The sequence below is a fragment of the Andrographis paniculata genome, unplaced genomic scaffold (assembly GCF_009805555.1).
Source record: "Andrographis paniculata isolate CXL003 unplaced genomic scaffold, ASM980555v1 Contig35END, whole genome shotgun sequence".
Classification (NCBI taxonomy): domain Eukaryota; kingdom Viridiplantae; phylum Streptophyta; class Magnoliopsida; order Lamiales; family Acanthaceae; genus Andrographis; species Andrographis paniculata.
Genome location: NW_026137568.1, coordinates 3,408,119 through 3,480,207, shown reverse-complemented (window position 1 = coordinate 3,480,207; position 72,089 = coordinate 3,408,119). Strand labels below are relative to the sequence as shown.

Sequence of the window (72,089 nt, the reverse complement as noted above, 5' to 3'; positions counted from 1 at the left end):
CATACAATATCCCAAATAAAAAGCATCAAATCAAAAAAATGTAAAAATTATCCACGTATCTGCCAAGTGACGCTGAGTTGATGGACACGTGTTCTCCGCATGCCAAGCAGGTGCCACACACATACATGTCCGGTGCCGAAGGACTAAATAGTTTACCGTTTTTATAAATATGATTATACACTTTAATTATATTTTAAATTTCATAATCTATAATTTTTAATTTTAATTAAATTTTTTAATTATTATAATTTTAATTTATAATTATTTTTATTATACAATAATTATTTTTACTAATACAATTCTCAATTACTTACTAATTATACTTTATTTAAATTTTTGTATCTACGGTAATGTGAACAATTTAGCCGGGACCGAAGGAGTTATATTAATGCCATCGATCATTTGTAGTTTTTATTCTTATTAGGATGTTTTTGTTTGTTGGATTTTAGTTTTGAATAATAAAATTTTGAATTGAAATAATTGTTTGATGTGATATAAATATGTATTTAGGGAATATTTTAAAAATAAAATTAAACTTTAATGTAATATAATAAATAAAAGTTAGGTATTTAATTTGATATTTTTTTTATAGAAAAACTTTGAAACAGTATAAGCAAAACTAATACTTTCTATGTTCAAATATCCACTACAAGAAAAAATTATTTTTGTAACAAAATGTTTTTGTCTTTAAATCTACTTTTTCCATTACTAATGACATTAGAGACGGAATTAGGAATGGAATAACGTTAGCTACGTTAATTTTAGGGACGGAGTCCATTACAAATATATTGTTTTTTTTGCAGTGATCTTAATGTTTTTGGCAATATATGATGCATGTTACGTGATATAACAAAATAAAACTATATAAGATTATAAAGTTAATATGTAACCAAGTAAAGTTAAAAGTGAAATAGGTATATATATATATATATATATATATATATATATAACGTGTGTTTGATCTTTAAAGGGATAGTAATTTTGTAGTTTATCGCTTTTGGTGCTAATAGATCAGCACGGTGCATATTAAATAGACACCATTAGATTTATTTAATTTAATATTTAAAGGTTAATAATAAATAAGGTTAATTTGTTTATATACTTTTGGACGATTAATTAACCTATGTTTGGGATAGCTAAGGTGCTACTACAAAATAAGCACAACATCAATCTATTTACACAATACTGTAATATTTTTTTTAGTATTGCATTATATGCATTCGTTATTTAATAGCGGTACTTTTAACTAAAAAGATATGTAAAAAAAAAAAATAGATTTAAGGTTCTAATAAAGTATAACCAATTAATTAAATTACATTAATAGATACAAAATGTATATTAATATTGAAATTTCTGAAAAATACAATAATTATATCGCAACAAAACAATGTTAGTTATGAAATAGCACAATAATAATTTTTAAAGAACACATTAATAACAAATTGAAAATTATAAAGACATGCAACTCAGATAATCTACGTCTCATTTCTCAATGTTTAACGGAATTGTAATTGCTACTTAATTTGAGAGTAATTACAAATAGGAAAAAAATAAAAGAAAAGAAAAATAAAAGGGCATAATGATTATATTATAAGAGTGCAATAGTTGTATTACAAAAACACAATGATTGTATCACCAGAGCATAATATTAATTATGAAAAAAATTAAATAATAACAGTTAAAAAAGTAAAAAAATTACTTTTAGAAAGCACAATAATAATTTTGAAATAGTACAATAAAATAATAACAATAATGGGAGTGTGCCTCTACTACTACAATTGCTTTATCGCAATTTTCTCGAGCATCAGATGTCACTCGAGACTTTCTTCACATTTGCAGAACTGTCTTTGTTAGGATTATGGTCTGAAACAAATATTTGCAGAACCTTAACAATGACAAAAATAAGAATGAGAAATTTAAACGACACAAAGATATACGTGATTCGGTCAAGATGACCTACATCCACGGGCAAAGGCGGAACAAACTTTCACTATCAAGAGAGGAATACAAAATAGGCTCGAATAATTCTAAAGCCCACAATTCTCAATCTCCCAAAATACTCTCAAGGCAAAACAAGTAACCCACGAATATATATGGAATAACTACTTGTCTAATTTTGGTGTGTCTAAAACCCAACCCAAGGCTACCAATTTATATGGGGAGACTTATAGCAACTTTGTCACCACAAGAAATGTGGGACAATAATTTTCTTCAATTTAAAATACCCTAATGTCGGACAAAGACACATAACAAATCTCTACCTTGGCGTGTCCAACATTGACAAAATAGTGAGCTTGCTCCACCTTCTCCACAAAAGCCCCAACGGGCTAAATCACCAATACTAAACTCCAATCCAGATCAAGCATTGTTTGAACTTGAAGACTGGAAGAGATTTTGTAAACATATCAACATGATTCTTCTTTGTATCAATTTTCTGAACGCAGACCTTCTCTTCAGCAATGATATCTCGGATGAAGTGATACTTTACATCGATGTGCTTCATTCTGTCATGATGCCTTTGGTCTTTAGTCAAGTGTATCGCACTTTGACTATCACAATGAATAACAGTAGTACTCTGATATAGACTGAGCTCGCCCAAAAGACCTTTTAACTATAAAGCTTGTTCAATTGCTTCTGTGACTGTAATATATTCTGCCTCTGTAGTAGACAATCTCACAGCTGGTTGTAAGGCTGCTTTCTAGCTAACTGCACAACCGCCAATGCAAAATACATTGCCTGAGAGAGAACTTCTTCTATTGAGATCGCCAGCGTAATCAGAATATACATATCTAACCAGAGAGCTACTATTTCTTCCAAACTCCAAACAGGCATTCGAAGTACGTTGTAAGTATCTTAGAATCCACTTCACAGCCTACCAATGTGCTTTTCTAGGACAAGACATATATCTACTGACAACACTGACTGTCTGCGAAATATCTGGATGGGTGCATACCATTGCGTACATAAGACTACCGACTGCATTTGAATAGGGAACCCGCGCCATTTATTCTTCCTCTTCAACTGATTGTGGTGACTGAGCAGCTGATAATTGAAAGTGATTAGCAAAAGGGACATTAATTGGTTTGGTATTATTCATGCCAAAATGCTCCAAGACCTTCTTAACGTAGCTTTCTTAAGTTAAGACCAGTCATATCTGTCCACGATCACATTGGATATCCATGCTAAGAATTTTCTTTGTTGCTCCAAAATCCTTCATTTCAAATTCACTACTAAGCTGCAACTTCAGAGAGTGAATTTCGGACATATTCTTGGCAGCAATAAGCATATCATCAACATACAACAATAGATAGATGTGCGTACTATCGGCTAACTTCCGAAAATAAACAAAACTATCATAAGTACTCCTCAAATATCCACTACTCAGCATAAAAGAGTCAAACCTCTTATACCACTGCCTCGGAGACTGTTTCAATCCATATAAGGATTTCTTCAACAAACAGACATGATCTTCCTTTCCTCTGATTTCGAAACCCTTGGGTTGCTTTATGTAAATATTCTCTTCAAGTTCCCCATGCAAAAAGGCTGTCTTAACATCCATTTGTTCTAACTCCAAATCCTCAATGACAACAAAAGCAAACAAAACACGAATAGAGTTATGTTTGACAACAGGTGAGAAAACATCATTAAAATCAATACCATGCACCTAACTATAGCCCTTTGCAACCAACCGTGCTTTATATCTTACTTAAGCATCTCCTGGAATGCCTTCATTTTTTTGAAGACCCATTTTCTTCAAATAATTCTCTTATATGACGGTGGTTTCACAAGAACCCAAGTATTATTATTATGGAGAGACTCAATTCTTCATTTATCGCCGCTACCCACTTAGTAGAATCATTACGCTGAATTGCGTCTGAATATGTGGATGGCTCACTATCGCCACCTATTTCTTCTGCAACAGACAATGCATATGCGACGAAGTCTGTATACCGTTATAGAGGTCGAGTGTCTCTGTGCTGTCTTCCAATGGCTATGGAATACGGCTCTTCTACTGAACTTTCAATATCAACTGATGTCTACTGAACAGAAGAGAGTCTAGTTGAGTAGTGCTAGAACAACCAATTTCGAACTCCACCTATTTCTGTGTATTTTCACTTGAACTCAAAGACTCATTGTTAGACAACATAGCTATTTCATCAAAGGTAACATCTCTACTGATTGCAAACTTTGGAGATTTGAGATCAGGACACCATAATCTATATTCTTTCACTCCATAAGCATAACCAAGGAAAATGCATTTCTTAGCCCCTAGGCTCCAATTTTCCTTCATTTACATGCATATATGCTTAACACCTAAAAATTTTTAGATTAAAATAATTAGCAGGAGTACCTGACCAAGCTTCTTCAGGAGTTTTGAAGTTGAGAGCAGAATTTGGAGAGCGATTGACAATGTAGGCAGCCATGTTGATTGCTTCAGCTCAAAAATCCTTAGTCAATCATGCATTGAAGATCATACATCTTGCCCTTTCCAAGAGCATTTTGTTCATACGTTCAGCCACGCCATTCAATTGAAGAAAATTATTGTCCCACATTGCTTGTGGTAACAAAGTTGCCATATGTCTCCCCCTATAAACTGGTAGCCTTAGGTTGGGTTTTAGACACACCAAAATAGACAAGTAGTCTTTCTATATATATTTGTGGGTTACTTGTTTTGCCTTGAGGGTGTTTTGGGAGATTGAGAGTTGTGGCTTTAGAATTGTTATTCGAGCCTATTTTGTATTCCTCTATTGATAGTGAAAGTTTGTTCCGCGTTTGCCCGTGGATGTAGGTCATCTTGACCGAATCACGTATATCTTTGTGTTGTTTAAATTTCTCGTTCTTATTTTTGTCATTGTTAAAGTTCTGCAAATATTTGTTTGGGGCCATAATCCTAACAAATTTGTATTAGAGCGCTTGTTATATTTTTGGGAATCTTTTGCTACCACAATGACAATCACAAGGGCGGTATTGGAGAAGTTTGATAGAAATGTCAACTTTGGGATGTAGCAGCTCAAGATGGAGGCCATTTTGGTTCAAGGTGAAGTTGATTTAGCTATTCAGGGTATTGAAAAAATGCCTAAGGATATAGAGAAGTCCAAATTTTTGGAGTTGGATAAGAAGACTCGTTCGAGTATTATCTTAAATCCCTCTGATGAGGTTTTGTGGGAGGTTGCAACGGAGACTTCCGCTAAGGCAATGTGGGATAAGCTTAAGGCCTTATACATGAAGAAGTTTATTGAGAATCGTCTGTACCTAAAGTAAAGCCTTTATATGCTTCGAATGGCAGAAGGTACATCATTACTCTCCTATATTGATAATTTTGATTCAATTATTATGTATTTGGAAAATATCGATGTTAAGATAGATGATGGAATAAGGCATTGCTACTTTTGTGCTCATTACCCCAGTCTTTTAAGAATTTTCGTAATACTATGATTTATGGGAAATAATTTATCTCTTATCAAGAAATCAAGTATGCTTTGAAATCTAAGGAGCAAATAGATAGAGATATCACTGGAGAAAATATTGGGGTTAATGTTGAGAGCCTAGTTGTTATAGGGAGATCGGATAAGAGAAATTATGACAATACTAATTCTAGATCAAAGTCTAGACATCGAAATATAAAGTGTAACTATTGTCATAGATGGGGCACATTAAAGTTGATTGCTTTAAATTGAAAATTAAGCAAAAGGGAAAATCGGTTAAAAAGAAAGATAACACTGCTGAAGCTAATGTTGCTGCTGATGACAGTGAGGGTAGTATTTTTCTTATCACTCATGATAGGGTGCGGTCTACAGATGAATGGATTTTGGATACAGGATGCTCTTATCACATGTGTCCCAATAGGGATTTGTTTGCTACTTATGATTCAGGCAATGAGGAGCTATCTTAATGGGCAACAACGTTGTTTGCAATGTTGTGGGTAAGGACACTATTCGTATCAAGATGCATGATGGCATTGTGAGAACACTTACTAATGTTAGGCATATCCCTGATTTGAAGAATCTAATCTCTTTGGGGACACTTGAGGCATTTGGTTGCAGGTACGCGAGTCAAAATGGTGTTCTGAAGATTTTCAAAGGTGCTCTCGTTATTATGAAAGGTATCCGATCTAGCTGATTGTATACTTTGTAAAGGACGACTGTTAATGGGCATGCAACTATTTCATCATCTTCCTTGGCTGAATCTGACATCACCAAGTTATGGCATATGCGTTTTGGGCATATGAATGATAAAGGCTTGGGAATCTTAAGCATGAGAGAACTTATTTGTAGACAAAGTACTAGATCGTTGGAGTTCTGTGAGCATTGCGTATTCGGAAAGCAGAAAATGGTGAGTTTCAAGTCACCAGCAACCAGCAAGACGAAAGGTACACTTGACTATATCCACTCTGATCTTTGGGGTCTATCTCGTGTTTCATCTAAAGGTGGTGTCAGGTATATGCTAATTTTTATTGATGACTATTCCAGAAAGGTTTGGGTATATTTTTTGAAGAATAAGAATGATGTTTTCTTAAATTTCAAACAGTGAAAAGTTTTGATTGAAAAGCAAACAGGAAAACAAATCAAGCGGTTGAGAATCGATAATGGCTTTGAATTTTACGGAGAGGAGTTCATTGAGTTTTGCAAGAAAGAATAGCCCAATATCGGACAAAACCACATAACAGTCTCTCATGACTTCTCTACTAGTTTTGATTGCTTTCTAATGTGAGAGAGTGCAATAAACATCAAATTGAAAATAAATAAATAAAAGAGTACAATAATTATATTACAAGAGTCATAATGATTATATCACGATAACACAATATTAGTTATAAAAATATACAATAATAAAATTTAATAAGTACAATAAATTACTTTAAAAAGACATAATAATAATTTCAAAATAGCACAATAAAATAATAAAACTAATGGGAGTGTAAGAATGAATAAACAATTTGAAGATTAGTATTGAGTATCTAATTAAAATAAAATTGAGCTTTAATTGATGGTTGGATGTAGTATTAAATATTATCTACAGTTTCTAATCTTGTTATTTGAATGATATGTTGTTCCTATTCATCCATTAAATATTAAAATTTCTTCTTCTCCTACTTGCTATGTAAAGTAAAATATTTATTCATTCGATTATGCTCGCTCATTTCTTCTTCTACTTGAATCCTTGGTTACCAATTAGAAGACGGAAAGAAACTGAAAGATGACTTGCACAAGAAAAGGAAGAGTGAAGAAGATAAGAGAAAATTTATATATTTATCCTTCAATTTAATTTTAACCATTAGATTAAATCGTGATTCAACGAATAGAAGGCTAACAACCGCCGGATTTTATAATATAGATATATATATTTAGGGAGAGAGAGACGGAAGAGAGAGGATGATGAGTGAATTAAATAGAAGAAAGCCATTTTTATTTTATTTTTTTCATTACAAACATAGGCCTATATGTAGACCAATTTTCAATTAAACTAGTCATCAATCAAGGTGATTTGGCCACATTAAAATACACCACGTATTTACATGTATATTGATATAATGACACCTATTGTGATGTATCATAACACTCTATTTTAGGTCTCATTCAACTATAATGAATATGCTTATTTAAAATTTTACTAGAAAAAATTTAATGAGACAAAAATTCTAGTGAAAGAAAAAAATACGTGATTCATATGTTAAAAGTACTCCCCTTGATGTAGATATCACATGAAATCTTGCAACCGACATATCTCGATGTTCTTTATTAATTTCTCGAATGTTGCAATCAGTAAAATCTTGATCAATAAATCTGCTAAATTATCATTTGATCGAATCAACAACACATCTATTTTATCATTTTTTAAGATCATGAGAAAAAAAAAAAACTCGGTGAAATATGTTTTATTCTATCTCTCTTGATATATCCTCTTCCCAGTTGTGTTATATAAGTTGCATTATCTTCATATAAAATAGTAGGAGAATTATCATTTTTAGATCTCAAACCACAGTATTTTAAAATGTAGTGAGCCATTGATTTAAACTAGACACATTCTCGATTAGTTTCATGAATTGATATTATTTCAACATGATTTGATGATTTTGGGGTTAATGTTTGTTTAGTGGATCTCCAGGATACCATTATACCACCACAAGTAAATATATAGTCAGTTTGAGACTTGGCTTTATGCGAGTAAAAAATATACCATATATTTGCATATCCAATCAATTCATGTCGAGAATTCTTTGAATCTAATAAATCACTCGTTCCTTGGAGATAATGAAAAATATGTTTGATTCCTTTCCAATGTAATTGTATTGACATTACACTAAATCTTACTAGTAAGTTTACAACAAATGTTATATCTAGTCTCGTATTGTTACCAGATATATTAGTGCACCAATATAACTTAAATATAGTACTTCAGGACCAAGTGCTTTCTCATTCTCTTCTTTTGGTCTAAAATGATTGTTAATTGGATCGTAAGTTCTAACGACTATTAAAGTACTTAATCAATTTACTTTATCAATTGCAAATTCTTTAATATCTTCTGAGTATATGCAGATTGATGGATTAAACTTTCATTTTTTAAATGTTCAAATTGTAGAGCAAGGCCCCGAATTTCTTGATTTTAAACTCCCTTTACAAATATTCAATAACTTTTTGAACATGTTTAGAGGTTTCAATTAAGTTCAAACAGTCCACATAAACAACTATTATCAGAAATTTTCTCATACTTTTCTTAATAAAAACACGTAGGGAGACAAAATCATTGGCATATTCTCTTTAAATAATAATTTACTGAGACGATTATACCACATACGACCACATTGTTTGAGTCTATACAAAGACTTTTGTAATTTAATAGAATAGTATTCTTTTGTCTTTGATTTGTATGCATGAGGCATACTGAATAGTTCAAAAATTTTTATATAGACATAATGAGCTATATAAACAGACAATTACAATGTCCATCAGACATCAAATGTTATTTCATCGATTATTGAAAATATTTTTCATGAAAATCAATTATAGATTTTTGTGAAAAATAAACCTACATAAGATTATAATGTATACATGTATATACAAACATGTGTTTTATCTTTAAAGAGATATATATATATATATATATATAGAAACGGGAAGAGAGAATGATGAATGAATTAAATAGAAACAAGTCTATTTATTTATTTTCATTACAAACTTAGGTCTATTTATAGACCAATTTACGATCAGATGACTGGCCACATTAAAATGTAACACGTATTTACATGTATATAAATTATAATGATGCCTATTGTGATGTATCATAAAAATGGAGAATTAGTATTAAAAAGTATGATACTCTGATATTTATATAAATATATATATATATATATAATATTAGAGTTTTACACATATGCTTAAGTATTATATTATTATTTTTAATCTTATAAATACAACTATACTGTTATTACGTCAGACATAGTAATTCATCTGTTTTTTTTTTTTTTTTTTTTTTTTAATTTTATTTCGGATAGCTTTACATGAATATGTAAAAAAATAAAATAAGGTGGTAACTTTCTAAATAATATATATATATATGCGTGTGTGTATATATATATATATATATATTCAATTTTGCAAATTTACATAGAAAATATAGTAATTGAGTACATAGCTAATTAAAATTGTACATTTTTCAGGTATAAATCTTATTATTCTTGTTGTTGCTATTTAAAATTCCTATTTAAATAGATGGATAGTGCCTTTTGTAAAGCGAAAGGTAAAAAAGTAGCATGCGCGTGTGCAATGTCGATTTAAAGTCTTATTTTGTACTCATAATAGTGTGACACCATAATAATTATGCTGTCTCTAATCTTCACGTTAATCATTGATCATACCTCTTTTATATTTATTCATTGGGCAATATATATATTTTGAGTTACACTTTTCTATTATATTTTAATAAATCAACTTTTATATGCGGCTTTAAAAAATTGAATCCCTTGTCGAATTAATCCAAATAAAGAAGCTACGTATTAGTATAGTTATAAATTGGGATATTGTGTGCAACGTTTGCACAAACGAGTTCAATATTCGCACATCAAGTCCCCTGGTATCGAAGACGCCTGCGTGACATCACGAGGACACATGACAGTCGAGTCAACGCCACTTGAAAGACATGTGGATTATTTTTTTTTAAATAAGAAAAAAACAATTAAAAATATAAGAACAAAATAAAATAATTATAAATTTTATTTTTTATATTTTTTAAATTTTTTATTTATTTATTATATTTTTTTTTTATTTTAAAAAAATTTAAAATTTATTTTCTTTTAATTTTTAATTTTTAATTTTATATTTTTTTATAATTTTAAATTTTATATTTTTTTATAATTTTAAATTTTACTCCCTCCATTCTGGGTAGATGACTCATTTGATTAGGGACATAGTATTTTAGTTAGTATATATTAGTAAATTTTTAATAATAAGTTATGATATTATTTTATTATTTTTTATATGAGCATTGTTGGTATTTTAATATTTTTAGGATTATATTTCAATAAAAATATATACAATATGCAGATAATAAATTTTATATAATACAAATAAATAAAAGGTATATTTATTTATTTCTCATTACTATAATTAGTTTTTATAAAAAAATGGGAAATATTAAGCATAGATAAAAATATTTGTTAATTGAAGAGAGATAGAAATAAAGGAGTTTTGAGTAAGTGCTAAGCGAGCTTAAGATGCTAGAAATTTAATTAAATTGATTTATATTTATTAAGTGTGTTTAAAATTGATAAATTTACCAAAAATATAAATGAGTCATATTTTGTGGGATTGAAAAAAAAAAAAAAAAGAGGCAGGACCGAGGGAGTATCTTTATTTTATTTTAAATTTACATTTTTTATTTTAATTTTATTTTTTGTATCTTTAAATTTTATTTTTTATATTTATATTTTTATTTTACTTTATATTTAAAAAAAATAATTCACGTGTTCGTCAGGTGGCGCTGACCTGGCGGACACGAGTCCCCCGGAATGCAACGTAGACATATCAGGCGCCGGAAGATGAAATATGCGAAAAGTTTTCACTTACGAGACTATTTAAAGAAAATCTACAGTTACAAGACTAAATTAATAAAGTAATCCAGTTACGAGACTAAAAATCAATTTATCCTTCTAAAAAAAGAAGTGACAAATTATGTGTGACGAACCGAAATGGAAAAAAGTGAATATTTTATGCATCACTGATGGAGTATTTTATAGGCGACAATTAGAGTCCTGACAAGATCAAATCAACACTGTAGTTATTTGACCAAGTTAGCAAATTAACATGAAGTACTTAGCAATTTGTCACAAAACAAATAACATAGTACGTTAACTTGAAGCAATTAGTATTTCATCACAAGACATATATCATATATTGTTTTGCTATATATTATATTAATATTTGCTAATTCCTTTATAAATATTTTTTGATATGGCCAAATTACTATTGTGTAGAAATCATAATATATATTTTGCTATATATAATTATATAATGTGCTATTAGAATATATGGTATATATTATATTAATATTTGCTACTTTCTTCATAGATATATGCTGGTCGGATTTGACCAAATTAGCATGGTAATCAGACTTTATTTTATACTTCCTTTGCCCCGCATAAAATATCCATTTTTTTTTTTCATTTTCATATGTCTTACTTAATGTCCTTTCCTTTTTCGGAAAGTGATTATATAGACTTTAATTAAATTTTAAATTTCATAATTTTTAATTTTTAATCTTAATTAAGTTATTTAATTATCTTAATCTTAATAATTAATTATTTGTGTTATAATAATAATAATGATTTTTTACTAATACACTTCTTGATTATTATTAATTATATTTTTCCTAAATTCAAGTATCTATAGCATGGACAAAAAATTGTGTTATTTTAATAAACACAATAATTTGTACAAATTATATTTAATTTGGATTTATAGCGGATCATATTCTCTAAATTGGTTCTTTGATTTTTTTTCTGGGTCGAGTTTTTGTTCCAACTTGGTTTTCGATGGCTTCTTTGATCCGAAGAGATTTGGTCTTCAGTTTGACTTTGCCGGACTTTGGAGAGCTTTGGTCTCCATGCAGACGATTTGATCGTCAACTTTGGATTTGATGTCCTCTTTGGACGATCCGAGACTTTTATCTTTGATTTGGTTTTGCCGCCTTTTTGAAGAGCTTTCGTCTCCGTGTGGGCGATTTGATCATCGACTTTGGATTTGATGTCTTCTTTAGACGATCTGAGGCTTTGATCTTTATTTTGGCTTTGCCGCTTTTGGAGGACTTTGGTTTCCGTGTGGGTGATTTGATCATCGGCTTTGGATTTGATGTCTTCTTTAGACGATCTGAGGCTTTGATCTTTGCTTTGGCTTTGCCGCTTTTGGTGGACTTTGGTCTCTATGTGGGTGATTTGATCTCCAGCTTTGGATTTGATGTCTTCTTTGGACGATCCGAGGCTTTGATCTTTGTTTTGGCTTTGCCGCTTTTGGAGGACTTTGTTCTCCGTGTGGGTGATTTGATCGTCGGCTTTGGATTTGGTGTCTTTTTTGGATGATCCGAGACTTTGATCTTTGAGGAGGTAGATTTAGTGCTCCATAACGCTTTTTGGTGGCGTGTCCCTTTGACTTTTAGATCGAAGAGGACCGAGTTGATGTTTTGGTGAAGAACGCGATGAACACCTTGAAGCTTTGGGATGAACTTCGGAGGCTCTTCCTTGGTTTTGATGGGTTTTTCAACGGCTTTTGGAGCTTTGATCCCTCCTCCGGCTTGGGCATATGACGAAGAACGTTAACTCCATCGATTCGTCAACCAATATTGGATCATTTGTCCAAATCAATAACTTTTGATGAAGGACACGAAGAACATAAAGAATAATATAGAGAAAGTCTAGAGGCTTACCCTTTTGTTTGAATCCTCGATGTAACTTCGGTGTGTCAAATGAATTGGCCATTAATCCTATTTATAGGGGAGGGATGACCTCGGCTTCTTTTTTTAATCATGCCACATGGCGCGTTCTTATTTGCCAATATGAAGATTTTATAATCTTTCCTTTTCCATCAGATGTTTTTCATTCTTGACGGATTTGATTGTGCACCTTTATTTCTCGCCAAGATCTTTAGTTCATTGCCTTTTTTAGAAGATATTAATTTATATACTTCCTTTATTGACAAGATCTTTATATCATTGCCTTTTTCGAAAGATATTAATTTATATATTTTCTTTATTGATAAGATTAATTTATTTTGCTACCAAAATTATTATGGCTCTATTTATGCACATAATATTTGTACGATATCTTCCAATTTAAACAGATTTTTGTATTAATGGTTGATATTTATTGTACAAAAATTAACATATGTGCATAATTAAATACCATATATTTATTTTATTGAAATTTTATTTTCTTCCAAAATATATGATATTTAATTTAATTTAAGCATTTAATTTTTAATGCCTACATATAGTAACATGGAAACTTTTAGCGAGGGGGAAGGAGTACTATGCTTGATATGTATAACTGAATCTTATAAGGAAAAATAAAACAAAAAAGCTCAAAAAATTTCCTAACAATTAATTTAAAATGTTAAGGAAATAGATAAGTTAATAAATCATGTAAGATTGTAGGATTTTTTCATCCCATTCATTATTTTTCTAACACGATTCTCAATATATATAATATTTATATGAAATTATCTGAAAAAAAATCAACAATTCAACATAAATTATTATTTATATTACCGACATATTTCTTATACTTGCACACATACAAAAAAAAAAAAAAAACATCTTAAACTAAAATACTAAATAAAAGAACCCAAAAATTAAATGAAAATTCGAAAATTGTTCCATATGCATTGGCATGTGGGTAATTGACATGTGAATGCCGATGATATGTACCAATCATGTAATTCAACAGCATGGAAAGAGTTAGATTCGAAAATGCCTCTCATTTGGAGTTGAGCCAGTAAATGTTTGATTAGGACTTTGCACAGATGAATTTTAACTATTTGGCCAGTCGAGAAGGGAATACTCATGTTAGTCTATCACTGTGACATCATATAACTTCCCTTCTAATATGTGCCTGAAAGACGAATAACTATTTTTTATCTTGTGGTGCCTAAGGGGCGAATCCAAAACAAATATTTGATGTTTACTTGCAACCATTGATTGAAGAACTAGGCTTTGCGGATCAATGAGACTGAAACTTTTGATTCTTTCGGAAGAAATTTTTTTTTTTTTTAAGGATGCATTGTTGTGGACTATAGGTAAGCATCTTATTGTTTAGTTATTACGTCTTATTCATTTCCAAGAGTACTGTGATATAAATTAATCTATATATTTCCATATATAGGAGATCTGCCGCATACTCTATGATGTTTGGGTGGGGTACTTCCTGAAAAGAGTTGGAATTCGATAATATCAAACAATGTTATCCTTATGCTTCATATACATTGGATAAAGCGCATAGAAAAGAGTTTTTAACTTGGGTTGAACAATGAAAAATGTCAGATATCCTATATGTCCAACTTGGGAAAATGTGTCAATATGAGCAAATATGAGATGTTCGGCATGAAAAGCCACAATTTTCATGTATTCATGCAATGCATGATTCCGATTGACTTTCAAGAATTGTTTCCGAGAAGATTTGAGAAACCATTATAGAGAGCAATCTTTAAGCGTCTAACCTCTACTACAAGAAAAAATCATTTTTGTAACAAAATTTTTTTGTCTCTAAATCTACTTTTTTCGTTACTAATGACATTAGAGATGGAATTAGGAACAGAGTTACGTTAGCTACGTGAACTTTAGGGACGGAATTCCGTTACAAATATATTATTTTTTTGTAGTGCTCGAAGGTAGGGTCATGAATGATATGAAACTTTTCGAAGTTGATATCCCTGTGATTCTATACAAGTTAGAGACAATATTCATACCAGGATTTTCCAACAATATGGAACATCTGCCGGTACATTTGCCCCAGTCAAATTTCGATGGATCTCTGGGCTTGGGTGGCTGACATCGATGGTACCACCGGATCATAGCTCATTCACTAGTGAAGGTCGTACGCCTAGTGCTCCAGCGATTGATGAGAGTCGTTGGCTAGTGAGCTTGTAGGATGGCTAGATCATTTCAAAAGTTATACCATGACAATCATGCAGTAGTTCATGAGGATCAACGCCCGAAAGGACAATCACAACCCCGATGGTGATTCTAGTGTGCCATCCATTTGTTGATTTTCGTATTGAATATTTGAACTTTCATATTGTATAGATTGAATTGTTGGATTGTATGGTTATGTTTACTATTTTGTGGTATCGATCAACTACGGATTTATTTTTATAAATATTGTGTGATTCGATCGTATTTTTCTTATTGGATATTTTGTTTGTTGGGACTTATTTCATGGCTTGGATTTGTTTTATTGTAATATATGGTTTGGAACATGTATAGATAAATCGAAATATAAAATTTTTAGGAGTGGGGAAAGTTCAAATCACTCACGGAATTTATTCCATTACCAACATCATCTTCATGTATTGTGACAGAAACTTCCATGAATAATTTACTCACGGAATGTGTCAGTCACAAATAAGGAAGTCAACTTTTCTATGAGTAATTTAATTACAAAATTAGTAATCCGTGAGCAAATCTGTCGCAAAATTATTCATGGAATTTTGGTAATACGGTGTTGTCGACGGAATATGATTTTTTTTGTAATTCCATCCGTAATCAATCTATAACGAAATATTTATGATTTGCGACGGATTTTTTTTGAATAATCCCAATTTTTTTATAGAGAAAATAAGGTGACATTACTATGCTTTCTTTGTAATTTTATTTTATTTTTAATTTTTTATTATTCTATCTCATGATTAGATTCATTTTTTTATGATTTTTCGATTTCATGTTTGTAATAGAATAAAGTATTGTGTTTAATATTTTTTAGAAAAATAAAATTTAAATATAAAACATTTAAGAAGAAAATATTATTATACTATCATTAATAAAACAATTAAATAACTCAAGATTTCTATTTGGTTGCTGATTTTGATTTTGATATATGGCATAGATGATGATATTTTGTTATATTTTGGGCAACTTTGGGATGCAAAATTTTTGACATATCATGGAGTTGACAAAGTTTTGGACATATCATGGTGAAAAGAAACATAATGCATAAAATCCTTAGGCGTGATCACGCCTAAGGAGGGCACAATGTGGGAAAAGTAATAATTTAAAAATATGCCCTCGGTTTAAATTGGCAATTTAAAGATTATGGGTATTTAATTGTAAAAGGGATCATGTGTTGAGAAAAAAAAAAAAAAAACAGTGATGGGCAATTGAAGAGATGATTTCAACCTAAGACATCATTCTTGGAAAGGGAGAAGAGAACAAGAGACAAGGTAGAAAAGCAGTGTAAATAACTTCAAGGAGCAGTGCTGACAGAACTTCTGGGCATTCTTACTTCATTCTTAGAATTGGTTTTTCTTTTTCGATTCTCAAATTGAAGGCATGATGATGTTTCTATTTTGTCTTGAATTTGTTATTTCTATGGATTGTGAGTAATTTCATTTCTAGCGTAGGTGTGAATTGAGGTTTGAGATTTAATTTGTAAGACTTGGTTTTGTTGAATTTGGTGTTATTGATGTTGGGTATTTTTAATTCTTATATTCTACGAGTATAGAAATCTTGAATTGATTATTGCATTCATATTGATTAAGATTTCATAGCTATATTGGAGATTGACACTTGTAATTGAGTAATCTTTCAATTGGTGTAGCAACATAGAGGAAGAATACTCTAGAAAAGAATTAAAATTAATTTTGAACAAATTTGCGTACGAATTATGTTAATTGAATTGGACCTTACTAGTGCTTAATGTTGTCGAGTCAGTAATACTATGGTCGTACCTAGGATTCTCACTCCATTAGGGTTGTAACTAACGGTCATACCTTAGCTATTGTAAACGTAAGGAAATATTGGTTGTAAACGCGTGTAGATCAACTATAACCAATTTATCCAACTAATCAATGAACTTGATTTTTAGTCGATGAACAAATTTTATATCCCGAACAGAAAATTAATGTCTATGCTAGAGTTTAATTTTCTTTGGCAAATTAATCATCTTGCATTTTTAGTTTATTTTATTTAATTGAGTGAATTTTATTTTTCCTTGTTTAGTGTGATAATCAAAATCCTCCCCTACTACATATATATATGTAATTATATTCAACCAAGTCTTCAAATTGTTACTGCTTAGACGATCCCACTCATTAGTATTACTGCATTTTGCATATTTCTGTGACGTAGGAACTAATACTTTATTTTGCAACTTTGCGACAAGCTTGCAATTTTGACGTTGTTTCCGTAGAACAGTATAAGGATTTTTTTATATTTGGTTGTTTATATCTAACTCTATTTCTTGGTTAATCGTTTATGTCTCGAACTGATCGTACAGGTTAATTAGTTTTTTATCCAGAAATCGAAAAGACTACACACCGTTTGAGAAAAGAAGCTAAAGAGCGAAAGAGGACCGAAAAAGAAGTTTAGTCACCGGGACTTAACTTAGCTATCCAACTTACAGACACTTATAGTTCATACTAGGTTGAAGAGGCCAAAGAAGTTGAAGACTTTGTGATACATCCGATGGCACGACAAAGAACTCTAAGAGAGCTAGGATCTCCCGATTTAATTCAGCACTCCTTGTGTATTAATTTTCCTGCTATAACCAACAATACGGAATCTGAGCTATAATTTGGAGTGATACATTTATTGTTGTCTTTTCATGGCTTGTCAAGTGAGGAGCCACACAAGCACCTGCAGAAGTTTCATATGGTGCGCACATGCATAAAACTACCGGGAGTCACTTAGGACCAGTCAAGATCCGAGCTTTCCCATTCTGTTTGAAAGATGTAGCCAATGATTGGTTGTTCAATTTGTCTGATGGGAGTGTAACCACGTGGATGGATATAAAATGAAAGTTTTTTGAGAAGTTCTTTTCCGCATCCGGGCTGCTAATTTGCAAAAGGAGATTTGTGGCATCAAGAAAGCTTCAGAAGAGTCATTAAATGAGTATTGGGATAGATTTAACAAATTAATTGCTATATGTCCCAAATATCAGATTTCTAAGCAACTTTTGATTCTATATTTCAATAAAGGACTAACTTCCATTGATAAGACAATCATCGATGCTGCTAGTGAAGGCACTCTCATGAACAAGACTCCGAAAAAAGCTTGGGAATTGCTAAACGACATGACCATGAACTCTCAACAATTTAGGCCATAGGATGTCGTAGGAGTTAAGGAAGCTTCTGAGGTAAGTTCTCCTATGTATCAACAATTGAGTGAATTAACTTCTTTTGTGAGAAAATTGTTGTAGGGAATGCTCAAGCAAAGCCTTGTGGAATTTCTACGGGTATTGTGCATCCTACGGATGCTTGTCCTATGTTGATGGAAGATGTATAAGTGAACACTGTAGGTTTTGTACCGAAGACGACTTCTGATCCCTATTCGAACACAATCAATCCAGGATGGAGAGACCACCCCAACTTTAGATATAGGAATCAGCAGTCCAATGTCCATCTCTAACCACCTGTACAACAACAACAACAAATGACAATGCTCCAAGCTCCCATTTTTTGGTAACTCTTTGCACAAAATGGTGAAAAAATTGCCTATATTTTTTACCAATTTTAGCAAGAGACGAGAACGAGTATGAAAAACTTGAAAGATCAGATGTCTCAAGTCATGAAAGAGATGCATGACATAAAAGAAAGGAAGAAAGGAAAGCTACCTGCTCAAACCCACATGAATCCGAATAATATTAGTTCAATAATCTTGCGAAGTGATAAGAAGTTAGAAGGTCCGAAGGTTGTGACTCAAAAGGAGAAAGCCAAAAATGAGATTGAGAATGAGATTGAGCAAGAAACGAACAAATCTACTAATCAGGTACTTCCTAATTCCCCTATTCAATCCGATTATAATATTGCTCAATTTCCTCACAGATTAATGAAATCGGCTAAAAGTGACAAAGACAAAGAGAATATGGAAATTTTTAAGAATGGTGGAGCTAACGATACATTTTCTCGATGAAATTAAGCGAGTCCCCCGTTATACAAAATTCTTGAAGGAGTTGTGTACTAAGAAGCAAAGGTTGAGAGAGAATGAGAAGGTGTTAGCTGGAGAAACTGTGTCCGGCGTGCTTCAAAGAAAATTTCCATAAAAATACGGAGATTCAGGTATGTTTTTACCATGCAAAATAGGTAAAATGGAAGTTAAAAAAGCTATGCTAGATTTAGGTGCAGCCATAAATGGAAATGGACCACGCTTGCAGTGTGTTGAAATTGATAAGAGGAAGAGAGATTAAAGAGAAATATCATAACATAAAACCTCCTTCGGCGTGATCATACATAAAGGCCCACTTAAAAGTTGGACGAATGAGTCAAATATTAAAAGAGAGAAAAACATGGAGACTCCTTAGGTGTGATCATGCCTTAGAAAATTGAACATTTTGAAAAAATTATAAAAAATGCGGATTTTTATTTGGGATTTTTGAAAATTAAAATTTTATTTTATTTTTCTCTTGGGCCGAACTTTTGTGAGTTCATTGCCATGCCATTTAGTAATCCTCACTCCTCTTTAAAATTTTGTTCATCAAATCTCATCGACTTGCTACGTCTATGATTCTTTTGTCAATGGAAGTCAAATCTTCATAAAAATACCGAATTAGTAACTGCTCAGGAATTTGATGTTGAGAACATTAAATCAATCCCAATATATTTCAATAAAGACCCCCTATATGTTGTTTGATTTTGTATCTCTTTCCTCATATTTGTAGCCCTTGAGATAGAAAAGTACTTATTAGAAATTTCCTCTTCATGTCAGTCCACATAGTGACGTTTCTTGCAAGTAGATTGAAGAATCAATCTTTCACAAAATTTTTTAATGAGAAAGGAAAAGTACGAAGCTTGATTTGATCATTTGTTACTCTTGGTAGCTTCATACTTGTGCAGATAATGTCAAATTCTTGAAGATGCTTGTACGTTTCTTCACTTGAAAAATCTTGGAAAAAAGCAACAAATTAGTCCTAATTTTAATGAAAGAGTAATGTATTATCTATCGTTAGAAATGTGATACACAAAGGCTGTTGTGTTAGATTAGTGGCTGCTAACCTCTTTAGTGTCATTTGATCCATCTCTTCTTTTACCTCGATCTCGTAGGAACCAAAATTGCTAGATAATTCCTCGGCCAATTCGCACTTGGGATCCTCACTTGACGATTCTGATCCAATTTTTGTTTTTACTACACCCCCTAGTTTCTTTTCTCAATTGACGCACAATATTCTCAATCTCGGAATCAAAAATTAGGATTCTTATGCATTTAAATTGTGACATAAACCATTTAGAAAATTAATTAGAATTCTCTAGCAATGGCATTGAAATTTGACAACATTCGTCATATGTTGCAAAGTTAAATCAAATATACCTAATTCTACAATAAAAATTGAGTAATATAGTTGGAGTAGGGTTCTCTTCATGAGGAAGCTGAAAATTTTTGATGTCAGGATATTTAATATATAGATATAATAAAAGGAGAATTTTGAAAATGAGATAATTAAAAAAAAAAAAAAGCATATTAAAAGACTACGAATAATCCTACGATTTAACTTCAATAAAAATAAGCTTCTAACTTATGAATGAAATTGAAAATTTCGATAGTAAATTTGGTCATTGATAAATATTTAATTTCATTGATTTTTAATAAATTAGTTATAGTTATCGATGCATGCCTAATAACCAATTCTTACTTACTTATTTGACAATTAAGGTACGCCCATTTATTGCGTCCCTAATTAGACTAGAACTCTAGAGACGCCACAAAAAATTTACTATTCTAACCGCATTCAGAGCTAGAAGAACCTAATTCAATTTAACAATTACCTACACATAATCGTTTAAATCTGATTCCGTAATTTTTTAGAATTTTTATCTCCCAATTACTACTTGAACCAAATAAAAATGTAATTACGAATGCTCAATTTAATTTAGCAGTTAATCTTTAACGTAATTGAAATATCCAACTGAAATACACAACTAAACTAAAAATTATGAAACATTGAAATCCGAAATCACATACATATTTAGCAACCAAAGAAAACTACTTGTTCATTGAAAAAGAAAAAAAAAAAAAAAAAAGAAGAAATAAAGAATCTTTTCTCCTTCTCCATTGCACGAACTTGCTCTAGGACTTAATAGCATTGAATTTTCTTGTTCTGTCTTGTCTGATCCTAAAAAGTGGCATCCTTCTCCCTTCTTTTTTATCCAAAAATTATAATTTCTTCTTTTCTAAACTTTACCTACGTATCTTGTAACAAATTCTTCCCAATTTTATCATATTTTCACTTTACATCAAGGGTTAAACTTCAAATTTCCTCAAACTTGAAAATTTTCATTTTTAAAAAATCCTGCAATTGACACAAAAAAAAATCACTTAAAATAATTTTTTTCATCAAAATAACTATATAGATTAAAAAAAAAAAAAGAAAAGTTATATAGAAATAAATTCTACTAATCTGCATCTGTCACATACTCCAAAAATAGAAGAACTCTTCAAATTTGGAGTAAAACCAATTTCACATGCGCTACTTCTTCCTCATTTTTTTAGGAATACTAGCGTTAAGAGAAGTTGCTTATTTTACTAGCATTTACGAATTATATATATTTAATTGGTACATAAATTTTTAAATTTTATATATTTGATATTTTTAATTTATTATTTGTTTTATATTTTGTATTATTTTTAATATTCATATTGCAATGCATATGTCATTCTTAGAATATTATATAATATAAAGTTAATTAATATTATATTATATAAATATTACAATATAAAATTAAAAATAATCCATATTGTATAATTTGAATTTACGAAAAAGAAATTGGAGTAATTTGTAATAAATAAAAGTTAGAATAAATGTATTGTAATTGTTTCCAATAAGATATATATATATATATATATGCGTGTGAATTTTATTTTTAGAGGGAAAAATATAATGAATTGGAGTGATTAAATTTAGAAAAAATAAAAAACACAATATTCAATTGAAGATAATCTTATTATATATATTGAGTTAGGTTCGCCGGTGGTAACAATTTAAAAATTTAAATTTCAAATTTACATATAAGTAAATAAGTTGTACTCTCTTGTGTTTCAAATAAATATATTATTTTGGGGTTTTGGAATAAATTAAAAAATATAGCAAATTTACATATAAGTAAATAAGTTGTACTCTCTTGTGTTTTGAATAAATGTATTATTTTGGGATTTTGGAATAAATTAAAAAATATAATTTTTTATTGGTTAGTGAAAGTGTGTAAGAAGTTTTGATAATTTTGTTTTTTGATTTTATGCAGTAATTGTATATGTAATGATATATTTGTAATTTAACTAAAAGTTAATGGTATTTTGCTGTTAGTGTTAATGTATAATCTACTTTTACAAAAAATAATAAATAAATACTTTAGTGGAAAATACAAAAATAATAAGAAAAAAGTACTTTGAGTTGAAACACACAAATAAATTAGCTGTCATGTGCTTCTTGATTCCAAATGTAAGAAGAAAATAAGAGATTAGCACGTATCAAAAAAGCTTCCTAATGTATTCGAATTAGGTTCTCTAAGAATCTGTTCATTTCGTGTTTTTAATTAATGTATTTTTATATTAGATACATATCATTTGTATTAGTAATATAAAAAATAAAATTATGTGTTAAATTATTAATTTTTTGTGAATAAATAAAAAATATTGTATTAATATATGTCTATATGACATGCTTTCTTGATAAAATTTATAGGAATCGTAACATAAAAAAGACAAAGTCAACAAATGTTCTTTATATTTGAGTTTTAGCTGGGGTGTGTTTCTTTTCACTAAACTTTCAAATTTTATTATTTAGAATATGTATTTTTTGAAAAAAAATATACATGTTTCTCTCATAAATATCTCATCATATATTATTTTAATATTTTATTTTTGTATTGTATATATTTGCTCATTGAAGTTAACTTGTATAGGGAAAGTATTTTGGAGGTTAAATTTTATGTTAAATTTGACATTTCTTTATATATATTAGATTATATTTATATTTATGTATTTAGTATGGCCATCGACATATATATATATCAATATACCCTAATTGATTTTTGATAAATTTAGTTTATTCCGATTATTTCCACGTGGCATCAAAAGCCCTGATTTCCCTCTATACAATACAAAATATTGCCCATCTCAGATCTCCATTTTTTGATCGTTTCCGACCGTCACCGTCAGCAAAGGGCGGCACGTGGGAGGGAGTGTCACATGGCTAACAAAGATCAGTCGTCGGACGCCTCGCTGACGTGTGACGGTGAGTGTGGTGGCGGTTGCCTGAGATTTTTCTGACGTCATAATCGGAATTTGGTTTCATTTATGATGATATAATCTTTTTTTCCGATTGAGCACTATTTTGTGATCACTTGTTTTTTATTTTTCGAGTTCGATTCATTTTTCTATCCGTGCTTCTGTTGACTCTTTATGCTCCTGCGATTCTTCTTTTGGGACTGGAATATTATCCGTGATCAGTAATTTCTCTTTTGGTATCGAAATGATGGATGTTCATGTTCCTATAAATATTACTTTATCTGAGAATAATTATAATTTGTGAGCGTAATCGAAGGAAAACTTTTTGATAGATAGAAATTTGTGGTGAATTTTAAAGGGGATGTAGTCGGTCCCGTTCCTTTCTTTCGTATCGGGGAAGCTCTAACTGATTATAAAGGTCTAGAATCCTATATCGAGAAATTAAATGATTGAGACAGTAAAAATCATCATATTCTTATTTGGTTGCACAATACCTCCACTTCGGCTATATAGGTTCAATTTTTCCAATTTGAAACTATTAGAGCGGCTTGGAATACAGTTCGCTTATGTGCTACTGGTTTAGCGCAATACTATTAGCTATGGAGTACCCTGCATCGTTTGAAACAGAAACCGTGACAATCTGTCAATGAATTTCTTGCTCATGTGCAACCTATTTGGCATCATGTGGATCAGACCGAGATCAATCCTCATCATCTATGCCTTATTCAGTTTTTAATCGCATTAGTCCAGAGTATGAGGTAGTTTGTGCCTCCCTGTTACATCATCATCCGCTTCCTTCATTGGACGCTACTATTCAAGAGATTCTCTTTAAAGAAAGTTGTTTGCATTTAGCCAAGGCTCCTTCGCATGATTTCGCTCTAGCTCTCACCACTCTAAACACTATTGAGAGTCGTCATATCCGTTGCAAGCGATGTTAGACATCTGATCATGACTTCGGTCATTGCCCTTAGATGGAGTGTCATTAATATTATATTTTAGTACATACTATATAGTATTGTGCTACTCGGCCATCTTGATCTGGTGGCAGTAATTCCAAATGTCGGAATACTTGCGGACCTCCTTAGTCTAGTACCTTCCTCGTCACAGCCTCTGCCACACCAGAGTCTACACCTCTTACGATTCAAGACTTGGAATTTCTTCTTAAATAAGTTATGTCTTCAATTGCTTTCATGTCTGCTAAATCGGAGATGATATAATACCCCCGGATTGGGCTGGTGCTAGGCCAACTTCCGTGGATAAGCCAGTGCCAGACCATCTGAGGTTGAATAGTAATTGAATAATAATTAAATGGATTGAATATACTACTCATATTAACAATATGCACATTCCTCTTCAAAACCCTACTGAAAGAACTCTAAAGTTAAGCGTTCTTGTCCTAGAGTAATTTGAGGATGAGTAAACCCCTGGGAATTCTTACAAAGTTCACGTGAGTGAAGAAAAAAAACACGCTTGAAGGTCTCTTGTTGAGTTGTGAGGCCAAACTACGATCCCGACATGCCCGACTTTTGTGGCTTGCGTGTTGGGCTGTCACAGTAACCTTCCTTGGTATTTTGATTCCGCTTGTAGTAACCATATGACCTCCGATATAAACCTTATGACCTCTGCATCCACTATCTTTACCTACTATCATTACTACAAATGATACTCATATGCATATTACCCATACTGATTTTGTGTCCACACCCTATTTATCTCTTCCTGACACATACTATATTCCCCAACTAACCTTGAACTTAATATTTTTTTTGATGACGTGGAAACCCGCAGCCGCTACCCGAAAATACGCACTGGGTAAACCCCCGGTTGAACTTAATACCCTGCAAACCAAGCCCGACGAGCAAGGTCAATTGGTTGATCAAGGTCTTAACGTGGTATTTTCTTCTTTTGGCAGGTTCATGATGCACATACTGGGAGGACCCTCGGGAAGGGCCGGAAGCACTTTTCTGATTTGAGCTTGAGTCACTTAAGCTTCTTTGTTGCTTCATTTTTGCCACTAGCACATCTACACCATCTTGTCTTCAGTGACATCTCCGTTTCAGTCATGTGTCCTCCAATAAGACCAGGTCTTTGATTAGTAAGGGCCTTTGAGTTTTCTTAGTTTTGTGTTTTTTTTTTTTAATCAGAAGTTTTGTGTCTTTCGCTTGTATGGATTGTTCGTTGGGGGAAACAATCTGCTTTGTCGTTCCCTCGTAGTTATTCTGTAGAAGATAAACCATTTTCATTAATTGACTCTGATATTTTGGGATCTTCACTCGTTATCTCTATTAATGGTTTTCATGATTTGTACTTTTTATCAATGACTATTCTCGTTATACATGGATTTATTTATGCGAAAACATTCTGAACTCCCCATATATATATGGAATCTGCTCAAATGATATGGACCTAGTTTTCCTCCATCATCAAAACACTCCACACATATACGCTTTTACGTATACAAATTCTTCCTTTATTAATTTCCTTTATGATCAGGATACCGTTGTTCAATGCTCATGTTCGTACATATCTCAACAAAATGGTCATAATGAACATAAAAATTGTCATATCCTTGACACAGTCCACAATTTTCTCTTATATGTGTCTTGCTCGGATCATTTTTGGGGGGAAACCACGCTTACTGTTGTTTACACTATAAACCATCTCCCTTCTTTTGTCATGGGTGATGTTAGTCCTTTTGAAAAACTATTTAATTGACCTTTTGTTATAGTCTTCTTCGTCGTTTCGATTTTGTGATCTTTTTTCTTCTCCCTCCTTATGAGCACCCTAAATTAGAACCTCGCGTTCATTTGCGTTGTTTCTTGGGTCACTGGATAGAGCATAAGAGTTATTGTTGTTAGGACCTTATTTTCAATAGGTTATGCATATCCCATAATGTTACACTCCGAGAGCATACTAAATTTGCTTTCCTATCCCAATTTTTGGTTCCTTTTGATCGGGTGTCTCTCTTCTTTACTTTGTCCTCACTCTTTCTATTTCCTTTTGACTATGCGGCACCACTTTCCATTCCTGACGTCATCCCGGTTGCACCTCTTGAACCAACACCGATTCTTGGACCTACCATTACTCTCAATCTTGATATAGTATTTCTACTAGAGTCTGATACTATTCTAATCTCGAATCTTGATCATGGTCCTCGACATTCCATTTGGGTTAATCATCCCCCTATTAATTTATTTGATTATCACTAATTCTCTGCCACCTTGTCCCAGAATGAGCCTAAGTCCTTTCATAGAGCATATGCAGACCGGTTGTAGCGGCATGTTATATCTGAGTTATAGGCTTTAAAGAAAATTCATATGTGGGATATGATTGAACTTCCACCTAGGAAGAATCCAATTGATTGTAAGTAGGTTTTCTGGATCAAAACTTACTTTGATGGATACATCGAGCGGTACAAGGCTCGTTTGGTAGCTAAAGGCTATCGTAGGAGTGTGGTATCGACTATGAATAGACTTTTTCCGTGTTTTCTCGTCTCACCTTTGTTCATTGCATCATAGCTATCACTGTCACTTCTCAGTGGCATCTGCATCAGTTAGATGTCAATAATGTGTTATTGCATGGTGATTTATCTGAGGATATTTATATGACTCCACTGCCGGATTTTCCTCCGTTCTCAAAGGTATACAAAATCCGTCGTGCCTTGTATGGTTTAAAACAGCCACCCCGAGTTTGGTTTTGAAATTTAACTATGCTCTACTCCAGCTTGAGTTTACTTCAAATTATCATGACTCTGCTCTATTTATTCGTCATGGGTTTAGGGTTATTATTTTGTTACATTATGTTGATGGCATGATCATCATATGAGATGATCAGTCTAGTATTTCTTAGTTGCAGGATCATCTACACTGCCACTTTGAGATGAAGAGTTTAGGGCCTCTCCAGTACTTCCTCGGTCTTGCGATCTCCAATACCTCCGACGGATACTATCTCTCTCAAGCCAAATATGCCTCTGATATTCTATTCCAAACAGGTGCCACTGACTCCAAGACCACTCCTACGTCTTTTTATTCTGATTGCCACCTTACTCTGATGGATGGCGTCGCTTTTGATGATCTTATCTTCTATCGTTAGCTGGTGGGAAGCCTGATCTACCTGATTGTTACTCGACCCGACATTGCTTATGTTGTTTATGTCATCAGTCAGTTTATGTCTGCTCCTCCGACGATTCATTATTCTGTTGTTCTACGGATTCTTTGGTACATTAAAGGCACTCTCTTCCATGGTCTTTGTTATTCAAGTTGTTCATCCTTGATTTTGAATTGTATTTTGATGCTGATTGGGTTGGGAATCCGACCGACCGCCGCTTGGCCACTGATTTTTGCTTATTTCTTGGTGCAAAATTCTAATTTTGTCATTTAAGTCTTAACTTATCCAAACTTTCTCTAGGCATGGACTTGCTTAAATAAGCAATAATCTGAAAATTTTGCAATAATCTTCCATTTTTTGGCATGGGCATGTTTAAATCAGAGCAATAATCTGAAATTTTTGCAATAATCTTCCATTTTTTCCATTCTTAATACAAAATCAAATTCGAAAATAATCAGTAGAAACTATGCAAAATAAAAATCAATAGGTGCAATTAATATATAAAAAGTAGGATGAACAATAAGTTCATCAATTCCACCACACCTAAACTATGCTTGCCCTCAATCATGTTACAAAATGTGTATAAAACTAAACATGTAACATCATGCTAAACATAAAAATCATATCTCAATTCTAACTTCATCAAGTCCGGATTATGCCAAATTCAACCAACCTCACAAGGGGAAAGTGTATGCATTCAACACTCAAAGAAAACAAGATGGCGCTGCTCGAGGTCTGGCTGGGAAGAGGAAGAAGACGCAAGGCACGGTGGTGGCTGCGCGATAGAAGAAGAAGAGAAAAAAAAGGGAGAGAGTTGCGAGCGGTTGGTTATGAAAATTGGGGAAAAACTTATTTAAAAAAACGTTAGGTTTAAAACCAGGAAATTACTCTTTTACCTCCAAAAGTTATTTAACTTGTGATTTGCCTTCATTTAAGCATAAAACAAGCATGTGCATGCCTAATTTAATGTAAGCTTGTGAAATTTAGCATGTTTAAATTAATTTTGATTTCTAAAAGTTTTTCTCTAATTCCATCAAAAAATGCTCTAGGCATACTCAAATCAACGCCACCTTCTGAAATCAAGAAAAATAAATTGTTAGACGTCAAAACAAAAATTAAATTAAATTAAAATTAACAAAGCATGAAAGAGATTTGGGTTGCCTCCCAATAGCGTATTTCTTTGACGTCTTTAACTAGACATTATTATCTTACTAGTCATTTGGCAGTATCGTCACCAATAACCTTTTCCATCTCCAATTGGGTTTTTTTTTTCCACTGTATTTAAGTCAATGATTGCAGACAGAGAATACTTTCAAATGACTCCTACCATCTTGCAAATAGATGTGCTCCAGTGTATTTGAGGAAATTATTTCATATCAAGAACTTTCATGTCATCTAGCTCAAAAAATTCCTGCATTGAAGGCTTAATAACGCTAATGGCGCAAACTGAGTTAGAATCAACATGAACATTATCAAATACTATGTTGAATTGAAGTTTATTATCATCAAATTCCATGCTTTACATGCTTGTTTGACATCTATTTTAACACGAGTTGTACACATAAAAGGCCCCTATAAGAGAAAAGGTGAAAGATTAGGTGAATTGGTATATTTCATATCTAACACATTGAAGTCGACAGGAAAAATCAAATCATTGACTTGAACTAAAACATCTTCTATAAGTCCTTCAGGGTACGTATTTGTCCTGTTAGCTAACTGAATCACAATTTATGTTTTCTTTAAAGGTGTTAGATATAAGGAGTTATAGATTGATTTAGACATCACAGTTCTTGCAGCTTCTAGATCTAACATGACCCTTCTTATTTCTAAATTTTCTACTCTCTCCGTCATTCAAATCTATTATCATTTTCCTTTTTTGGTTGTCATCCAAATTTATTCCCGTTTCCCTTTTTAGTAAAAAAATACCACTTTTCTTTACCAAAAAAAGTAAAAATTTATATTCTTACATATTTTTCTTAAAACCCGTGCCCGGTCAAATGAGCATACAATTGGATGACAGAGGGAGTATATTGCAAGAAATCGTTAACATACCTGGATCACTACACTTCACTGAAATTTTTTGTTGCAAGACCGCTGAAATATTCTCATTGGCAATTATGCATTCGTTTCTCTTCATCCTCCTCTTATTAGTGCACATATCCTTAAAAAATTTTGCATATATGGGGATTTCGCAAACCACATGCAATAGTGATACGTTGAGCTCCACATTTCTGAAAAATCTCAAAAATCTCGTTGTCCTTATTTGCTTTCCTTGGCTTCACCAACCTAAAAGGAAAAAGTGCTTCATAAGACTGTGTATTGAAAGAGGGTTTAGAATGTATCTTATCACCTTTTACATCCTATTCTTCAATCTCTTTCTCAATGGTTTCTTCATCCTTGTCCTTTAGAATCGCTGATTGTGGGCTCTCCACTACCTTACCGGTTCAAAGAGTTATCGCACTCACATTCTTTGGATTGTTTTAAGCTTGTGACAGTCATTTTCCTTGTTCTCGCTCTTTCAGTTGACGTACCTCAGTAGACAGCTGCTCCATGTTCACATCCAAATTTTGTATGCTGGTCTTTGTATCTTGTTGAAATTCCAAAGTGTTAGTTGCCAGGGTCTTACCTATATTCTCTAAAGACATATCTGAAGTTGCAACAGGTTGAGGTGGTGGGGGTGATAGACGATACATCTGTTGCGCTGACGCTTGTACTTGAAACCCTTGCGGTTGATTCCCATACCACAAATTGAGATGATCTTTCCACCCAAGATTATATGTATTGAAGAACGAGTTGTACTACCTGTAGGGTGCTTGCTCAAATCCAGCCGCATTAAGTAATACAAAGTTACCGTCTTGAAGTTTAGAGCAGGCATTAGAGGTGTGTTCTATACTCGTGCAGATGCCACATGTCATTACTTGCTAAGTTTGACCAACCACCAATTGGCGCACTATCATAGTTAGCTCAGATAGTTGTTGTCGAATAGGATTAGAGTTATAGCTATCGGTTACTCCACTATCTCGGGTACCAAACTTTTATGTATTTACTGTCATTCGAGAGATCAGATTTCAAGCATCTCTAGGAGTTTTATCAGCTAATACACCTTGACTCGCAGCATCAATGTTTCTTCAATTTGTCCAACTGAGGGCTTCGTATAAATACTAGATAAGAAAATGCTCAGATATCTGATGTTGAGGACACCTTGCGTACAACCGGTTAAATTGCTAGCAGTACTCATGTAGTGTCTAGCTTGGTTGTTGCTTAATCCCATAGATTTCCTTCCTTAATATTGCAGTTCGAGACACCGAGAAGTACTTCTCCAAAAATTTTCTTCGCATGTCAGACCATGAAGTTATGCTTCATGGGGGAAGGTAGTGCAACCAGTCTTGCGCTGCATCCTTTAAGGAAAAAAGAAATGCTCGCAATTTGATTTGTTTCTGACTGACTCCTATTGGTTTCATACTTGAGCAGACAATGTCGAATTCACGTATATGTTTATAGGGCTCCTCACTTGCAAGACCATGAAAAGACGGCAGTAAGTGAATTAATCTAGACTTAAGTTCAAACTTAATGGTATCATCTATGGTAGGGAAAGTAATGCAGATGGGTTGTCGAGTTAACTTCGGAGCAACCAGCTCCCTGAGGGTCCGATGATCTTTTCAAGCCATAATAGTATCGCAACCCTCGTAAGAAGTGTAGAAACTGTCTGACTGTGTGTTGAAGCTTTTGTCGAATTCCAATTTCTTTCTAGCTTCTTTCGTTAACTTTCTTGCTAGCATTTCGATATCTGAATCGTATAACAAATTTTCTGTTTGAGAGGATCGAGACATAACCCAGAATCAAACATACGGGAATAATATAATAAATAATAATAAATAGATCAAAAAAAGTAACTATAATCAAACTAGTCCCCGAAAACGACGCCAAACAATTGACCGGTGTAAATTGTCAATCGAATATTTACCTCATTTTTCATTCAATCCTTGAACTAAAGATTTTACTTGTTGAGAAATCCATTTTATTTCTTTAATTGTTTGATTTTATTTACGTGAATTTCTTTAGGATAGCTAATTTAATTCTTGATTGAAAACCCACATTTTTATAATTAAATAATCAACTAAAGAAACAAAATTGCAATCCTGTGGATTCGACCTTGTTATCATTATTCAACAATTGACTAAGAAAAACAGGTAAATATTTTATTCACAATTTACACCTGTCAGTATTCAACTTGTTTGTCCTTTGTTTTGAATGGGTATTCTTATACTGATTGGGCTAGGGGTCCCATCGTTCGCCACTCAACCAATGATTTTTGTTTATTTTTTGGTGATTCTTTTATTTTTTTTTGGCGCAACAAGAAATAGGTGGTTGTCTCCTGGTGTAGTGCGGAGTCCAAGTATAGGGTTCCTACCTATACCACTACCGAGTTTTTGTGGATTCGTTGGTTGTTGGGTAATTTTCGTGTGCCTCAGTCTTCTGTTACTGTTTTTCATTGCAATATTCAAAGTGTCATGAAAATTTCAATCAATGATATTTAGTACGTGCGTACGAAGCACATTGAGATGGATTGTCCCGTTGTTCACCATCATGTTGCTTAAATATCTCCTTATCCCCCACTTCTTCTGTTGATCAGATTGTCGATGGCTTTACCAAGTTTTATCTTTCAAGCTTATTCCAATCGTAAACAAATTCAAGCTAATTTTCACAATTTTAGCTTGAATTTGAAGGGGATATTAATATATATTAAGTTATATTTATATTTATGTATATAGGCCAGTACATTCGAGATATATATATACCAATGTTACCCTAATCGATTTTTTGAGAAATTTAAATTATTCAGATTATTAAACAACATTGATATATCTTTATCTTTTAGTTTTCCCATCAATATATTATTATTATTATTATTATTATTATTATTATTATTATTATTAAAAAGGTGAAAAAGTAAAATCAAGCTCAATCCTAACAGGAAATGAATAATGAATTGTATCCTTTATTGCATGCTCTCACATTTTATACTATTTAAAATATAATAATATTATCCGTTACTTTATGAGTGCTTTTGAAAATAGGATGTCAATAATTCGTTGCTATCTTTATTTAATACTATCATAATTTTAACTAAATCCTAGAGCAATACAACTAGTTGTTTTTAGGGACTTCTCTAGATATTACAGCGTCTTTGTCCAACGTATCATATCATATTTTTTAATTTTTATATGTCTCACTTATGTTACATTTATTATTTGAAAAAAAATTATACAATTTAATCACATTTAAAATTTAAAATTTATAATATTTTAATTTTAATTATATTAATTAATTACTTTAATCTTAATATATAATTATTTTTATTGTATTGTAGTTAGTATATTTTTTATTATTCACGACTGATATCCTCTTAAATTCTCGCGTCTACAGTAATTGTACTATAATATCCGAGACGGAGGAAGTATAATTTATTATATTTGTTGGATACGGTACTAGATGAAAGACCCGATCGTATCTTATTTGTGCCCGTAAAAAATACAAGTAAATAAAATTATATCTAATATATAAATATAATACTAGGAGTTCATTTAAATCAATGAATTAGTTTATGTAAATTTTATTGCATAAGTTTAAGTTTGTACTACTAATATTAATGTATGAAATTCTAATAATGAACCAATTCTATTACTATATATTATATGAAGCATGCCAATATAAAACTTACATACATTTTTATTAAAATAAATTTGTAGTTACTGCATTATTATTATTATTTTTAAAAAGTTGATGTCAAGTATATTTAGTATGCAAGCTTTGTTCTCAATAATTTTTTTTTTTAATATTTTTAATGTACAATTGTTGTATACGAAAATTTGTATATTCAGCCTCTCGACGGTTCGATGAAGTTGGTCGAAGTTCTGTCAGACCGTTCCCTAAGATATTCCAAAAAGTCCTTAAATGATTGTTTCGTATCTGCAGAATTCAGGATCGGCGGTGGATCTTCTGATTAAAATTGAAAAAAAAAAAACAGTATTTAGAATTGAGATTTCATTAAATGGAAAAGAAAAGTACAAGCATAGTTGAAAAGAAGCAATAAATAAAGCAAGTAAATGTACAAAAAAAAAATGGTGAAAAAATAATATGCTGAAAAAAAAAAAAATATAAAAGCTAAAATATTTGATTAGTTGGGGACCTTCTTTGACGATGTTCATCTACTTTTATAGGCTCCCTTTAGCCTCTTCATTCGACTTAATTGAAGTTCTCCATCAATTCTCTTTATAACTCCTAAAAACCACTACTTCATTGATAACTCGTCATGGCTAAAATTCTCACTAGGTATTAATCTCTTTAACTTCTTATCATTTGAATGGAGTAACTTATGTCTTTAATCATCCTTCATTAATTTTCCAAGTAACTCCCGAGCTTCCCACAATGTTTTCGCTTCATTTACAATTTTCTGATAACCACCAAACTCTTTCTTCTACTGCTCAAATTGCATCTTGAGCCTCCGGATGCTGTCTTTTTTCAATTTGGGTTGCCTCCTACTTTTTCGACTTCTCTTTGGGGCCGAACTTTCGTTCAAATTTTCCAACCCTAACACCTATAACTATTTCTTTTTTATTCAATCATTTATCCAAGAATTTAAAAGTTTTTATGTAACCGACGTCTACTTAAGGGTAGTAAAGGGTGGACGTTCAATCTCTCATAAGACACATAACGGTGAAACCTCCCCACCATGGAGTTATAGGACTATAAACTATTCATGAATAACCCATGCTTTCGCCAATTTCAGTCACTTCCTCAGGGCAACAAAGATTTTCATAGTTAGTTTGGGTTTTCCTCCACCGGCCTCAATTGTTTCAGATCTCGGGCCGCTACTTCTCCTCTATTTGGGCCTTCATGGCTAAACTCCTTTCACTCATTTGGATTTGTCCATCAAAATTACTTTTTAGACCCAATACTTTCAAAATCCGGTTGCTTCCATGGTATAACAACAATATGATAAGTTTTCTAAGAAAAAATATCATGTATAACACTCATTTTAAGTTCCAGTTACTCAGCCCTTTTAACACCCGCCCCTCTAATCCTTACCAATCAAATTATGCTGTCTATTTATTTATTTATTTGTTTTTTTTCTAATTCAATATATTATTGCAATTTAATAGTTTCTTAGATTTTCTAAATATAGTTCAAAATAGATACACTTTCTTGGCATTCGTTGTCATGCACATTGTCGGGTTGTCCGTCATCGTCGTGGTGCCTCAGCCCTAAAGGTTAATCTATTTGTTTTAATGATCAATTAAATAATTAATTAAGAATTAAATTGCAATAATATAAAATATAAAAATCAATAATAAAAAAAAACGTAAATAAATGCAGTATATGAAATAATTTGATTGATGGGAATTGAAGGGGTTGGTGTTATAGGCTTAGAAACCGATGCATTGATTAATTCACCCCCAAGAAATTCACACAAACTTTTTTTAAATCAAAAATTCAAAATCTAGTACACACCTAAATAAGATAAATGAAAAATATTAATTACAAAAAATTGAAAAAATAAACAAACACGCCTATATTAATTGGTGGCTATTATTGGTATTATTATTGGAGGAATCTATCATCCCATTAAATTCCCACATCAAATAGAGAAACAGGAATCTCCCCAACTTTACCCCACCAAAAAACACATCCACACCACACCCCACTATCTTAACTGTGAAGCAAACCCTAATCATCAACACCATGCATGTGTTAGAAAAAACTCAAACACACACACACTTCAAATCTTAAAAGACATCATGCCATAAGAATTAGATAAGATAGTATATATATATATATATATATAATGAAAACAAAATAATATTGAGAGAGAATTGAAATTAATTAAAGGCGCACACACCACTGCAAGAAAATAATATTTTTGTAACAAAATCTTTTCGTTCTTAAATTCATTTTTTTTCGTTACTAATGATATTAGAAATGGAATTAAGAATAAAATTATGTTAGCTACATAAAATTTAGGACATAATTCCGTTATAAATATATTAATATTTGTAGTGCACATATATATATATATATACACAAGTTTGTATGGGTTAGGGAGGAGCTAGCAATTAATTAATTAATTAATTAGGAAGTAGGTTGGTGATTTCGAACCTGGCGGCATCAGCGCAGGGCGGGTGCACGTCCCTAGTGTGTTCATGCTATGTTGCCTCAAGAAACTCAGACATCACTGAAGAAGAGAGCCGGCGAGCCAAATTCATCACTTCTCACAAACCGCAGTTGGAACAAGTCTTTGGTCATGAGAAGAAGAGCAAGAGCAAAGATATTGATAAAGAAGAAAATGATGAAAGTAGAGGTGGAGATAGTAGTAGTAATATTGCAGGTCTGAAGAGCAATCTAAAGAAAGGAGATGATGAAGATCAGATGAGCCATATGACGACGATGATGAGGAAAGTGAGCTGGTCCGACGCCCACGGCAAGGACATTGCTCATGTTCAAGAGTTCCAACCAAGGTAATACACCACATCAAACCCATACTACATCTCCATCTCCATCTCTCTCCATCTACTAACTGCACAATAATCAATCCAATCCCAACAAATACGTATACCCTTTTTTTCAAAAAAAAAAAAAAAAAGAAAAAAACATTGCTCATTCATCACTTTATTGGATTTAAATTTCTGTTGGATTAGCAAAATAATTTTGTTAAGGGAATTTAAGTCATTTGTTTCTTTGTTATTTATTTTTTTAGCAATATCTTGAATTATTGGAATGAATTCCAGCACTTTTTCCCCTTTTCTTTCTTTACTGTGACAGTTTCTTCTTAATTTCACCTTTAATGCAGTTTTCCATTATAGTTCGATCTTCACATTGTTCGTATTATTATTATTATTATTATTATTATTATTATTAGATTATAGCTTGTATAAAATTTAAGAAAACATTTGTGGCAACTCAACTAAAAAAATAATTTAGCAGACGAGTGAAAAAATGATTTGTTTAGACCATCTCCAATCCAACAATTTTATTTTTATTTATGCAGTTTTAACTCTAAATATAAAGTTGCTACAGTATTTTTATTCAAACCCATAACTCTATCTTTTACTCCAAAAAGAATATTTTTTAAATATTTCATTTTATATATTATTTTAAACCACTTTTTATATTAATGTAACTTTGTTAAAAAAAATAAAAAAATAATAAAAGAATTAATATAAAAATTATTAAATAAACAAAAACATAAAAAAAAAAAACCATAAAATGATGTTGCACAGTAGCATATGCCATTTTTTATGTCAAAACTGACGCATTGTTGGACAGAAAGAACTCCATACATATATATATATATATATATATGGAGCTGAAGTGCAAACAATGGAGCCCATTGGAGATGCTCTTAGTACTCTATGTTTTCTTTATTTATCACATATTTTATTTTATTTGATATTTTTGAAGTGAAATAAATGTAAAAAGGTAAATACTTTATATATATATATACATTGAAAGTTATATATATATTTTTAAAAATAAAAAAGATTGACTAATAAAAGTTTTATAGAAAATCACTTATAATATCGGTTAATAAAATATTAATAATAGTCGTCCAATAGTCAATACGCATGCAGTTTTATTATAAAAACACAATAACTTTTGCTCACAAATTCACATATTTTCTGGAGTAAATTATATTTGTCCCTCCGTCTCGCAAGAAGGTTATCATTTGGTTTTCGTATCATTGTACTTAACATTAAAAATATATTTATATTTGAATAATCTACTCGAAAAATATCATTGTATTTGTATTATAAGAGACTAATAAACGTATTTTTGCTTTTTTCTGTTGATTTCTACATCGTATTGACATAATAATTAATATTCAAAGATCAACATACAAAAAAGTCATGGCAACCTTCGGGACGAAGGAAGTATATTTTGCCAAAACGAAAACCTGAGATCAATAATAAGACTGATGTAAACACCATTTCCAAATTAAAGGTATCTATCTCTGTATATTCATATACGTGCTAATTTGTGCAGTGAAGAAGCAGAGCTAGGAGGTGTAGGGAACTCTTGTAGATGTGCCATTCAATGATTCAAATACATTATATATATATATATATATATATGGAGTATGTCCAAAATATTTTGCCATTTTCGAAGTTGGGGGTACAAAAGTGGTAAGAATTGTCGTCTTCCGAAATTGAAAGTCGTTATATGTTTCCCATTGGAATGCAGGAGGTATTGTAACTAACACTTCAAAATCCATGTTATGTTGTTTATCTTGCAGTTAAGAGTGTGGATTGCTTTGACTTATGGTGCTAATTTGTTCAAACATATTTAAAAATAATATATTATATTTATGGTAGTTGTCTTATTTAGAAAATTTGTAAGATTCTTGTTTTATTCTAACACAATGAAATCAAATTAGAACGATGCTGATATAACCTAATAAACACTTTAACTGTCACCTATAATAATAAATATAGTAAGTCGATTTTGAGGGTTAAGATGAGTACTAGCAAATGTAAGAAACAAAATATGGGGAGTCCGACCGGACCACCTCCGATGCGATCCGCCTTTGTCGTCCCAGTTACTTTGAAACCAGCTGATAAATAAATATATACACGCCAACCCGATCCAATAAATTACCTACACTCAGTGACGAAACTAGCATCTAAATCCCGAGGGACAAAATATTATAATTTATTTAATATTTATCTCATAAATTTAAATAAATAATAATGATAGAATTAGATATAAATTTAGATAATTTTTGGGGGTCAAATTGTATATAAATATATAAAAATTAATATTTTTAATACTAAAAAAATTATAAAAAATTTGGCTTTGAGGGTCAATTAACCCCCAAGCTCTAACGTGTAGTTCCGTCCCTGCCTACACTATTAGAAAAAAAGACAAAATTGTCACGAAAAATAGGCACATAATGGCACGATTGTAGCTAGTAACAAAATTCCGTTTCAATATTAATATAATATTTTTTTTTTTACAAACAATTACGTCTCAATAGTTTATTATTTAAAAAAATTGTAATAAGTACACCTAATTCAACAATTAGTGTTTGCTTTTATGTACTCCCTCTCTCTCAGATATCGTGTCTGCTACACTGTAAACACGGTATTTTAGGAGGGTGTAATTAGTAGATAATTAAAAATATATTAGTGAAAATAATTATCCTATAATATAAATAATTATAAATTAAGATTAAGATAATTAATTAGTTTAATTAAAATTAAAAAAAAATTTAAAAATTTAAAATGAGATTAAAGTGTGTAATCATTTTCCAAAAAAGGAAAGTGACATGGTATATGAAATGGACAAAAACGGCAACGTGGACATAGTATCTGGGACGGAGGAAGTATTTAAAAAGATGAAGCACCGACAGTAGCTCCTATTACTTTATTTTTTATTTTTTTAAATATTGAGGCACATAATTTTGTCCCTATTATTTTATTTTTTATTTTTTCAAAGGTGCAAAAGTTTGCACATGTTATTATTATTATTTTTAATTCAAATACTGAATTTTATTAGGGCGCCGAATTTCCAATCTTTATTATAATCTTTTTAAAAGAAATATAAAAGACATTTATTATTTAAAGGGGCAATCGGCTGCGAGATCAAAATCAATCGACAATAAGTCCCGTAAATGATGACCTGGTGGTGTGAGGGTTGCAGTTGTGACCGTAAGGTCATAGGTTCGTATCCCCGATGCTTCAGGTCACCTGCAACACATGATTCGCCTAGTGTGACTTGCTTGTCGGTCCAAATTTGTAGGGTATTATGTTCGGCCACGGGTTTACCCAGTGCGCACTTTCGAGTAGTGGCCATCAATTTCTCTTCAGTTTTTTTTTTCTTTCTAATTTCTCGTTCGATAGTTAGGTCTGAGTTTATGGCTCTGGATTTTGGTGAATTTTGGGATGATTTTAGGTTTTGGATGGATTTTCTGCGTGATTGTTCTTTTATTGATGCGACTGTTTCTAATTTTGCTTTTTGATTTTGGAATAAAGTTGCACTAAAATTTGATTATATTTTTAGTTTGATCTTGTGTTTATGGAACTGGTTAAATCTACGGATCCCGCACGGCACATGGCACTCATCAAGCTCACTGACGAAATCGACAATCCCACCATTTTGTCCGCTAAGATGCTCTGTTGGATAATCGGTTAATCAGTTATTTATTTAATTGATAAAATTTAATTAAATTCATAATATTCGAAACCAATTATTCGCTGAGTGTGAGCTATATAATAGTTATTAGGCATATGAATGCCGGTAGACATAGGAGCGCCCGTCTGGCCGAACCAAATAACATGGTTGTGGGTTTGTGCTTGGACTTGGGTTTGGTAAATAAATGGATTAATATAGTCCATTGTGCTCCAGAACTTAATTGAAATGACAAATATATTTTGTCAAATCTAAAACCTAATAAATTAAATTTATATACCAATAAATAGCTTCAAATTAAATGCATGCATGCATGAATATATAATGCATTTCAAATATAATTGCATGCATAATGCAAAATACAACTTTTGGTTGAGTTAATACACACGTGCATACATGCATTATATGCAAGGATTAATTACACACGGTGGTTATGCAATTCAAATTTTAAATTGCATAATGGTGATTAATGCTTGATATAATATGCAAATTAAATTACATAAAAATGTTTGCAACCTGTGTAAGTTTTCAAAATTGTTATTTATTTGCAATTTATTTGCATGCGATTAATCTTCGACCGTTACATCCATGGGGTGCCTATAAAAAAGGTGTTGTGCATCTCATTTGAAAGGAGAAGAACCAAGAGAAGATCTCTTCTCTCTACAATCCTCTCCTCCCCGGAAATATTTTCCGACGGAGTTTCCGATGAGTTGTCCGGAACAAATGGCAACTCTTTCTTAAATATTAAGCCTCCCGACATAGCTTGTATTCCCCTCATTTTAGTTCGCCGGAGCTCCGAAATATTGGGGTGCCACCTAATTTGAAGACGAACATCGTTTTATCTTTGGGAACGTTACGCCACGAACCGGATGCACTACCGGGGCATATTCGTTTTTAGGGAAAGAGGTTCTATCTCGACTCGATTTGATTATCGAATTTATTTCGATAAAGTTATTGTGATTATCAAATTTATTTTGATAAATTGATTATCGAATTTATTTCGATAAATTTATTAAATTTGATAAAACTAAATTATTGTGATTATCAAAATCATTTTGATAAATTGATTATCAAATTTATTTCGATAAAAAATTTTCGTGATTATCGAATTTATTTCGATAAAATCATTGAGATTATCGAATTATTTCGATAAATTAGTATTGATTATCGAATTTATTTCGATAAAATCTTTGAAATTATCGAATTTATTTTCGATAACTTATTATTGATTATCGAATTTATTTCGATAAAATTATTTTGATATCGAATTTTATATTTCGATAATTATTTGATATTCTCGCGGTATAAAATTTTTCCAACATGCTCAACACACATGATATTGGGATATGACACCTGATTATATCCTAAAATCTAAGGATATGATTTGGATATAATTTAGATATAATTTTGATATAATTTAGATACGATTGGGATATTATATCCTAGATTTGGATATTATTGACATAGGTTTAGACTATAAATATGCATGTATTTCTTACTTTAACAGGTGCTTTGCATATTCTATAGTAAAATTTCTGACTTGACAACGCTCCCAAACGTAGATCATTCTAATCGAACTGGGTAACCAAATTATTGTGTTCTTATTTGTCTTTTCTTGATTTCTTGAATTTGTCGCAACAATTGGTATCAGAGCCCTTAGGTTCGTTTGAGCGGGATTTAAGATGGACGATCGTCTTGCTGTCAAGGTATTTGATGGAATGAACTTCGGTTTCTGGAAGATTTATATAGAAGATTAATTGTGCGGTAAAAATCTATAGGCAGCGTTGAAGAAGAAACCCGAAGACATGGATGAAGCCGAATACAAGAAGATCGACAAAAAAATGATTAGTGCGGTTCTACTAACCTTTTAGAGAATGTCTCATTACACACGGTCAGGCAGAATCGACACTGGAGATTTTAAGAATCATGTCAATATGTACGAATAATCGTGTTCTCCAGACAAGGTTTACATGATGCGAAAATTATTCAACCTAAGGATGGTTGAAGGGACTTATATTGTTGTGCATCTGAAAGAATTCAACCTAATCACTGCATAATTGCAGTCGGTGAATCTTGATTTTGATTAGAGATCAAAGTCGTAATCCTGCTATCATATTTGCCAAATAGTTGGGATTCAGTAGTAATAGCTTTGAGTGCGGCTTTTTCGGGGAAGAAGAATATGAAGTTTGATACAGTAAGAGATCTAATCGTGAGCGAGGAGATCTGGGGAAATTTAGTAAAGAGTACTAAAGTTGGATTTGGACCTGCCCTTAGTGCTGAAAATAGGGGTAGATATGAGGCAAAAGGAAAAGCTCAAGAACAAGAATGGTCAAAGTCGAAGTTAAAAAACAAGGAGAAGAAAGATGCAATTCAGGTGGTATGTTGGAACTGCAAAAAAAAAAGAGGAACTTGAAATGATAGTACTGGGCGCCAAAGAATAATCAAGGTTCGACAAACGCAACAGAAAATATATCTAATGCGCTAATTCTGAGCGTCAACAGTTCAATTGAGTCATGGATTTTGAACTCAGGAGCATCATTCCACTAATGCAGTGATTTGAGAATTATGGAATCCTATACAGTAGGTAATTTTGATGTTGTCTATCTTGCAGATTATGAGCCAATGAAAATTATAGGTAGGGGGATGGTCTGAATAAGAACATTGAACGGAGGGGAGTGGAGACCAAATGACGTAAGGAATGTCCCAAGTTTGAAATGGAATCGGATTTCTGTGGGACAATTGGAAGAGGTAGCTTACTTGACAGTTTTTTAAACTAAGTCATGAAAGGTAACCAATAAATTCATTGTGGTGGCTTAACGGAGAAAAGATGACACTCTGTACATAATGAACAACATAAGAGACAGAATCAGTTCCATGACCATAAATAAGGATGCAAATTTATGGTATTCTCGTCTCGGACACATGAGTGAAAAGAGGATGAGGGAGTTCATTTCAAAGGGAAGATTGTCATGTCTGAAGTCCGTCGATATTGAAGTACGCGAGGATTGGTTTTTTGTGAAGAAAAGAAATGTGTCATTCTCAAATGGTGAGAGAGACCTAAAAAACAATAAGTTGGAGTTGGCCCATACAGATTTGTGACCAACTCTTGTATCATCCCTTGCAGGCTCACAATACTACATCACGTTAATTGACGATGCTACAAGGAAAGTATGCGTATATTTCTTTAAGTGTAAATATGATGCTTTTAATACTTTTAGAAAGTGGAAAGCACATGCATGCAGTGGGAATAGTGGACCGATTTATGAGTAATTTTTAAAGACAACCTAAGGTGGTGACCTTAGATGAATTTGAGTTGTGTTCAATCTTTATTCGCCTCGATGGGTGAATAATGAGACTTGGTGTTGTCATTGCCGATGAAGTAAAATATTAAAGTGAAAGATGCAATCAATCTTCAATAGGAGATTGATGGGATATGAAGCCTGATTAAATCCTAAAACCTAGGGACATTATTTGGATATTATATCATAGATTTAGAGATATGATTTGGATATTATTGGCATAGGCTTAGGCTATAAATATGCATGTAATCTCACTTTAACATGTGCTCTACATATTCTATAGTAAAATTTTTGGCTTGGCAATGCCCCCAGATATAGATTATTTTAATCGAACTGGATAACTAAATTCTTGTATTCTTATTTGTCTTTTTTTTTTTCCTGAATTTTCCACAACACATGGGGTGTAGGTATGCTTCATATTACTCAATTTCTATTTCTATTTCATCTCTTTTGTTGGTCATGTAATTGAGTACAATGAATTAAATCAAATAGAATCCAAACGTGAAATTATTGCTATTTTTCAGACGGCTATAACCAATGGTTTGCGGAAGTCTAGTCTTTGGGAGTGCTGAATCACCCGAATTTGGTGAAGCTCTTATGGCACTATTCTTCTACATTTATGGGTTTGAATCACAAGAGGTAAATATAAGTTAAATTTTTCATTGGTTTGGAATATGATGCACAAGTGTCTATAATTTATTTTGGTTTGCCTCCTCAAAAATTGTTTTGTACAGTTTTGCTTAAATTATGCCAATGTGAGGTTCCACCAATATTTTAATCAACTTCTATTTATAGTCAACTAGAAAAATAAGCATCTTATATGCCCCTTAGAAAAGAGTTCTGATGTACCTGCACTTTTATTTTCTTTTGAATCTTATTGCCATACGATTCTTTGCATCTAACAATATTTGACAAGTACTTGACTCTATGCCATTTGCTATGGGATGCACGATGTACATGATATATTGAGATATCTCTTTCCAAATTGAAATGATATGAATTCTATAGAAGTCATATTTTTTAATGTAGGTTATACGAGTTAATTAGAGTTGAGTCGACAAAGTAGATTTTGAAGAGAATTGGGACATTGTGGATCTCTTCGAGAAGGTACTTAACTTTCTAAATCACCACTTCTTACCCATAGTCTTCATAAATAGTTTTTTGTTGATTTCTATTCATTATAAAGTATAGCTTTTCTCTATCCTATAACATTCATGTTTGGCTTGTTCATTTTCTACATGAAAGCGTATTTTTGTAGTTAGACATATGGCTCCTTACATAAGGCTTAGTTGTCTTAAATTTTGATTGTGTTAATAATACATTAATGTTGCATTTTGTTTTGGCTATTGGGAGGAGAGCATCTATTGACGATGTAGCTTAGGAGAATGGGTGTTATGGATGGGCTATTGTGAAATCTCTTGCATCAGGTGCTAAAATTCTTGTCGGTACATGGGTCCTTGTACGGATATTAACATTATATTATCATATTTTCATATAGTTTCATGCACCTTGAATGTCATATAACATTTTTTTTTCATCAAAGTCTTTTACAGGATTGGCAATGGGAGATGCAAATGGAGCACTTGAGGATGGTAAATGAAGCTTTATATTGCACTTCTGTTTTCAGATTATGACATTGAAACTAATGCAGACAATTTTATTTTATTTAGGATCATACAAAGCACTTCAACTCAATGTCTATTATTTTTTGCATCCCAACAACACCAGGCTTTTAAGCTTAACTAGTTTTTACAATGTTACAATTTATATTGCAATATATGCAAAGTGTGAGTTCTATAATTTGTGCATATTATAATACATCATTTATTTATTTATTTATTTTGTTAATAATCTTTTGCGTCTCATTTGATCCATTTCCAAAACATAGTCTCACTTGATCTTTTTGTGTGCGGAAACGTGAGTAAGCTATTAGTGGTAGAAACAAGAATTATTTGCAGGTAGTTGTATCTATGCTAGAAAATAAGAGATGTTGGAACTTTTCAATTCTATTTTTGTATTTGTATTTCACAATGAATGACATTGATAGGTATAAATTTAGAGTGATCTATATATCACCATTACTATTATTAAATGTACTTATTGTCATGCTACGTGGGTGAGCGATTTCTGCAAGTTGTTTGATTCAAACGAAATAGAGGTAAGAGAAGCCTCTTCGTATAAAAGGCTATGAAAATATTGTGCCTGTTAGTTTCATAATACTATTTTGAATCTGGAATTTTAGCGTTGAATTTCAAGAGTACGTATTACAATACCAAAGTCAGCAATATGTTTTTTATTTTATATTTATACTGTTGGCACCGAATTTGGTGCCATGGCTTTGTCTTTTTTATTATTATTTTTTATATTAGCACGATTTCAGTGCCAATTTTTTATTTTTTATTTTATATTGTCACTAACTTCAATGCTAAAGGAAAAACCTAAAAGTAGGTGTTGAATTCGGCAATAACTTTTTGCTCTTTAAATTTTTTGTTGGCGCTACTTTCAGTGCCAATATTTTATTTCTATTTTGTACGGCGACAAAATCAGTGAGATAACTTTTTAGCGGTGCCAACTTCTGCTACCAATTTGATAGTAACCAAGATTTTGTATCGGAAAGATGCCGTTCCCAGAACCGTTCCAATTAACTAAATTTGGAAATATTTTGGCGTGGTTTCTTTCGTGTCAAAATGCTATTTTTAGAGTAGTGTTATTTGTCTTGTCTTATATAAATTCTATCTTATTCTAGAAATTTGTAATACTCCCAAAGTTAAGCCGGTGCTATGCCAACTTCCGTGAATGAGCCGGTGTCAGGCCATCCGAGATTGAAATGTAATTAAATGGATTGAATAAACTACTCATGTTGACAATGTGCACATTCCTTTTCGGGAGCCTTAGAGAAAAAAACTCTTGAATTAAGCGTGCTTACTATAGAGTAATTTGAGGATGGGTGACCCCGTAAGAAGTTTCATAGGGTGCGCGTGAGTGAGGACAAATGTAATACACCCGGAGTTGTGCTGGTGCTAGGCCAACTTCCGTGGATAAGCCTGTACCAGGCCATCCGAGGTTGAATATAGATTAAATAGATTGAATAGAATACTTATGTCAATAATATGCACATTTCTTATCGAAAGCCTTACAGAAAGAACTATAGAGTTAAATTTGCTTGATGTAGAGTAATTTGAGGATGAGTAACCTTATGGGAAGTCTCCCATGGTGCGCATATCTGTGGACAAGAACACGCTCGAACACGTATGAGGACAAAAACGTGATGGAAGGACACATGTTGACCTGTGGGGCCACTCTACAATCCCGACACGCTCGTCTTTGCATGGCTTGCGGGCCGGGGTGTTACAACAGAAGTGTGCTGGAAGGACTCATATTGACCTCTGGGGCCAGTCTATGATCCCGATACCCTCGGCTTTGTGTGGTTTGCGGGTTGGGATGTCACAGTTTGTATCACAGCCAACCTACAACAACACACAATCGTTGACCTGACTGTTGAAGGGTCTATTAGTTGACGATTCTTGGGGGTGCAATGTGGATGTTGCATTCTAAAGTGGGGGAAGATGTAATACTCTCGAAGTTGGGCCTATGGTAGGCCAACTTCCGTGGATGAGCCGGTACCATGCCATCCGAGATTGAATAGTAGTTAAATGGATTAAATAGACTACTCATGTCAACAATGTACACATTCCTTTTCGGAATCCTTACTGAAAGAATTCTAGAGTTAAGCGTACTTATTCTAGAGTAATTTGAGGATCCGTGACCCCTAGGATGTTTCCCAGAGTGCAGGTGAGTGAGGACGGAACTGCGTTGGAATGACTCTTGTTGACCTTTGGGTCCAGTCTATGATCATGATACGCCTGACTTTGCGTAGCTTATGGGTCAGGGTGTCACAGTTGATATCAGAGTTGACGTGCGACAATTCACAATTGTTGACCTGTCTATTGAGGGGTCTATCATTTGACGATCCTTGTGGTTGCAACGTGGACGTTGCACTCTAAAGTGGGGGAGGATGTAATACCTCTGGAGTTGGGCCGGTGCTAGGCCAACTTTCATGGATAAGCCAATGGCAGGCCATCCGAGATAGAATAGAAATTAAATAGGTTGAATAAACTACTCATGTTAACAATTTGCACATTCTTTTTCGAAAGCATTACTGAAAGAACTCTAGAATTAAACGTGAGTGAGGACAGAAAAACGCTAAAAAGACTCATAAGGACCTGTAGGACCAATCTTTGATCCCGAAACGCCAGACTTTGTGTTAGTTGTGGGCCGGGGTGTCACAATTGGTATGAGAGTCGACATACGACAGTCCACAATTATTGACCTCACTGTTAAGGGGCCTATCAGTTGACGATCCTTGGGGGTGCAATGTGGACATTGTATTATAAAGTGGGGGAGGATGTAATACTCCCGGAGTTGGGGCGGTACTAGGCCAACTTCCATGGATGAGCTGGTGCCAGGCCATCCAAGATTCAATAGTAATTAAATAGATTGAATAGACTACTCATGGCAACAATGTGCACATTTCTTTTTGGGAACCTTACTGAAAGAACTCTAGAGTAATTTGAGGACGCGTGACCCCTACAAATTTTCCCAGGATGCGCGTGAATGAGGACAGAAGCACGCCAGAAGGACTTGTGTTGACTTTTGGGGCCAGTCTATGATCCCGATACGCTCGACTTTACCTGGCTTGCGCGCAGGGGCGTCACAGTTGGTATCAGAGCCGAACTACGACAGTTCACAATTATTGATCTGACTTTAGAGAGGTATATCAGTCGACAATCCTTGGGGGTGCAATATGGATGTTGCATTCTAAAGTGAGGGAGGATGTAATACTTCCGGAGTTGGGCCGGTTTTAAGCTAACTTCCGTGGATGAAGTAGTGGTAGGCCATCAGGAGATAGAATAATAATTAAATAGATTGAATAAACTACTTATGTAAAAAATTTGCGAATTCCTTTTCGGAAGCCTTAATGAAAGAAGTCTATGATTAAGCATGCTTATTCTAGAGTAATTTGAAGAAGGGTTACCCCATGGAAATTTCCGAGCATGCGCATGAGTGAGGACACAAATATATTAGAAGAACTCGTACGCACTTTTGGGGCCAATCTATGATCCTGACATGCCCGGCTTGCAGGCCGGACTGTCAAAATCGGTAGCTGACCTGCGACAGACGACAATCATTGACCTAACTTTTGAGCAGCCTATCAATTGATGATCCTTGGGGGTGCAACGTGGATGTTGCATTCTAACGTAAGGGAGGATGAAATACTCCAAGAGTTGGGATCGTGTTAAGCCAACTTCCTTGGATGAGCCGGTGCCAGGCAATCCTATATTGAAGAGTAATTAAATAGATTGAATAGACTACTCATGTCAACAATGTGCACATTCATTTTCGGAAGCCTTACTGAAAGAACTATAGAGTTAAAGGTGCTTATTCTAGAGTAAATTGAGGATGGATGACTCCTTAGGAAGTTTCCCAGGGTGCGCGTGAGTGTGGGCAAAAGAGCGTTGGAATGACTCGTGTGGACCTGTGGAGCCAGTCTATGATCTCGACACGCCCGACTTTGTGTGGCTTGCAGGCCGGGGTGTCACAAACGGTATCATAGTTGACTTACGACAACCTATAATCATTGACCTGACTGTTGAGGGGCCTATCAGTTGATGATACTTGGGGGTGTAACGTGGACGTTGCATTCTAAACTAGGGGAGGATGTAATACTCCCAGAGTTGGACCGGTGCTAGATCAACGTCCGTGGATAAGCTCGTGCCAGCCCATCTGAGATTGAATAATAATTAAATGGATTAAATAGACTACTCATGTTAAAAATGTGCACATTCCTTTTCGGGAGCCTTACTAAAAGAACTCTAGAATTAAACGTGCTTATTCTAGAGTAATTTGAGAATGGGTAACCCCCTAAAACGTTTTCCAAGTTGCGCATGAGTGAAGATAGAAGCGCGCTAATAACTGTTGTTGACCCTAAAAAGTTTTCCAAGGTGCGCGTGAGTGAGGATAGAGGCGCAATTGGTTTCAGAGATGACCTACGACAGCCCAAAATCATTGACCTGACTGTTTAGTGGCCTATCAGTTGACAATACTTAGGGGTGTAACGTGGACGTTGCATTCTAGAGTAGAGGATGATGTAATACTCTCGGAGATTGGCTGGTGCTAGGCCAACTTAATTAGATGTGTCGGTGCTAGGAAATCCGAGATTGGATAGTAATTAAATGGATAGAATAGACTACTCATGTCAACAATGTGCACATTCCTTTTCGAAAGCCTTACCGAAAGAACTATAGATTTAAACGTGCCTATTCTTATAGAATAGATTACTCATGTCAACAATGGGTGACACCCTAGGAAGTTTTCAGACTACACGTGAGTGAGGACAGAAGCGTGCTAGAAGCATTCGCGTAGACGTGTGAGACCAGTCTATGATCCCGACACGCTAGGCTTTGCGTGACTTGCGGGCCAGAGTGTCAAAATTAACATCAGAGCTGACCTGCGACTACCCACAATTGTTGAATGACTGTTGAGGGGCCTATCAATTGACAATCCTTGGGGGTGCAACGTGAACGTTGCATTGTAAAGTGGGGGAGGATGTAATATTCCCAGAGTTGGAACGGTGCTAGGACAACTTCCTTGGATAAGCCTGTGCCAGGCCATCGAGATTGAATAGTAATTAAATAGATTAAATATATTACTCATGTCAACAATGTGCACATTCCTTTTAAAGAGTCTTACTGAAAGAACTCTTAAATTAAGCGTGCTTATTCTAGAGTAATTTCAGAATAGGTGACCCACTAAAGAGTTTCCCAAGGTGTGCTGAGGTGCAACGTGGATGTTGCAATACTCCGGGAGTTAGGCCGGTGCTAGGCAATCCGAGATTGAATAGACTACTCATATCAACAATGTGCACATTCCTTTTCGAAAGCCTTACTAAAAGAACTATAGAGTTAAACGTGTTTATTCTAGAGTAATTTGAGGATGGGTGATGCCCTAGGAAGTTTCCCAGGTTGCACATGAGTGAGGACAGAAGCGCCCTAGTAATGGGCTCATGCGTTTATGTGCTTTATGTGATTATTGTAGTATTTATTATCGTTTAGTCTGAACTGGACTATCGATGTAGCATTGATTATCGTTTAGCCGGAGTGGACTATCTATGTGGCATTGATTATCGTTTAGCCAGGATCGGGCTATGGTTCTAGTATTGATTATGTTATATTTGTAAATTGTTATGTGCTAAGATGAGATGAATAGTCATGAGTAGTGCGATTACTTTTTGGTTACGGTTGATTGTGCTTTATGTTTACGTATTTATTTTCATACTCAGGTAGTGTTGCTGATGTTATTATATTTTTCTCTTATAGATTTCGTAATAGGGCCCTTGGGTCGATGATTGGCATATCATTTGTGAAGTCTTAGTATCACAGCATGGCGTATCAATTCACGTTATTGTTATAACATTGGCATGTAACACACTTGCATTTCGGGGTGTTACACCATCGGCCCACCACAATACAAGCCATCAGGCTCCGGGCTACCTAATAAGTCCATTGGGGCCCAATAGGTCAATAAAAAATAGACTTGGACAAAAGATCATAATAGCCCACACTAAGCAAGAATGCATATAAAGACTTTATTCCTTATACTATTGCACATACTCTAACAAAAACAAAATTAAATCAAGAGTATGTTTACATCTTCACATCATATTCTATATCTTCTACGTCAAGTTTTTTTATTTATTCTAACTCAATAAAATATATATATACATACATATATATATTTATCTTTATATCAATTTTTTTTTAATTTAAAATTTTAAAACATATATCATTTTTTAGGGAATTAAATTCTATATAATATAAAAATAAAATGGTAAATTATATAAAACTTTCTTATGTTTTAATAAAATGAAGAAAACAGTTGGCCGGTATTGTATTTATACTTGAAACTTCTTAATGTTAAATTAAAATAGGCAGAAAATATCACCTTTTTTCAAAGTTTAACGTTTGATTGTAAATACAAATTAACATAATTATGTAAGTTTTATATAAATAAAATAGATGAAATATATTAGATAGTCTTTCTTTTTAATGAAATAAATAATAACCGATTAATGTTCATTACAAAAAAATAATATATTTGTAACGGAATTCCGTTCCTAAAGTTCACGTAGCTAACGTAATTTCATCCCTAATTCCGTCTCTAATATCATTAGTAACGGAAAAAGTGGATTTAAGAACAAAAAATCTCGTTACAAAATTGATATTTTTTTTTGTAGTGGTTTTATTTTATAATTTGTTAGAGACAGACTATCTGATTTTAAGGAAATTCAAAAACCAAAGATTGATTAATTAACTATTTTATTTTTTTTATTAAAGAAATATGTGTTTTTGTTTTATATTTTGGTTTTGAAGAAAATTTTAATATGAATTATATAGAATTGTGTATATAATTTAAAAATAATAAGTGTGTTAATTTTTTTGGAGAAATATGTTGGTTTATTTTGAGTAAAAGAACACACTCATTTAATATATTTTCTCTTTTATTTGTATAAAACTAAGTATAATTAGGTCAATATTTACAATCGAACATTATATTTAAAAAAAAAATGTATATTGTGTATATTTTAATTTAACATAAAAAAAATTCACCCAATAAATAAAATACGATTTATTTTGTGTATTTTTATTAAAAAATAAGTATGTTACATAATTTACCCAAATAACAAAAATATAGATACCAATATTATTATAATAAAATAAGTAAAAAAAATGGACATCTCATTGACTATCTGCAATGAGATATTTTACAAAAAATTTTTAAATAAAATTAGTAATTTGACTTGTTGAACTTGGTATTTTCCTCGGCATTGACACTAGCATTGCGGATGCTTTAATAGTATCTGAAATTAACCAAGACTTTCTTGAGAGAAATGAATTTGTTTCTTTTCTTCATCTTTATTTATTTTCATTCCAACACTACTCTTCGTTTATCAGGTTTTAGATACCAATTTTGAAAAAGATAATTCAATACATAACAAATAAAAGTTTGTATCATTCTTTCTAAGGTCTAGAAATTGAGGATTTTTAAAATAATGTCCTAAATCAAAAATATTTTCTAAAAATTAATCTCAAAGTAGTTCAGAAAACTACTTAATTTTGATAAATTGAGAAGTTCTTGTATCTGGTTGGTTGTAAAATTAAAGAATTCTGAAAACTCATTTTTGGTAACGAGAATTTCATAGCAATTTAAGGATTTCAATAAACTCATTATTTCTATTCATTCATCATACCATAAAAATTCACACGATAAACATTCACTCTCGACAACTTCATCTTGCTCGGTAAATTTTAATTTTCTTTTTCTTTTTCTTTTTATTTATCTTCTAGAATATTTATTATATTTATTATGTAAATTATATGTATTATTAAAATAAAATTTTCGATTGATTTAGAATATTTTGTTAGTTTTGTAAAATGTTAGAAAAAATTACATATATTTATACGGATTATATGTGATATGTTTATATTTGTATTATATTATTTTATATTTATTTATTTTGATATTGATAATTTTAATATGAATTTTATAATTTTGTTTTATTTTTAAATAATTTTATGTGTTTGTTTATGAATGTAGCCTTAATATTTTATTATTATTATTATTATTATGTTTTGAACAGATGTCCGGTGTCAATAGCAATATTGATATTTTATTATATGAGATGAGAATATTATTCGCAATTTTGGTATAATAGAATATGACTGTGATCCCAAATATATGACTTTTATTGGACGTAATAGTACATTTGAAGATTTATAAGGTATTATTTATTATGTGACCGGAAAATATCAACGTGAGTATTCTATTATTTTGAAAAATGTCATACAGTTGGAACACATGGCCAGAGTATTCAGCAATCAAGGTTAATTACCATCACTGCGGTTAATCTCGAGCATTTCTTGAATTCAACCAATGATTACAAGTGTTTGGAAATATTTGTTAAATTCTAAAGTAATTCTGAAAATGCAATTGTTGATGCCCCTAGTGTGGATTACAAAAAAATATATGATCCAACAAGTGATTATTTACTAATATTAGATGTTGATTGTGAGGGAATCGGTCAAGATGAATGTAGTGAGCCAAAATCACTGTCAAAATCATATGATGAAATAGCAGGGTAAAAAATGATAACAGAGAAAATGATGGTGTTGCAGAATGGCCAAATCTAGGCTCATTGAGATATCACGAAACACGTACCATACCACTTTCAAGGGATGAGATTGAACATCCCTCGACTGAAATTTTTTCAGAATTTGGCTCATGAGAAGTTTCTACAAGATACATACGATACTCCTAGTTGCAAATGAAATGTGTACACAAAAAAAAATAATGTTGTTCTGATTTATGGGATGACATTCAATGATAAAAAGAAAATGCAGATGGCTATAAAGGATTACTCGGTGCAAGTGGCCGGGAGAAAACATACAGTGACAGAGCACCCGTACAGTTTTTTAGGTAAAGTGTAAGCATTATGGAAAAAAATTTTGTAGGTGGGGTGTAACTAAATCATATAAGACACACTTGGACTGTTGGCAACTTATCACAGTGATGCCTGATCACACGTGTATTCCGGATGATGCGTCGTTGGAGCGTAGCAACTTGGATGTTAACATGATAGCAGATTTGTTGAAGGGATTTGTTAGTAGAAATCCGGCATACAAGCTAGCAAATGTTAAAAAAGCAGTAAAAATATAATATGGTTTTGATATATTTTATTCAAAGACATGACATGGATTAAAATGTGCAATTGAACATGTTTACGGGACATGAGAGAGTTACAAAAACTTCCAGCTTATATGAAGACACTTCAAAAGTATATATTGAATACAATTGTTGAGTGAGCTCATGTAGAAGCAGCACATAAAGAGAAATACACATTAGGATATGTGTTTTGAGCATTCGGACCTTGTATTGAGGCATACCGTCATTGTCGGAATGTGATTAGTGTGGATGGGACTCATTTATATGCAAAATACAAGCATATTATGTTGATTGCTGCTACTATAGATGCCAACCATCATGTGTTGCCATTAGCATTTTCCATTGTTGATGTAGATAGTACTGAATCTTGGATGTGGTTTCTCCCACTAGTAAACAGATATTTATTAAGTTGTACATTATATATACTTTGAAAATTCTAGTAATGATATTTATTTTATTATTGTGTATGCAGGTATATTGTGCAGGATAGAAATCGTACATGTCTAATTTCAGATAGACATGTTGGAATCACGAATGCAGTTAATCGTATTCCTGCATTTCACCCACCTCATGCTCGACCTCGATATGCCTTCAGCATATATGTTTTAACTTCAACCAAAAAATTAAAGATGTAAGATTGAAAGATATGTGTTGGAGGGCATGGACATCTATTGATCCGTTATAGATTAACGAAACATTAACGGCAATCCAACTTTTGAAACCGGCAACTTATAATTGGCTTATGAAAATTGAGAAGAGTAAATGGACACTTGTCTACGATGAAGGGTGGCGACATGGTATATTAATAACCAATTTGTTTGAATGCATCAATGGGGTATTGAAAGGGGCTCAGCGACTACCTATCACTGCTCTTGTACAATTGACATATGATCGAGTTGTTGCTTTTTTATATTAAACGACTTCATGATGCTCGAGATAAGCAAGACTTTGTTTATAAATGGTCTCTATGGACATGCACAAACTATCTTGAGTCAGAGCAAAAAAGCCAAAAACATATGGTAGTGATGGTAAATGAAGATGAATATGAGGCAAAGGTATTTACACTTGATAATGTTGGTCAGGTATCAAAAGAGCATGTTGTTTTGATTAAAAAGTGTTATTCTCTTGTGGTTGATGGGCATTAGATGGGGTACCATGTTCATATGTGTTCGTGGTGTGTTGTATGTTCCATTTAAATGGAAAACGATATGTGTGTGACTATTCCTCAATTGATTCATGGTTAAACATATATATATATATTGTTCAATTTCATGTACATCCTGATGAGTCATTTTGGGAATCAGCTTCATTTAAATTGCTACACAATCCAAAACAACATAGGATTAAAAGAAGAAGTCGTGATCGCATTACACGCATTTGAAATGAAATGGATCGGGGCCAAATATGTGCGAGCCAACTAGCACAATCAGAAGCAACCAAGGAAGCATCATTGAGTCGTAACTATTGAGTTAATCTCATACAAGATCTTAGATATCTCGTTTCAAATACATATATAATTTTAAATATATAATCCAACAAGATAATTCATAATAAAATCAGTAAAAAAATTACTTATACAAACAAGATTCGTGATAATAACAATACAATATGTCAAATATAATATCCAACTACATTAAACAGCATTCCAACTATAAATATAATATCCAACTACATTAAACAAATATATAGGCCTATCTACATTCACCTACAATCAGGACACACAGACAGGCAAAAATATTTGCATTTATATCAATGTCCTTTGTGGCCTCCAGTACCATAATTTGGCAGGTGCCTTTCACGAGTGCTTCTACGAAGTACTCGTTGAATTTGAGCACATGGAGATTCAAAAATATTATATTCAATAAGTGAGTTATCAAGTACACATCCTTGAGATTGCACAGGGTGATATTCCAAAATGGTGATGGTTGTGAATGATCAAAATTAGCCATATTACCTTCATGAGGTGTACTACTGCTTTCGTGCACGTCACTACCTTCACCAATCTCATATGCATGAATAGAATCATTGTGAATATAAGGATCCCGACTTAGGTGGACTTGATCATCATTTATGAATGTAGTTTCATATGACTCAAATGTCCAATTTGTTCGATCTTATGAAACATCAATAATGTTTTGGACTAGACCAATGTCTACAATCTCTGTGCAATGCCTCAATTGATTAACCTACACAATAAAAAATTATAATTTCTTCAAAATGCAATAATTATATTGCATTAAATAAAGAACAACTTTACCACAAAATAATTGTAAGATGGTAGCCCAAGTGGATAGCCAATTCATGAACGCAATTCAGGATTATAAATAAATCTTTTGGAATGAGTTCTATACCACTAAAGATATTCTGGAGTATACGGCGTGTCATGCAAGTTTGATCACCGATCAACAAGTTAGGCTCATACCACATTTGAATATATATTTGATAAATTTGCAACCAATTTCTAGCATCTAAGCCTCGTGAAGGACTATGTGGGTTCCTATTCTCCAGTATCAATGGATTATCCGGATTATGCTGAAGTAAACCTAACTGCCGAAGTACCCTATCTAAGTGAAGATGCTCGACGCAACGCTCGTAAAGTGAAGGTCCTTTGTACCGAAACAAGGTTGGAGGACAAGAATGCGGTAAGGAATTGTACAAGTTAGGTTCATAAGGTTGCCAATTAAACTGTATGAAAAATAAATACAACATTACATAAATAAATTGATTAAAATGATTATACCACAAAAAAGTTTGCACTATTAATAAAAGTACTTGTCCATCTCCTTCATGATCAAGAATATCCCGAATAGAATATACACAATTATGCACGGTTAATGTAAATTCATGTTTACCACAAATCCATCTACAAAACAAATGGATATTATACATTATATTAAGAACTACATATTATAAAATTTCAATATAATGAATATACTAATAAAATATAAATAATTTACATACTTAGCTCCATAAGGAGCCATCGGTAGTACTAGACCATTATGAAGTATCTGAGGGTTAAGATCAATATATTTAACATATTTAATTCGAGGAGCTAGCATCACTACAAAAAACGTTGTAAGTTGAGATGGAATTTTGCAAGAGTCTGCATTCAATTTCAACGTTTGGATGAAAATTGTAAGGGTAAATGAAGTCCGTTGTAATTAATCATTCTTTCAACATAAAATTGCGACAGATTTAAGCAGTTGCAAGTTTGTGACAGAATTCACAAGGGAATATATTCCATCGCAATTTAGTGACAGAATTAACAAGGGAATATATTACATCGCAATTTAGTGACAAAATTTGCAAAAGAATGTATTCCGTCGCAATTTAGTGACAAAATTAGGATGTTTGTAAAAATAATATATTCCGTCGAAAGATATATAATTATATCAAAATTTCAAATTTTTATACGGCGAATAAAAAATTCGTTCCAATATTGCAATGGATTGTACAACATATATATTTCATCGCAATTTAGTTTTATACATTTCTACGAAGAATAAAAAAGTCTGTTACAATATTGCTATGGATTGTACAACTGATATACATTCCATCACAATTTAGTAATAGATTTTGCAATGGATTGTACATCTGATATGCATTATGTCGCACTTTAGTTGACGAATAAAAAAATCCGTTGCAATTTCGTAATGGATTATACAACTCATATACATTCCGTCGCAATAAAAACAATTCTTCACAATTTTACTCTCATCGTAAAATTGTATTATTATTATTATTATGTTATATCCTAAAATTTTATTAATATTATTATTATATATATATTTTTACATATATGCATACAATATAACCATTTTTCATACATAACCATTATTATTAAAACCAATAATAATAATAATATATAAAATTTTATCCAACTTCACTCTACTCAACTTCACCCTCGCCGATTTTGCCTTCGATTCCACTACCAAGAGCCGCCTAAGCTGTTGTTTTACTGATTCAACCACCCCCAGCATCGCCTTCTTCCGTGGTTCAGCTGCCTCCGGCAATATTGTCCTGCTTCAATTTCAATTTTAGAGTTGTTCGCTTCTTCGAAAATGCGTATGTATAACATGAGGTGCGACTTACAACCTTTTTTCTCCCTTGTTGTTGCTCTCATTAATTTGATTTGGTTTTTATTTGTTCGTGTGTTATTTTTTGAAAATTTGGTTTCACTTGAACTTGAATCTAGTTTTTGCTTTTCACTGCTAGTTTGAAAGGTTTTCCGGATTCTCCTATAAAACTTTTGATAGTATCGGTAATTAATTTAAGAGGTTTTAACTCTCGAGTTGGTTCTACCTGGAACTTACTAATGACTTTGACGTTGTTATTTTTTCTTTTTGCAGTCGGTCAACGGAAGTAGATACCCTGTAAGTTCTGTTCGTTTTATTTATACATATTTTTTTGACTTATTGCAGAGTTTCTTCTTGCACTAGTTATAAATTTGGCATGTATCATGGAATTTCTAATTGCTCTCTTCACTACGCAGTAGTCAAGTGTTTTATTAGCATATTCTATGTTCTTATGAACAAATATATTGATACATATACCATGTACTATTCACTTTTATTATTTGTGCTTAGTTTCATTAATCACCCAGGGATTGGTTTCTCTCTTATAACAGTAAAAAATAATATGAATTATATATCTTTGGTGTTAATCAATTTAGTTTCCTTTCATGATATGAAAAGTAGTGATTAGCTTTAGGCTTTAGGTTCTCAAACTTGCACAAGATTTATTTAGTTTTCCATCTTCAAAGCAAATTTATACAAATTTATTTGCAGATGAAATTGGATGCTTTCTAAGCAAGCTAAATAGTTATAAGTTGTTGGGTGTTATTATTATGAATGTTGGGATATGTTTATCCTTAAGTTGATTAGTGAGTTAAGTTGGATGCTTAGGCTTAAGTGAAATATGATACCGAGTAAATAAATTATTGTTATTAGCTGAATTTTATTATTTGAGTAGCTGGTCATTTTTTTAAATGCATATGCATCTATTTTAGCTGTGTTTCGTTAGTGATGACTTAGGTTTTTGTTGGAAGTTGTTATTATGAATGTTGGGATATGTTTGTCTTTAGGTTGATTAGTGGGTTAAGTTGGATGGTTAGACCTAAGTGAAATATGATATCGAGTAAATAAACTATTTTTATTAGCTGGATTTTATTAGTTTAGTAGCTGGTCATTTTTGTAAATGAATATGCATCTATTTTAAGTGTATTTGGTTGGTGATGACTTAGGTTTTTGTTTGGTACTATTATTATGAATGTTGAGATATATTTATCCCTAGTTTGATGGTGGGTTAAGTTGGATGGTTAGGTCTAAATGAAACATAATACCGAGTAAATAAATTATAATTAGTTGTTTTTTATTACTTGAGTGTCTGGTTATTTCTTTTTTAAAAAAATGTGTATCTATTTTAGGTGTGTTTGCTTGGTTATTTTGTTTGAAAAACTAATATGGTATTAAATGAAATACTTCTAGGATGAGGTAAATGTTGTTGTAGAACAACTCACTCAACAAGGCAATACGCCATATAATGATATGTTTCTTACTGTAGTACCATTAGATAAAAGGAATCACATTTATGGACTATGATCATTAGCTGAGATTGTCTCTAATTGACCGCCATCCTCGATCTGTGATGGTTGTACTCCGGGCACATCCATCCTTGAGACACGATTGACGAAGATGGAGTGCGAGCTAGGTTAGGTGAGGAAAGAGCTTAAGAAGGGATTTCCTTAATGGAAACTTATGCAACAATGCGTTACAAATGTAGAGAACCAACAACGAGCCATATACGATCTAAATTTGACCATCATGGAGCAACTACGACTTATGGGAGCACCACCCATTCACAAATCGCTATCCGGATTCAGATGGTGGTAGTGCTCCGCTATCGTGATGTTTTAGCTTTACCAATTTGTTAGTTACGACTTTACGTATTTTTATATGATATTTGTTAACTTTTACATTTGTTTGATATTTGGTAATGAAAGTGCTAATACTAAATATATTTTGTTCATATTATAATATATGTGGTTCATTAGACTCACTTATATTTCAATTAATATTAGCTATATAGATTGTTGGAAAAACGGACAAAAAAAATCAAAATAATTGAATATGAATTTTGCAACGAAATTAGAAACAAAATTATTCTCTTGGAATGTACTCTAAATGTTGTGACAAAATTAGCAACAAATATATTATTTTGTAACTTTGTGATGGAATTTCCATTTTGTTGTTTCCATTTCAATGTTGCGACAAAATTTGCAATAGATTAATTTTATTGCAATGTTGCGACGGAATTTCCATTGCTACTTCTATTTCAATGTTGCAATGAAATTTGCAATAGATTGATTTCATTGCAATGTTGCAATGGAATTTTCATTGTTGCTTCAATTTCAATGTTGCGACGGAATTTGCATTGCTGGTTCCATTTCAATTTTCTGCAACGGAACCCGGCTTGGTCCTTTGGGAATTACAACCATTTATTTGCGACAATTTTCATTTGGATTTAAAATCCATCACAAAATGAATTTTCAATGGAAAAATATGCAGTTGTGACGGAATAATTCCATCTCAATTTGTGATTTTTTTTGTAGTGTATATGTATACTCTAGACCATGCCCAAACCTGAAATAAAAAGTATATCGTGAATAAAATACTTAACATGTTATAAAAATATATTTAAACATATAGTCATAACATATTTTCATTTTAACATATTATACATGTAATAATGTGAGTGGGCGACAAAGCTTCCTTGTATCTTGTCCAATAACAACCGAACAAAGATTATGATATAAGAATGCAAGATAAGTGTTTTATTAACTACTCAGAGAGGTCAAGTGTCCGTATATATGATAAGTAACTTAGTTTAACCTTAGTACCATCTGAAGAGGGAAGTATGCTACCCATAATCATAAGTCGCATAAACCAACGAATCCAACACTCTACTACTTCTTTAGGACTATCATTATCAATTTGAAAATTTTTCGAATGATTATATAAAGTAGAATGCAAAATCCAAGGTGCATGTTTCAAGTATTCCAGTGTAAAAGGCAAGTGTAACAACTCTATACATAGGGCAAAAGCTTATTCTCTAGTTTTCCAAGACGTGGCAGCAGTAATAACGAGTTTACCATCAATGGGTAATTGATATATCATAGCAACATCCTCTAATGTAAACCAAATGTAAAGTGAAAAGTGTCTGTTTCAGGACGCCAACGCTCAACTAATATTGTAAGAAGACTAGTATCATGCTTAACATGTCCAACTTTATATACCCCATAATATTCAATTCAATGCAATATTTCAAAAACCCTAGGATGAAATAATGAAGATATACTAGTCCAATATGTTTAGGGACAAATAAGGCTAAACTTATGATCAATAAACTCACCATTCCAAATACGTTCAGAACGATGTGTCGATTGAAGATGAACCAATTGGTCGTTAGTAGGGTCGGACAATCCATTTCCATATGAAACATAATCTGAAAATAATAAAAATGAAATGAAATAATAACAATATATAAATTTATTATCCTTATAAAGAGCATAATATTTATATAGCAAGTCGAGAGCCTTTGATGCAGGAGAATCTAACTGTAGATTCCCAAACAAGTTCAACTAGATACAATATATGGTAGTTCTCAATACCAACCACATATTTTAGCACGATGATATTACACAAAAAATTTCAAATATTAAATAGAAAAAATTAATCTGCTAGCATTATCTTCCAGCCACCAATTTATAAAAGGGATGAGTGCATGCATGACAGGAAAAATATTAGCAACATTCTAAGAAAAGGAGACAACTTAGAGAAGAATGAAAAGTCATAAAATGAAGAATATTGAAACCATCCCTGAAGAACCTAAACCCAAAAATTATTAAGCTAAGGGCTCTAAGATTTGAAACTCACTAATTCATGGTTATTTGAGTTCAAAAGAAGCTCATTTTTTACATTAGACTTGACAATAAATAATTTTGTCACAACTATCTTTGAAACTGCAAAACTACTAAAAGCAATTATTGAATATTACCAACAAGGCGCACTCGAATAATATTACAAAACTAATTCTACAATGTTAGAATTTTAAATCTTCCGTAAAAGTTGAAATAATATAGCAAAATACATAATGAATTAATCGATTAAAATGCATATAAAATACAAACAAAGATATGTATCTTTTTAACCCTGCATGCCCACCCATCACCATATTTAAAAACCAAATGACACCAACAGTGCAGAAACTGTAACCCTAACACAAAATTAATCAAAATCAAAGAAATAACCTCAAAAACTTCAGGAATGAAAGGAAGAAGAAATGGAGAGGAAGAAGGGGATCGACGCCTTACGTCTATGGCGGTGGAGTTGCAGAAATTTTTGGAGCAACGACCGTGTTCGGACTAGGCTTGGATGCGCGGCTATCGATGGCTGAGCACGGTGGTCGACGGCGGGGGTGAGGTAGCAACGGAGTTGTGAGTGAAAAAGAAAGAATTGCGAGATCGCTTAGTTGGTAAAAAAAAAAGCGAAAATGAGGAATTTAGGGTAGAATTTTTTTATTTAAATTCTTATTAAAATAAATAACGAGTTCTTGGAACTCCTTAATTTTACAATGAAGGAGTTCTGAGAACTCCTCGATTCAGAACTTCTCAATCTATCAAAATTAAGTAGTTTTCATAATTATTTTAAGGTCTATTTTTCAAAATTATTATTGACAAGGACAATTATTCAAAAAACCCTAGAAATTGTGTGAAACTTTTTTATATTTTAAAAAATATTATACAAAATTTCCTTTAAAAGTTTTTCTACAATATTTTTGAAAATACAAAAAACTTTAATGCAATTTTTCTGGATTTTATATACAATATTTTTTAAAATATAAAAAATTCATGCAATTTTTATATCACAAAAATAATGTTACAAGCTTTTCAAATATCAAATAGATTATAAATAATTTTACAAAAAAAGATAGGCAAAAAGAATGCATGACAAACATGACACTAGTAGTAACACTAGCTTGTTGAGTACAGTCGTAAATATATTCCACTATCCTCAAAATATACAACCACAGACTGACTGCATCTCACAGTCTTAATTCTTACACAAAAGCAATACACAACATAACAAATATATGATATATATACATTACTTTACACACAGAGAGAATATGACTAATACATCTCATCAAATGGAGAACTGGGTGGATTCAGGATCAGAAACAACTCCCTGCGGAGGGCTGATGATAATCCACAAGAGGGATACTGTAATGGAGAGCAGCCCCGCCCAGACATATATAATGGTGGGCAGTCTCCCTCGGCGGCCCATGAGGCCCTTGGCGAACGGATACATATGCGACAGCACCCAGAAGCTGAAGAAGGCGCCGCCGAGGAGCTTGTTCCACTGCGGGATCACGCTGTAGATGGTTCGGGCGGAGGCGATCACCAGCGCGATCAGGTTCGTGATGATGATCAGCAGCGGAACCAGGAACAGCCCCGTCCACTTCACCTCGTAAAGCTCCGCGAACTGGTCCTCGTCTTCCTCCGCCGCAGATTTGGACGTCAGCGTGAAGGATATCTCGATCCCGGCGAAGATTTTCAGGAGGCCTTGGATAACGGCGACCAGGTGGGCGCTGGTGCCGCCGATCACCCAGAACTGCTCGTTCCGCCACCACTCCTCCAGCCCGATTCCCGACCATTTAACTTCCAGGAGGGAGATGAAGATGAGGAGGGTGGTGATGATGAGAAGGTAGCTGAGGAAGGCAATGTCGAGGGACTGGACGATGAACTGGCCGGAGAAGAGGGAGAGCGCCGGGAGGAAGCAGTAGACCACCAGGAAGATGGAGGTGAAGGGGTAGATGCCCACGTTCAAGTAGGCCACGCGCTGGAGGAACTTGAGGCGGCGCGTCGCCAGAAAGGCGTTGTTCTGGGAGAAGAAGATCTCCACAGATCCGGTGGCCCACCGGAGGACCTGGTGGAGCCGGTCGGTCAGGTTGATCGGCGCCGATCCCCGGAATGCGTCGCGCTTCGTTATGCAGTACACGCTCCGCCATCCGCGGTTGTGCATCCGGTAGCCCGTCACCACGTCCTCCGTCACCGACCCGTAGATCCATCCTACTCTGTCCCCCCATTCTGTCTTCTCCTCGTACCTGTTGTTAGTAAAATAATATCAAAAAAATGTCTACTTAGAAACATCTACTTCTAAATGTCTTACCAACAGGAAATGACAGCAATGGCCTCGGCAGCTGTAGGAGCATCCAGGGGTTGTCGAGGGATGAGCAGAGCGCCGGGAGGCCGACCATTCTTGACAGAAATATGATCAGCCAACGGACGCCCTTGAAACTCTGCAACGGCAATGGAATCAGCGAACATGGTTGAATTTCCAAATTTCTTGGGCATATCCAAGTCGGGATGGTTATGGTCTAGAGGCTCATCCTTTGCCTTTCCCTGCTGCTGAGTCCTAACATTAGTCTTATTCTGTCCAAACAAGCCCGAATACTCGCGCGCCCTTGGAGGAGGAAATCCATACAAAGCGTATCGCCGGAACATGCAACCGGTTCCGACATAAACAGGTCCCTGAAGACCATCCAGGGCTCTCATATTGCCATCAAAGAAGACTGTGTTATGATTTGCATATCTGTCGGATGGATCGATGCCCTCGAATCTTTGAGGGAACTGTATGTAGCAAATGCGGTCGCCTCCCCGATCCATCATGTAGCACATCCCTTCTCGGATGGCCATAGAGTTATAAACATAGTGATCACAGTCCAAGTTGAGGATAAACGGACCGTTGGAGAGAATAGCAGATGCCCTCACCAGTGCATTCATGGCTCCGGCTTTCTTGTTATGATCGTAGGCCTTACGTTTCTCTCTCGACACATAGGCAAACATCGGTAGCCTAGTGTCAATGCCGGTGAAGTCGATTGCTCCTTCGTTGGGGCCTCCCATCACAGGGTCATGACTCGGAACTTTGCTCATTATCTGCAATATTCCGGCGTGGTCGCCCTTGGCATGATCGGGGGAAGGCTCGAACCATGTTCCTGGCCAGTGGGTGCTGTCGGCCATCCACGTCGCTTTGACAACTTGGCTTTCGTGATCCGGAGGGAGGACGCCGTTGTTCTTCTCCATGGCCGCCTTTCGTTCTTGTGCTTCTTCCTTGTTGTTGTGCATTTGGCACCGTTTTCGGATAACCTCCGGCAGGCCGTTGATCCTCACCTTGAACTCATCGTACTCCCGCTTGATCCACCTCCGATCCTTGACGAAATCCGGGCGTTTCTTGTTCTTGGTTGGATCTGTTTTCTGGCTGAAATAACTGTCGGGATTCCTCGGCTCGATGTCGTGCTTCCGGCAAAAGGGCACCCAATACTGCGAGATAGATAGATAATAAGGAAATCATACCCACATACATGCACTACATACATGCATGCATGATCGTGGATAGGGGCAGATCTACATTGTATCTCACGATGTCACATGCCATCAGTTATTATTATATCACCAAAAAGAATTTTAATAATTTAATATAATTTAATAATTGGGCAATTACTAAAAAAAAATTAGAGTGCCACCACTTAAAATTTAAAATTTATCTTTATCCAAAAATTTTAGATGAACCGTTTAAATTTTAGAAATATGTTCTTCCTATTTTTTTCTGGTTTTCATATATCAAGTACGTTTATTATTTTTATATTTTTTACATAATTCCTCCAAGTAATCTACATTAAAAAAATATTCAGTCAAATTATCTTACAAAACAAATACGCCCTTAATATTTAAAATTTCATCAATATCAAAATAATTAATCTTTAATCCAAATAAATAATTAATTTATATTTTAAAATATAAATATACAAAACTAATTTCATATTACTATTATTGTTATTATTATTATTATTATTATAACTTTATATACTGTGACACCAATAAATTTATTTCTGAATAAGCTCGTATTGGATACTGTGTTGATCGGATCAAATTAGAATTATTCTAATTTAATCTAGTCAAGAGAGAGGATCCGCTTCCTACCAACATATTTTCATTCAATTGAAAAAAGTTACTAACATAGTATATAATAGCCATGCATGGCATTACCTCGGCGAATTTGACAGCCTCAGCCATGGCCTCGAAGGTGAGGATGGCGCCACCGTCGTCGGAGATGTATATGCTCAACTTCTCGACAGGGTACTCGACTCCGAGGATGGACAAAATGGTGTTGGCCGTGACCAAAGGAGGCTCCTTCTCAGGATCAGCTGTGGAGATGAAGACATCGACGCCGGGAAGATCTGATCGGCCCTCGGGGTTGGTAGGCGAGGGGGTCTCGAACTTATCCTTGAGTGCCCCTAAGTCGGCTGCCCGATTGATAGGGTTTAACTTAGGCAGAATGTCGAGTAGCCATGAGAAGGCAAACCATATCTCGCACACGATGGAAAGCCCCCACAGCCACATGGCGTCGTAGTTAGGGTTTTGCACCCGCCATGACAGGAACAAGGTCAGTGCCACCATTCGGAGCACGATCAGAACTCTACATACACACATATATATATATGTATATATTGTTTTTTTGGATCAATAATCAATCAATTGATTGATCAATTAATTAAAAGCACCTGTATGGGCTGAGGATAGCTGGCGGAACAGTAACTTTCCTGGTGAGTGGCTTCCATGGCTTGTCCATAAAATCTTGCATGCTCATCCCCGTGTCCCGATCGAACCCAGCGCCATTGTCTTCTTGCCAGAAGGCGTTCCCGATGCCGTATTTCCCTTTGCTCTCGAACAGCCACCGGTTGTGATCGAAGTCCTGCGTTTGGCTCCGCAGCAGCATCGATTTGTTGTTATTGCTGCCCAGAATTGACATCCGGCGGTCCATTTTCCCATCCTTCTGCGCCTCTGCCCGGAACCTCGTGGGCCCGTCGGGCTTATCGCCGGACATGTCGGTGGGCTGATAGTCGGGCATCATGACCGCGCGAGGTGTTCTTGCAGGCGGAGGGTGGCTGTGGCTGGAGGAGGATCACACCAAGGATATTGGATTATTTGAATACTTGTCGATTGCATGGTAATATTAATACCAATTATATCTGCATTACATATGATCAATTGATTAGTTAATTATTGAAATGAGAGAAACCTATGGAGGATGAAGAAGACGAAGACGAAGACGATGAAGGAAGAAGAAGGCGAGAATTCAGAGGTTGAACAGGCATGGCATGGTCATATATTTGTTGTGTATGGAGTTGGATTATTAATATTCCAATATATACACCGTATCTCCTTTTTTCACGTTGAGCCAATGCTAATTGTTTCTTCTTATTATAGGAAATGACATGTGCTATGCTACAGAATCTAATCCTACTCTCAAACCCCACACCTATCTCTTTGGGATTTCGATATGCTACTTTATATATATATACACACACGCACAAACATATCATTTATAGCAAAAATATCTTTTATTCAAAATTCTAATTCAAACATAAGTTTTAAATATAACATACCCCAACTAAATATATATTACTCCGCCACTCCATTAAAATTAGTCCATTTAGATTTGGCATTAAGATTAAGAAAAATAAATATTTTATTGAAAAAATTATAAAAGTAAAACAATAGTTGAAACTATTTTTGAAAAATTAGTTAGAGATTAAAATAATTAAGAGAGATTATATAATAAAAAACAATGGTATTTGTTCTAAATATGTATTGAATGTATTAATTAAGGGGGTGTATTTATTTGAAATTTTATTTGAATTTTTTTGGATTTTAAAAATTTTATAAATTTATGTGGATTTAGAAAGTCGACAGAGTCCATGCAGAGTTTGATGAATTTTATTAATTAATTAGATGGATTCTTAGAGATTTCATTGGATTTTTTTTATGGATTTATATGGATTTTGTAGAATTATAAAATACATATATTTTTTATTGATTTATATAATTTTATAAACTTATGTAAACTCAAATTTTACAAATATAATATATTTATTATATATTATTATATTTTATAAAATATAAGTAAATATTAATAAATAATATATAATTATTAATGATATAGAAATATTGTAACATATATAATGCTACTATTTTGTATATTATATTTTTAATTTTATAATTTTTATTATATTATCATTCAATATATCAATTATTTTTATACTTTTTATTAGTTATTATTATTATTCTTATGTAATAAATTTTGTAAAAAATTAATATATAGATTAAAAAATTAATATATCACACACATTCATTATTTTTATATTATATGCACAATTTTTTATACTTTAAAAAATATTCCTTCAAAATATTTTACAAAACAATCACACTAAAAATAAAAAATTGAATTTACAATTTTGCATAAGAAATAAAATTAAAAAGTAAAAAGTAAATAAATATAGCTAATGGTTCAACAAAAAAAATATATATATTTAGTTAATTTTACTGACAATACAGTGTATTCGATAATTAAAAAAAACAGTAACACATATTTATTCTCATAATAGTAATTTTCAAATATTATATTTATAATATAAAAATACATATTTTCAAAAAAAGTTGATAATAATTTATTAATATATTTTATTTTTCAAATATTACTTTTTATTAAATATTTAAAATAACGTTAATAAATATAATCATATTCTTATCACTTATATATTATCAACAACAACAATAATAATAATAATTTTAAGAATCCTCAAAATCTCTCCTTATCCCAAGAGATTTTCTCGCATACAAATTTTTTATAATTGTCCATTAAAATCTAATTAAGTGGATTGTTTAATACCTCAAAATTTTAAAAGATTTTAAAAGTAATACCTCAATATAGGACTTTTAAAAATCTTCATTAAATACCTTCAAATTTTAAAAGACTTTTAAAAATTTAGATTAAATACACTCAAATTTTAAAAATCCAACAAAATTCTATAGAGTTGTGATTGAATACACCCCTAAATGTTTATTTGTTGACTTGGCAAAAATTATATTGTGATAAATTTAGCGGACAAACTAAAGAGAAGTGAATAAATTCGGTGGACTAAGAGAGTAAATCATAAAATTATAATTAAAAACTATAAACTTAATTTATATCATTAAATGAAATAATTAATGTAATTATATATAATTGTTTTCATTACCACAGAAAAAAAAATGGCTATAGAAAATAGTTTCGGAATTAAACTAATTCCGAGACTATTTTTTTGTAAGAGACTCGGAATTTGTCTCGAATTGGTGCTCGAGGAGTAAAACTCGTCTCCATTTTGAAAAGTCTCATAAATTTCGAAATTATTTATTATTTAAAATAGCTTCAAAATTTTCGAAACCGAATCCGAAGCTGAAGGCACCTGTGAATATTAGTAATTGTCTCGAAATTTCTGACACTAATTTTTTTGGCTTCAAAATTTCTGAAATAATTATTAATATTTTTTATAAAAATAAATTAAAAATTTTTTTTTAGAAGACTGCCGCCATTTGCTGCTGCCACCCTGAAAGAAAAAGAAAGAGGAGGAACTACCACTACCAGGAATTTTTGTTTTTAGCCTCGGAAGACCCAACAGATTCTTCTAATGTATCATTCTGGGTCCAATGGAATTCATAGGTATAGGAAAAAGCACTCTCAAATAGATATTTTTTTCTTTTAATCCTGTTGACTTTACAATTTTAATTCCAATTTTCAATAAATATTCAATATTTCAATATTATAGAGATGTTGCTTCATATAATTTAAACTCGTGACTTCAAGGTTATGAGCCTTGCAAGCTACCAAACTGCTCTATCCCGCGGCGAAGAGACTCTAGAAATTTTGATTCTATTAGGATATAAAACTAATAGAAAGAAGAATAGCTCGATGTCAAAATGGTAAAAAGCTTAACGTTGTTCATTCTTATTACTTTTTCAACGAATAAAATGGAAATACCTCGACTTTAGTATATATTACTTATATTCAATTAAAAAAAAATTGTCATTCTAAGTTCTATTATGTAATGCTCAGATTTTGGAATATATAAAAAAAATATTATTATACCAAATAAATATTTTGGTGGGAATGAAGGTGTAGTCTAATGGCGAAGCTTTCAACCCTTTGACCGTTAGGTAAAAAAAAAAATATTGATAAAGATAAATATGAAATATAATATATTAAAATATACTTCATATATAAATATAATAAGATAATGATAGCAATAAGAATAATATATAAGGTAAGATAAAGATGATCATAATAATAATAATAATAATAATAATAATATACTCCCTCCGTTTTACCACAGATGACTCATTTTTATTTTTTGTACGTCCCACAAAAGATAATGACATAGATTAGGATCATCTCCATGAATCAAATTCGAAAGACAAGTATCTGGTATATTCGGGAACTTACAAGTGACAAATCGAAATAGAAATAGGATAAGTCGAATTCCAAAAGTAATCACTCATCTCGAGCAAGCACTTTCGAGAATCCACGGACTGTCCGAGGCTGCCGACGCATCTTCCGTCTCTCATGCAATTGCATCCGAAGCTCAAACAATCGATTTGTCCTCCCGGCGGATGGAATCACTCAAACGGAATCTCTCCGAAGCTAGGTAAACCCTCTCAAAAATATCTCATCTAAGTTGTGTGTCCATCAAGAAAATAAACTGGACTATATATAGTAAATGACAAATTAATCTAAGCCACACATCTTAAGTGGCAAGCTAATCTAAACCACACATTTTGATTAAGATCAAAGGATCACAACCTCCACGCAAACAAGTAGTTTCGACCGAGTTCGGGTTACAATCGGTCTGTCCAAGTTTGGGTTCGGGTGATCCGGAGCTATGTCATCCTCTCCCCCTTCGGCTACCTTGTCTTCAAGGCTAGTAGCATCTCCGGCTGCCTTGTCCTCAAGGCTAGTAGCATCTTCAGCGTGATCAAATAGGCTCAAATCGGCAACGTTGAAAGTCGCTTTCACGCCCAAGTCTTCCGGAAGTGCAATGCGGTATGCGTTATTGTTTATGCGCTCCAACACACGAAATGGACCAGCTCCATGAGGAGAAATTTTTCCACACTGCAACTCCAGAAAGCGTTCTCTATGCAAATGTACCCATACCCAATCGCCGGGTCGAAATATCACGCATTTTCTTTCGCGATTGGCATAGCGTGCATATGTCGCGGCCGCCTTATCAATGTTCTCCCGTACCTTGGCATATAATTCCTTGATTGATGTAGCTCAATCCCTGCCCCACTAAAATTCAAATGCTCGCTACTAGGTAGTGGCAAGATATCGGTAGGGGTTAGAGGATCAAAACCATAAACAGCCTCAAACGGGGAAAATTTAGTAGTAGTACTAATATGACTATTATAAGCAAATTCAACATATGGTAGGAATTCATCCCATGTTTGACCACTATCATGTACCATAGCACGTAGAAGATTACCTAAGGTATGATTGACCGCCTCCGTTTGGCCATCCGTCTGGGGGTGACACGTGGTAGAGAAAAGTAAGTGCGTCCCAATTTCATGCCAAAGACTTTTTCAAAAATAAGACACAAACTTTACCTCCATGTCTGATACAATAGTTTCTGGAACCCTATGCAATTTCACAACCTCTCGAAAGAAAAGCTTTGTCATGTGACTAGCATCTGTCGTTTTCGCACAAGGTATAAAGTGAGCCATTTTGGAAAATCTATCAACCACAACAAAAATTGAGTCTTTAGCACGTGGTTTCCGAGGTAAACCAAGAACAAAATTCATAGAAATATCTAACCAAGGGCTTTCCGGAGTGGAAAGAGGAGTATATATACCATAGGGCTTCAAAGTACTCTTCGCCACTCTACATGCAAGACACTTATCAACATGTTTACGCATATGAGGCCAATAAAAGTGAATGCTAAGAACATCAATTGTACCATGCCTACCAAAATTTTCAAGCATATGACTACCATGACTCTCCTCAATCAAAACATCTCTAATGCTACTTCTAGGAATGCACAATTTATCACCATGAAATAAATAGACATTATGCTTATAGTAATCATCAAAACCATGCTTCTCACACTTCCTAAATATATCACCAAAATCTACATCATGCTCATACAACTCACGAATATGTGAAAATCCAACCAAATGTTTACGAGTATGATTAAGTAAAACATACCTCCGAAAGAGTGCATCAGCAACTACATTCTCTTTCCCTTGTTTATACTTAATCACATATGAAAATTGTTCAATAAAGCTTACCCACTGAGCATGACGCTGATTGAGTTGTTTCTGCCCACGTAAATGCTTGAGGGTCTCATGATCCATGTGAATTACGAACTCCTTTG

General features: G+C 33.0%; 1 protein-coding gene across 1 annotated transcript; it reads right to left on the bottom strand.

Moving 5' to 3' along the window:
* Nucleotides 1-62,989: 62,989 nt before the first annotated feature.
* LOC127249066 (cellulose synthase-like protein D1) lies at nucleotides 62,990-66,757 on the bottom strand. Its single transcript, XM_051271658.1, has 4 exons — nucleotides 66,408-66,757; nucleotides 65,893-66,322; nucleotides 64,016-65,166; nucleotides 62,990-63,950 (listed from the first exon to the last, which is right to left on the bottom strand). Exons 1-4 carry the CDS (start codon nucleotides 66,755-66,757, stop codon nucleotides 62,990-62,992), a joined length of 2,892 nt encoding a protein of 963 aa, XP_051127615.1.
* Between the last annotated feature and the right edge of the window lie 5,332 nt (nucleotides 66,758-72,089).

What these genes read in the sequence shown, in the direction of transcription:
- LOC127249066 (XM_051271658.1), bottom strand. Translation starts at nt 66,757, where the DNA reads ATGATGCCCGACTATCAGCCCACCGACATGTCCGGCGATAAGCCCGAC. An exon ending in GCTATCCTCAGCCCATACAG is followed by an intron (nt 66,323 to 66,407) that starts GTGCTTTTAATT and finishes GTGTGTATGTAG; the next exon opens with AGTTCTGATCGTGCTCCGAA. An exon ending in AGGCTGTCAAATTCGCCGAG is followed by an intron (nt 65,167 to 65,892) that starts GTAATGCCATGC and finishes TCTATCTCGCAG; the next exon opens with TATTGGGTGCCCTTTTGCCG.